The sequence below is a fragment of the Pyrus communis genome, chromosome 11 (genome assembly GCF_041283825.1).
Source record: "Pyrus communis isolate YQ-2024b chromosome 11, ASM4128382v1, whole genome shotgun sequence".
NCBI classification, from domain to species: Eukaryota; Viridiplantae; Streptophyta; class Magnoliopsida; order Rosales; family Rosaceae; genus Pyrus; species Pyrus communis.
The window spans coordinates 24,550,468-24,620,731 of NC_142575.1; the positions used below are offsets into that span (position 1 = coordinate 24,550,468).

General features: G+C 37.6%; 6 protein-coding genes, 2 long non-coding RNA genes and 1 pseudogene across 16 annotated transcripts in view; 2 read left to right on the forward strand and 7 right to left on the reverse strand.

The window, feature by feature from the left end:
* Positions 1-1,784, forward strand: part of LOC137742724 (uncharacterized) — a 2,735-nt gene extending 951 nt beyond the window's left edge. Inside the window, exons 2-3 of the mRNA XM_068482666.2 lie at positions 1-1,018; positions 1,318-1,784. The exon at positions 1-1,018 is cut by the window's left edge and continues 21 nt beyond it. Of these exons, the coding sequence (XP_068338767.1) occupies positions 1-1,018; positions 1,318-1,577 (1,278 nt within the window). The 3' untranslated portion in view covers positions 1,578-1,784. The remainder of the gene's footprint in view (positions 1,019-1,317) is intronic.
* Positions 1,071-7,610, reverse strand: LOC137742725 (autophagy-related protein 8C-like). 5 transcript variants are annotated; one of them, XM_068482667.2, is made up of 6 exons: positions 7,204-7,487; positions 6,455-6,510; positions 5,943-5,995; positions 4,592-4,710; positions 4,415-4,498; positions 1,071-1,589 (listed from the first exon to the last, which is right to left on the reverse strand). In XM_068482667.2, exons 1-6 carry the CDS (start codon positions 7,238-7,240, stop codon positions 1,543-1,545), a joined length of 396 nt encoding a protein of 131 aa, XP_068338768.1. In that variant the 5' UTR covers positions 7,241-7,487; the 3' UTR covers positions 1,071-1,542. The 5 variants fall into 5 exon arrangements, with proteins under 5 accessions (XP_068338768.1, XP_088536030.1, XP_088536032.1 ...); XM_088679904.1 differs by lacking the exon at positions 1,071-1,589 and adding an exon at positions 2,852-3,951 and having other exon boundaries at positions 7,204-7,488; XM_088679906.1 differs by lacking the exon at positions 1,071-1,589 and adding an exon at positions 2,852-3,862 and having other exon boundaries at positions 7,204-7,486.
* Positions 7,611-9,090: 1,480 nt separating this feature from the next.
* Positions 9,091-10,919, reverse strand: LOC148693148 (uncharacterized). The gene is made up of 3 exons (XR_015953745.1): positions 10,802-10,919; positions 10,204-10,285; positions 9,091-9,382 (listed from the first exon to the last, which is right to left on the reverse strand). It is a non-coding gene; the product is annotated as an uncharacterized LOC148693148 (long non-coding RNA).
* A 5,524-nt stretch (positions 10,920-16,443) lies between these two features.
* On the reverse strand, positions 16,444-18,106 carry LOC148693149 (uncharacterized). Its single transcript, XR_015952879.1, has 3 exons — positions 17,989-18,106; positions 17,391-17,472; positions 16,444-16,569 (listed from the first exon to the last, which is right to left on the reverse strand). It is a non-coding gene; the product is annotated as an uncharacterized LOC148693149 (long non-coding RNA).
* Positions 18,107-22,905: 4,799 nt separating this feature from the next.
* LOC137742892 (CASP-like protein 2D1) lies at positions 22,906-24,348 on the reverse strand (annotated as a pseudogene).
* Positions 24,349-26,116: 1,768 nt separating this feature from the next.
* On the reverse strand, positions 26,117-30,769 carry LOC137742340 (putative beta-1,3-galactosyltransferase 2). Of its 2 annotated transcripts, none has more exons than XM_068482184.2 (11): positions 30,338-30,769; positions 29,486-29,579; positions 29,341-29,405; positions 29,053-29,264; positions 28,899-28,962; positions 28,440-28,512; positions 28,175-28,295; positions 27,864-27,951; positions 27,657-27,782; positions 27,450-27,559; positions 26,117-26,618 (listed from the first exon to the last, which is right to left on the reverse strand). In XM_068482184.2, the coding sequence occupies exons 1-11, from the start codon at positions 30,466-30,468 to the stop codon at positions 26,470-26,472; spliced, it is 1,233 nt and encodes a 410-aa protein (XP_068338285.2). In that variant the 5' UTR covers positions 30,469-30,769; the 3' UTR covers positions 26,117-26,469. The 2 variants fall into 2 exon arrangements, with proteins under 2 accessions (XP_068338285.2, XP_068338286.2); XM_068482185.2 differs by having other exon boundaries at positions 29,341-29,402; positions 30,338-30,752.
* Positions 30,770-40,443: 9,674 nt separating this feature from the next.
* On the reverse strand, positions 40,444-43,116 carry LOC137743274 (protein S40-6). Of its 3 annotated transcripts, XM_088678986.1 has the most exons (4): positions 41,698-41,839; positions 41,511-41,574; positions 40,598-41,281; positions 40,444-40,557 (listed from the first exon to the last, which is right to left on the reverse strand). In XM_088678986.1, the coding sequence occupies exon 3, from the start codon at positions 41,262-41,264 to the stop codon at positions 40,641-40,643; it is 624 nt and encodes a 207-aa protein (XP_088535112.1). In that variant the 5' UTR covers positions 41,265-41,281; positions 41,511-41,574; positions 41,698-41,839; the 3' UTR covers positions 40,444-40,557; positions 40,598-40,640. The 3 variants fall into 3 exon arrangements, with proteins under 3 accessions (XP_088535112.1, XP_068339242.2, XP_068339245.2); XM_068483141.2 differs by having other exon boundaries at positions 40,444-41,285; positions 41,698-43,116; XM_068483144.2 differs by having other exon boundaries at positions 40,444-41,281.
* A 2,978-nt stretch (positions 43,117-46,094) lies between these two features.
* Positions 46,095-47,709, reverse strand: LOC137743482 (ATP synthase gamma chain 1, chloroplastic-like). Its single transcript, XM_068483382.2, has one exon. The coding sequence runs from the start codon at positions 47,345-47,347 to the stop codon at positions 46,235-46,237; it is 1,113 nt and encodes a 370-aa protein (XP_068339483.2). The 5' UTR covers positions 47,348-47,709; the 3' UTR covers positions 46,095-46,234.
* Positions 47,710-50,819: 3,110 nt separating this feature from the next.
* On the forward strand, positions 50,820-55,969 carry LOC137742798 (NADH:ubiquinone oxidoreductase, 17.2kDa subunit). Of its 2 annotated transcripts, XM_088680489.1 has the most exons (10): positions 50,824-51,210; positions 52,073-52,129; positions 52,372-52,424; positions 52,676-52,727; positions 53,439-53,504; positions 53,586-53,645; positions 53,978-54,020; positions 54,268-54,312; positions 54,551-54,624; positions 55,634-55,969. In XM_088680489.1, the coding sequence occupies exons 1-9, from the start codon at positions 51,099-51,101 to the stop codon at positions 54,612-54,614; spliced, it is 552 nt and encodes a 183-aa protein (XP_088536615.1). In that variant the 5' UTR covers positions 50,824-51,098; the 3' UTR covers positions 54,615-54,624; positions 55,634-55,969. The 2 variants fall into 2 exon arrangements, with proteins under 2 accessions (XP_068338853.1, XP_088536615.1); XM_068482752.2 differs by lacking the exon at positions 55,634-55,969 and having other exon boundaries at positions 50,820-51,210; positions 54,551-55,095.
* Positions 55,970-70,264: the final 14,295 nt, after the last annotated feature.

The window sequence follows — 70,264 nt, forward strand, 5'->3', positions numbered from 1 at the left end:
GAGATAAAGAACCACTGGAACACAAGGGTGAAGAGGAGGCAACGCCAAGGATTACCATTATACCCCCACGACATCAAGCAATCCCAGTATTCCTATTCCCATTCCCATTCCCATTCCCCACCCACTTCTCTAACCATACCCAACGGAGTACTAAACCCGCCCACCACCCCCACCCAAAACTCCCTCCACCCCAACACCGATAATTCCCCATCCCCAACATTTTGCTTCCAAATCCAAAGCCCCACCCAAACCCACCATCACCACCACATCCCTCCGCTCTCCCCAACTACTCCATGTCTCTCTCCTCTCTCGTCCCCTCACCAACCCAAACCCACTTCTCTTGCTTCCCTCCCCCTCTTTGACCCCACCGCCACCGCCTCCACCTCTTCGTTCTCCTCCTCTACCCCCTCCTTCACCTTCCACCGCCCCGCCCCCATTCTCGGCGCCCCGCTCCGCTACAAACGCTACCGCGACTCCGTTGGATATTCCCCGCCGATCTCCCCAACCCCGCAACGGTACACTTCGATTCTACGAACTAGCTCGATGCCTGACATCGCCTCCTTTCAGTTGACAGCTGCTGGCACTAGCACGATGCCCGATATATCTTCCTTTCAGTTCCCGAGGACTTTTAACAACCCTTTCCCGCCAATGCCACCAACACAGTTCGAGTACTCCGACGGTTTGTTGTCGCCTTCCGGCTCAGTTTACTCAGTCCAGTCGGAGCTCCCTTCAAACCAAGTTTCCCAAATGCACTCCGAGATTACCATTGATGCCAACGTAAGCTCAGCAGTGGTGGCGGAGTCAGTGGCCGATGAGAATAACAGCGGTAATGGGCTGCTGGAAGACATGTTACAAGAGGCTGAGGCATTAGCTCGCGGTGGCGGCGGCGGCGGTGGTGGAAACAATAATTCACGGATGAGAGGAAATGGGATGTTGGGTTCGTTTGATGAGAAGCAAGTGTCGGATGATTATGGCCGGTGGCTGCAGTCTACAACCTCCATGGCTAGCTCATTATTCGGTGAATTATATTTATAACTTTAGTTCAGTATTTATTATTTAATTTCTGTTGCTTTTAAATACCACTGTTTCATTGTGTGCATGCAATTCAATTTGTCAGACAAATCTGCGCCTCTAAGCGAGGAAGTCTGAGATCATTACAGCTCGTCTCATGCTCATCCTTTTACTTCCTATTTGCCCAACCTAGTTCTCTTCCTCTCTCTCTTCCCTAGGAATCAGTTTTTCTTTCTCAACTTTTTTTTGTTGATTAATCTGCTTATCATAAATAATTTACATTTTTTTCTCTCTATATACATGCAGAAGCAAAACCAATCCATGATGATCACCTGAATTCAATGCCTGAAGACTTGTCAAAACTGTTCAGCTTCATCCCTTCAACCGAGCCAGTCTCCGATTGGTATAGCGACAGCGGAGAACTCTCCAATGGTCACTCGTCGGGCGTGACGGATACCAGTTTGGATTTTGACATGCAGCATATGGCCTCATTGTTCCCCATTACTGCCACAGGAGAGCATGGGAGAGCATCTAGCTCTTGGGATAACTTGCCTGGGATTTGCTGAGGATAGTTCCATCTACATACATAACAGAATAGTATATATAATTACATATTATAGAGAGTGAAATAAAAGCTCTGATGGCTTAATTAAGAGAGAGTGTATTTTTTTTTCTAAGTAATTTTCCTTGATGGTGTTTGTTTTCATCATGGTTATCATTGTCTTCAGACTTACCAGACCTGGTATATATTGTAATATTAATTTATGTTTATGTAGAGAGCTGAGCTTTACTGATAGATAATGGTATTCTACGTTTTCTTTTTTCCTGATCAATAATGGATCCTACGTCATTCTTCGTTTCTGATCGCCTAGGGTTTCTGGTTCTATTCGGTTCTTTTCAATTAGCTTGAATTTTAAAAATTCACCTACTTGCAGTGATTGATTCGCTAGGATTATGATTCAATAGGATAGCGTTGGGTTTTTATCAGTCGCATCTCTGATTTTGTTCCTTTTGTAAGCAGCACCAGGACGAAGACGAGATGCTTGTGCCGCGCTCGGATTTGGTCGAAGGCGCTCAGCCTGTAAAAGGTTTAATTTTTAATAATTTTTCGATGATTTGACGCCTGAAATTCTCAAGTTTGGGTTTGCGGTGTGGTTTTGAAGCTTTTATGTGTTGCATAATCGATCTGGTGAGGTTAGAGTTTAAGTGATTGCATTTTCTTTAGGGCTTTGATTTTCTTGTTTGGAAAAAAAAATAATGGTATTTGGTGTTTTGGTTGTAGCCTAACGAGGGGTAACAACTAACAAGTGGTTCGTCTTGTTACTTTCAATCATTTATATCTGAATGAACTGCCATTTGAAGTAAATATTCAATTAGCCAATTCTTAATTGAGTTACATTCTGCATAAAAACCTTTAAATGCTAAAAAGTCAGTTCACGTAAATACTTTAAATGCTAAGGTACATCTTGTTACGTTATGCCTTCGTCCATTACTAACCAACTTCCATTTCATTTCATGTTTTATTATCAACAGCGTTAATACTTTTACAGCTTTCAAGTTATGAAGTTGTAAACTTGATTCAGTACATATGTTTCTATTTTTGCTCTGCTTCAACATGCATGTTTGACTTTTATTTACCTATTACCAAGTGATAGTGTTTTCTAACTCCTCTTTGACATCGTAACTTGTTTACATTGGGTTTTTTTTGTTGGAATTATTGCTGTCAAATTTACTGTTTTGTTTCTTTTATGATCATGCAGTTGATGACCTTAGTTTTGGTAACTGAACATTTTTTTAACACAGTTTGATGAACAAAAGGATCAAGTGACAGGTGAGCGAATTTTGCGGGTTGAATTTTGGATGCAGAGCACCCGGGTCATGTAAGTTGGTTGTGTGATGGTACTTTTGTTTCCATCTAGTAGAGAATATAGCTAGTCTCCGGAAATAACTAAACAAACAATGCGCCTATGCACAATCTTTTGGTTTGTTCTGTTACAGGAGTGGAGGGAGAAATACTTGGCTCGGCAACAAATTGAAGCAGTAGGTTCAGTATGCATATGAAGCATTCAGCCATTGCTATAGGTATTTAGGCTATCTCCAACTAAAGGCTGGTCAGACGGCTCGTTTTAGCCCTCTGGCCCTCCAAGAAATTAATATTTTAATGAACAGTGTAGGACCATATTTCTTACCATCTCCAACCGAAGGCCAAAGGGCCATAGGGCCAAACATATTATTTAAATTTAAAAACTACAACAACTTAAATTAAATGCACATTTAGTCATTTACCACGTATAAATGCACATTTATCATGTCTAATAAGAAGTTTATATTTGGGGCACCCATTATATTTGTCCCACATCGGAAAAGAATTGAGCAAGCAAAAGCTTGCATGTGTGGCACCCATTATATTTGTCCCACATCAGCTGTGGGAGAGGTTTGAGCAATAAAACATGCTTATAAAAAGCAACATCCCCATATAGAACCAATCACCTTTCTAGGCCTTAATTAAACATTTTTTTTTTAAATTTGGCCCAAAAAAAAATGTAAAAAAAATTGTAAATAAATAAAATTCATAAATTAAAAAATAACGGCTAACTGACGTTAGCTAACCGTTAAGATTCAAAATTTTAGCCCAGCCCAGGGTCGGTTGGCTGGCTCATTTGGGCCGCCTGGTTGGCCTTTTGGCCTTTTTTTGTTCAATGGGGCCCACGAGCCCTTTGGCCTGACCCTTAACTGGAGACAGTTTTAGGGTTCTTTTCGGCCCTCATTTGAAGATGGCCTTAGTGTCAACATCTTAGTACCTTATTGTAGTATGCATACTAAGCTTTCAGCCATGGCTAACTCGAACAATCTACTAAGAAGAAGACAGATGATTGAGAATTGCTATGTGATCCATATTGAAATTGTCACCAAATCCTGCCGCTTGTTTTAATTCCACTTCTACATGTTGTAGCATAAAAAAACCTCTATCAAAGGCAGAGAAACATCTATTTTAACACCTATATATACAAGTTTGCTTATTTCAGAGTTGAGACAATTTTCAGGTATACAGAATTGTTTGATGGCTTTGCAACTTTCCTTTTTGTCACCTATAGATGTTCGAAGAGATACAGCACATACCCCTCCCAAATTAGGGAGTATCAGATTCATTAGTTTACATTATCTATCATGCATGTTTGTGATGTGAGATACTATACTTGTCTCAAAGTTTTAGTGAAGTTGTACTTTTAAGTCAAGTGATTTAAGTTTAAAATGATCTATTCAGTTTTCATCGAGCGAAAAGTAGTCTGCTTATGTTGATTACATGCTCATTGTATTTGTTGTCTATTCTAAGATACTTTCATCGTTGAGTGACTCTGATTTCTAAGATACACAATCTCTGCTTGATTTCATCAGAACTAACCGAATGTGTTTTCACTGCTGTAGGTCATGTAGAGGAAACCATCTTCATCTTTGTTTTCCTCGTAGATAGCAGACATCATAGCAGCTGTAATACCACAAACCCAAATACGCGTTCAGGAATAGGGACTGACATGGTATGTATAGTATACATGACACATTTTTGGAGTAGGATTCTCACCAGTGGGTGGCAAAATGTTATTCACAAATATAAATATGGCCTTCTCGGCACTGAGCTTAATCCTCTTTCGGACTACATAAACAAACTGCCCAACCGTCAAATCAGCAGGAACCAGATACCTGTTTCCATCATTGACCATTACAAGAATGTTTTACAGATATTGGTGACTTTGATCACATCAGTAACTGAAGATAACCCAACTGTAAAAACATATACTCAACACATACAAGTGCACAAACGTGTATTCTTATGACATAATGAACTTACAAAAGTATCTCTACACAGTTGCAAGTGTTAAAAGAAAGACATTTTTCGAAACAATAACGTTCTGAAAAATTGCAGGGTGCCAGAAAACAAGGCACACAAACACAAGCTAATGCAGAGCTGATCTTTTGTGCGACAGTCGCATATAGGTTTTACACGACAAAATTAATCCGAGCCGTCACAAATGTAGTCCTTGAATTAGATGACTGACACAGTCCTTCTCCACTCTCTCTCTCCTGCCCAACCACACACGCTCTCTCTCCACTACTTCCCTCCCCTTCTCCCTCCTCGTCAGAGACCCCAACCAAGACAAGATTGGGACGCGGATCTCCAATGAAAGCATCACAAACCAAAGACCAAATCATAAAAATCCAAAACATGAAGATTTGATTGGTTTGAATAAGGCAAGGTTACCTGCCAAAAGTTTTAGTATCCCTACCACACCAGAAAAGGTTTCATTTAAGAATATTTCAATGGTGTTGGTGAAAATTTAGGCCGTGATTTGGTGGTGGTTGTAGTGCTTTTTTGGAGTTAGGATGGTGGTGGGGTGGAGGGCAAGGATGATTTTCTCGCTTATTCTTTTGTTTGGGGTGTCCAACAAGGAAGATGGAAAGAGAGGTAAAAGGTGGAGAGGAGGATAGAGTGTGGTGGGGCAGAAGCGAGAGGGGAATGAAATTAAAGAAAATAAAAATATTTTCCTTGGTACACATGTCAGTCATCTAATTCAAGCACCACTTCTGTTTTCTACGGACGACTCGGATTAATTTTTTAGTGTAAAATTTATGAAAATTGCAGTTGCGCAAAAGATCAGCTCTGTATATGAACTTCAAAAAGACAACCTTCTAAACATTGGAGAATGCTAGTAAGCACACCACACGTAAGCAAGTCAGAATGAAGCCTTGACCTTACCAAAGAAGTGTGTGCATGTGTCTCTCTCTCACTCATCACATTGTTGAAATTGAAAACCTTTTGGAAAATTGCATAACTCGATCAAGAAAGCCTCAAGGAGCAATCAACAAAACAGGAAGAAACATGATTAAGAACAGACAAGATACAAAGAGCATATGAAATACAAACGGAGACTGACTTTTTCTTGTCAATGTCTGGTATGTCACTTCTTTCAGCCTTCTCCACAATAACCTATATAAACACAATTAAAGAAGAATAAGAAAACACATAATTAAAAAAGAACCACATACGACATGAAGCACATGAAAAAGGATCTTAAAAGTGTTATTACAAGGCACTGCAGTTCAAGTCCAAAGCTAAATGAGTTCTACATGAAGAACTTATGACCCTTGATGAAGCCCCTTCAGAAGGCACAACTCAAACATAAAGCATGTGCTATTTTTGCAACGTTCAAGGGTAAACACATTGTTTTTGGATTTAATATTTGTATTAATTAACATTTTAAGAAGTTAAATTTGATAATTTTCAAGAAAGAAGTTAAATTTAATAATTTTCGAGAAAGAAGTTAAATTTGATAAATCACATTGTGCTTAGGCTCTACAAGGCCTTAGCTTCTAACTGAACAATTCAGCCTTCATAACACGGCCTCTTCATGAACTAGAAATGATACTCAATAGTCAATATTCATACCGGAATTCTGTCAGGATACTTCTCCCTGATCCGAGCAGCTTCTGCCTGCCTCCTTTCTGGCACAAAATAAGTTAAAATAGTTTATAAGGAACAAACAAATAACCAGCCGGCCTAGATATACTGGAAGATGTAAGAAACATAGTTTGATGCTGCCTTTCCATGACCATTCCTACACATCCAAAGTTAAATAGTTAGGCAAACAACACCATGAGTGGTTAGTTACTTCGATACGCTTCCATTTTCATTCGTAGGCTCCAACTCCTATTCATTTTCACCTGCTCAATATTCTTTGCTTAATTCTCTTGCATGACTCCACTACTACTAATTTAGTAAATCCAGAAAAAAAGAACGTCACACAAAGTATAATTACAATTTACAATCAAAACAGAAATGTCTAGATCAATTCAATCACATAACCACAAGTAAAGAACATATGTTGGGAGAGAAAACTATCATCCCAATCAAATCTTAAAACAGCAACAGCCCAGATCATATAACTCACAATCATACAGAGGAAGAACAAGAATTGGGGAAAAGAACTGAATTTCACACAAAACCCAAATCAAAGCATTTATATTAAACCTAATTGAATAGAGAATACAACTTTTAAATCTTTGGTTCCACTATTAGGGAAATTGCAAGATACACATCGATCAACAAAATTCAGGGTCACTCAAGATCAATCACAATCCCATCAGTACAAAAAACATAAAATACTTGTGTGTTTGTGTGTTAGAGAGAGAGAGAACCGAGTGGGTGTTCGAGCTTGAAGGAGCTTTTGGCCATGGAGGATTAGCTTTGACTGTTTCTGTAGCACTTCTGAGTTCCAATCAACCGCAGAAAATGAAACAAATTAGGGTTTCTGATCGAAAACGAGGGTAATAAAAAAATTACAAAAGAAGAAGCCCCTTTCTTTATTATAAACTTGTTACGAGAATATCTTATGAAGAATAAGAAAGGAACAAAATTTGGGAAAGAGCGAGAGAGAGGAGAGAAACGTTGACAATTGGCAAGCTGAGATGATAATACTCGGATTTGGATCCTCGCCGATCCCTTGGGTATCGTTTGGTATGCAGACGGGACGGGACGGAACGGAATGGGACGGGACATGACGGAACGGAACGGAGCGGAAGCAAAGATGCCCTTGGATGGAAACAAAGAGGAAGAAAAAGAAGACGGAGAGGTTATAATTTTGTGTTCCATAGATGTGAAACGAGTCGTTCTAGGGGGTTGAGGAGGAACGAAAATTCACTCAAAACTCGTCATGTGGAAGAGCTCGTTTCACCCGTTGTAGGTGCACCAAACGTGGGACGGAACGCCTTATCCCACTCTGTTCCGTCCCGTCCCACGTATCAAACGGTACCTTGCGGATCCTAGAGATCAAGGTACATGGACCATTAATTATAAATTGTGTGGATCCAATTAAATGATTTTTATATTTTTAAAACTAAAGTAGTTTTGTTTTACATGAAAAATATAGAAAAGAAAAAAATTATGGTTGTACAATTTTTTATCAATGGTCCACGTGCGTTGATCCCTAGGATCCCCAAGGAGGGGATCTAGCGAGGATCCAAATCCATAATGCTCAATGGAGTCAGAGTGTGACTAGACAACTACTTTTTCCTAGTCAATAGGAAGAGGTATTCTCCGAATTCTAACCCGAATTTGTAAAGAGTTACCAACTTTTTTTTCGAATTTTAATTTTAATCAATTACTAATCTAAACTTTTATAATTGATCAATTTTCTTTTAGAATTTTACTTTTACTCCTGAACTTTTATAATTGACCAATCTTTTTCTTGAATTTTAATTTTAGATGATTGGCCCCCGAACGTTTGTTATTGCCAATCTTTAGTATTGATTTTGTTGAGATGAGTAATTTCTCTTTTTATTTGAATTTGGGTCATGAATTGAAATAGATGAACCGAGATAGTCATATGAATCAAGTCAGGCTAATAAATTGGCACCACAACCCCAACATGTTGCTACAAAAGTAAGACCATAGAAAAGATTCATAATTGTCCACATTAGGATTGAGTTTAAACCATTAGTGTACGGAGTGAATTAGTGCAAAAGAAGAAAAAAAAATGTTGTCCATATTGGGGATAAAATTATATTTTGCCCTCAAACGATTGTCATGTGTCATGCACGTGATCAAGATAGATGAAAATTTCCAAAATCTAACACAGGGAAAATTGGCTAATTATAAAAGTTCAGTGGTTAACTAGCTCAAATTAAATTTTAGTGAGAAATTGACGGGAGGGAATCGACAAATACCTCTATGAGGAAAACCAAATTTCTTCACCTTTTCACTCTTACTGATTCTTCTTCAACATCATGCGGCCCAACAGAAAACTGGTTCAGTTCTACTTAAACTAGGGTGGACTATGATATTTTTTATGATCCTGCTCCATTGTCACAATTACTATTTTCCTGAACTTTTATAATTTGCCAAAATTTCACCTACCATTAGTTTTTCGAGTTTTCCATCCAACAATTCATCCATTTTAGTCGTGTTATCCACGACTTCGGAAGGTAAAAGAGTCATTTTGTAATCACTAAACCCTATATCCGCTACCTATTCTACCTGTTTACCCTACTGTTTAATTCTTAGTGAGGAACAAAATAACTTGTTTTGACACACCCCGACCGAGATCGGAGCGTGCTGGCCGTCACTCAAAGGTGACGTAGCCATGTGCACGTGCGGAAGCTAGTAAGTAGTAATATAAAGGTACGAATAATTAAAAACTAGCATACAAGTACTAGAATAAGTGTTAGTTAGTGCGATACAAATTCAGAGCATGTCTATAGCAGTCCAAATAAAACGACAACAGTAGTACGCCCGAAGGCGACCCTACAATGTGGAGTGTCTGTCAGAACGCCGGAAAGCTCTCAAGGGAAACCACCGCAACGGCTAAGCAACTAGAACCTGGAGGGGCGCAAAACAAAAGCGTGAGTGGGCAAAAACAAAGCTCTTTGAAAACCATTTCATAAAATACATTCTAACCCCTCACCGTAAAACCTGTATACTTCCCAGGAAATAAACATATGTACGTATGTATAGATATGCCCAACATGCTCAAGGGTATGCCAATCATGCTCAAGATATGCCATGTCAAAACCTCGTAATGAAATGTATGTGCTCAGGTATGAATCATATCAATAACATAACATCTGGCAGCCGGAGTCACCTAACGTGACCTGTACGGCTGCATATAGAGCTCAATCTCAAACTCAACAACTGAACCTGCCCACGAGTCGGAACCACTCTAGGTGGTCTGTACGACAGGCCTGGGTGTAATACATATATACGCTCTAGTGCTACGATCACGTGAAGGCTGTGCGAATAATCGCGGGTCACCTACGAGTCGGAACCACCTAATGTGGTCTGTACGACAGGCCTATGCACCTAACTTGGATCCAAGCTGAGCGTGTGGTGCGGGAGATGAACATCACGTGAAGGACTGTGCCCTACTCTGGGCGGGAGCACTAACACCGGGGGTGCAGGTTATGAGCTCTCTAAGTCTCTCAAACTACTGCTGAAAGTAAATATGCTTACCACTTACCTGGCACTTACCTGTGCGTCCACAGCACCCAATATGCATATATATGTATGCCACTACTAATGCGTGCAATGATGCATAAACGATAACAATAACATGCATGGCATAAGGCAAATAACCCTTTTTAATTCAATTTCTGGGAATATAATTGTATATAGGTATATACGGAAAACAAAAGCCCACTCACTGGTATGTAGAAGGGTCGTAGCCCCCCTGTCTCGCGTGTGCACGCTCGTCCTCTGGGTACGTGTCACCTAGATGCGAAACAACTATAAAAACGTTAACTTTAAAGCACAAAACTCGTTTCTCGTAATAACTTCTCATACATTGCTCAAAATGGACAAATGAATATACCCACGTGCTCTACACAACCTCAGGATCACAACCATATTTTTAGAAAAAATTTTGGACCCCGCACGCGCCCCCACGCGCCAGCACAGGCACGGACCTACGCGCCCCCCACGCGCGGCCACGTGCCAGGCACACTGACGGTGTCAACAGACGCCGTCAGGAATATTCCGTTAAACTGACGGAATATTCCGTCAAATCTAACCGGATGCCGTCACTGCCGTTAGGAATATTCCGTTAAACCTAACGGAATATTCCCCTTTCTTCTCCGACCTACCCTCGCCGGACTCCGGTCGCCGGAAACTGGGGAAAACTTTAAACTCACTATTCTCCTTCGTTTCTTAACCAATTTCTATGATTCTTGGACCAAAAGAACGCCCTAAACTAGTAGAATCACGCTATACAACTTTTAAAAGCTAAAAGCCGCGCGATCATACCTGTCTCAAAACTCAAAAACCGGCCAACTTCGAACCAGGCCTTCCCGACGTCCAAATTCGTCCAACGAGCTACTCCGACACTCCTTGGGACTTCACCAACACATCTACAAGCTTCAAAAGTTCAAAAACTCAATGTATAAATTTTGCATGAACAGTACTCAAAACGGACATCGTCGAATCGACGTGAAAACGATGTGTTTCTCACCTGAAAATGCTACGGTTGTGTTCCTCTCGACCTCACGAGCTCAAATATGTCCTTGGTTTCCTCGATCTACCACCGTTTGAGGGGTATGTGAGTTGGTCCGTACGTTTTTAGGAAGAAGAAGAATAGAGGGCTCGGGAGAGAGAGAAGACAGAAGGAGAGAGAGAGAAGGATAGTGTCTGTGTGTGTGTGTGGGAGTGTGTGAGGTTCCAAACACATGCCACGACACACCAGACAACCAAAACGTGACGAAAGTACACTAGGGGTAAAATTGTAATTTCATACGTACGTTTCGGCATTTCCGGGACGGGATGTCACAACCTTCCCACCTTAATAGAATTTCGTCCCGAAATTCAAAACAACCAAGTAACCACCCCTAGTAGCCAAAGAACAAACGAGGGTACAAATCCCTCATCCGATCTTCTGTCTCCCACGTTGCTTCCTCAACTGAATGGTTTCTCCACAGAACCTTCACTAAATTCACTGTCTTGTTCCTCAGAACCTTCTCCTTCCAATCAATGATCGTCACCGGTTCCTCATCGTACGTCAAATCTGGGTTAATCTCAAGCGGTTGAGGAGGTATCACATGAGATGGATCAGCAACATAGTGTCGGAGCATGGACACGTGAAAAACATTATGTACTCTAGCCAACTCCGGAGGCAACTCCAACCTTTAAGCTACCTCACCAACTCGTTCTGTCACTACGTATGGTCCGATGTACCTGGGGCTCAACTTCCCTTTCTTTCCGAACCGCACAACACCTCTCCACGGTGAAAGCTTCAGAAATACCCAATCTCCGACCTCATATGCCCTGTCCGTAGCATGCCGATCCGCTAGACTCTTCTGCCTGTCCTGAGCTGCTTTCAGGTTAGACTTGATCACCTGAGCGTTCTGAGTAGTCTCCTCAACAATCTCTGGACCTACTAAAACTCTCTCGCCAACCTCTGACCAACACAACGGTGTGCGACAAGCTCTGCCATACAAGGCCTCAAATGGCGCCATTCCAATGCTTGAATGAAAACTGTTGTTGTAAGCAAATTCCATCAAATCTAACCGCTGGTGCCAAGCATCACCAAACTGCAACACCGAAGCTCGCAGCATATCCTCCAAGGTCTGAATAGTTCTCTCTGACTGCCCGTCGGTCTGTGGATGATATGCCGTACTATAAAGTAATCTCGTGCCCAAAGCTTCCTGGAAAGCTACCCAAAACTTCGATGTAAATCGTGGATCTCGATCCGAAATAATGCTCACAGGGACACCGTGGTACTTCACAACCTTCGAGATGAACAACTCAGCTAAACGGCTCAAAGAATACTTCTCTCTTACCGGAATAAAATGAGCCGACTTAGTGAGTCGATCAACGATCACCCAAATGCCGTCAAAGCCATTACGTGTACGCGGGAGCTTGTACACAAAATCCATGGTGATATTTTCCCATTTCCACTCCGGAACGGGAAGTGGCTGCAACAACCCAAACGGCTTCTTCCTCTCTGCTTTAACTTGCTGACAAACAGCACATCTGCTCACATACTCGGCTATCTCCCTCTTCATACCCGGCCAATAGTAAAATGGTCGAATGGTATGATACATTTTCGTAGCTCCTGGATGCATAGCGTAAGCCGAGATATGTGCTTCATCGAGAATTTCTTTCTTCAACTCCACACTATTAGGCACGAACATTCTACCTTCTAGCATCAACATGCCATCTGAATCACGAACTCTGAGGTCTCGCCTCTTTCCTTGATCTCGAGCTTGAACAAATTCTTGAGTCTCCTGATCAGCTACTTGGGCTTCAAGCACCCGATCAACAAGTATCGGCCTAACTTGAAAATTAGCAAGTAATGCCACATCTCGATCTTCGGCTTCTAGCCTTACTCCCGTAGTACGCAAGTCCACCAAAAGAGGAGCACGACTAGCGTACAACGCGTTAATACGGCCCTGTGACTTCCTGCTAAGTGCATCAGCCACTACGTTCGCACGACCAGGATGATAATCAATCGTGCAATCGTAATCGCTGAGCAACTCCAACCACCTCCGCTGACGAAGATTAAGTTCTTTCTGAGTAAAGAGATACTGGAGACTCTTGTGATCTGTAAAGATCCTGCACTTTTCCCCATAAAGATAGTGTCTCCACAACTTCAACGCAAAGATGATAGCAGCCAACTCCAAGTCATGTGTAGGGTAATTCATCTCATGAGGTTTTAACTGCCGCGAAGCATAAGCAATCACCCTACCATGCTGCATCAATACACATCCCAAACCATTCAAGGAAGCATCGCTGTAAACCTCGAAATCACCACTATCGTCTGGGAGTGCCAAAACAGGTGCATGAGTGAGACAATACTTCAACTGTTGGAAACTCCGCTCGCACCTATCATCCCACTCAAATTTGACATTCTTCCTCGTTAACCTCGTCAGTGGTAAGGCGATCACCGAAAAATCCTTAACGAATCTCCGATAATACCCTGCCAATCCAAGGAAACTTCTCACCTCGGTGACGGTTCGCGGTTGCTCCCAACTCTCTACCGCTGCAACCTTCTGAGGGTCAACCAAAATACCCTGAGCAGAAATGACGTGCCCCAAGAATGCAACTTGATCTAACCAGAACTGGCACTTGCTAAACTTAGCATATAACTGGTGTTCCCTCAACCTTTTCAACACCAAAGTAAGATGTCGAACATGCTCCGCTTTCGACTTAGAATACACCAGAATATCGTCAATGAAGACAATGACAAATCTATCCAAGTAAGGCTGGAATACTCGGTTCATCAAATCCATAAAGGCGGCTGGTGCATTCGTCAACCCAAATGGCATAACCAGAAACTCGTAATGACCATAACGAGTCCTAAACGCCGTCTTAGGGACATCATCCCTACTGATCTTCAGCTGATAGTAACCAGACCTCAAGTCTATTTTAGAGAACACACAAGCACCTCTCAGCTGATCGAACAAATCATCGATACGAGGCAATGGATAACGGTTTTTAATCGTCACCCGATTGAGTTGCCTGTAGTCGATGCACAGCCTCAAAGTTCCATCCTTCTTCCTCACAAACAACACTGGAGCGCCCCAAGGCGAAGTACTAGGCTGGATAAATCCCTTATCTACTAACTCCTGCAGCTGAACTTTCAATTCCCTTAACTCCGCGGGAGCCATACGATAAGGAGTTAAAGAAATAGGATTAGTACCTGGAAGCAACTCAATGGTGAACTCTACGTCTCGATCTGGGGGTAAACCAGGTAAATCCTCGGGGAATACATCAGGGAAGTGTCTGACCACTCTCACATCCTCCACTCTGCTAGTAACAGCCTCCTCCAGCATCACATGAGCCAGATACCCCTGACAACCCTTAGTTAACAACTTTTTCGCTCGAAGCGCCGAAATAACGCCATATCTCACCCCACTCTGTTCACCCACAAAAGTAACCACAGGTAGTCCAGGTCGGTGAAACGTAACTACCTTCCCGTAACAGTCAATGTTGGCACGATAGAAGTGTAACCAATCCGTGCCCAGAATCACGTCAAAGTCCACAATATCTAACGGGATAAGATCGGCTGACAAAACAACTCCCTCTACGATCACTGGACATCCTGGGTACACACAATCTACGACACAACTCTCTCCTCTAGGCATAACAAACTCTAAATCATACCCTAGAGGTGTGGGGCGAGGTTGCGTCACTTGAGCAAACGTATGAGAAATTACGGAATGTGTAGCTCCACAATCAATTAAGACTCTAGCAAAACAACCAAGAATGTTCAACGTACCCATAATCAAGTCTGGGTTGTTCTGAGCGTCCTGCAGAGAAATATTGTGAAGACGCCCATGTCCCTGCTGACGCCCACCGCGGCCTCTGCTCGCCTGAACACCGCGTCCCTGAGCACCACGCCCCTGACTGGGCTGGCCTGACTGTCTCGAAGATCCTGCACTGCTAGTGGCAATCTCCCCCTGCTGATACTGTCCTCCCTGATACCACTGTGAACCACCCGCTAGGGCTGGAGGATACGGCATATAGCCGCCCGAATACTAGGGATAGCCACCCTGGGAATAAGGATCCTGAGGGTACTGATACTGCCCCGGAGCATAAGGGACAGCATCACCCTGATAGTAGTAAGCACCACCTCGACCCGTCTGGCCGTAACTACTAGGACCCTGGATCTGCTGGAGTGGTGCAGGCGGTGGCATAAAGGTCTGATGTGGTTTCTGCTGCTGCTGACCCTGGGGACAATTCGCCGCTCTATGTCCCACCTGTCCACATGTGAAGCACCCGTTGCTACCACGTCTACACTCGCCGAAATGCCGGTTGTTACACCTACGACAAACTGGGGCTCTGCCTCGCCCACCATCGCCCTGCCTCTGGCCTCTAGCGCCACCAGCAAATCTACCTCCACGACCCTGTCCAGTGGCACTGAAGCTACCACTCGAAGAACTAGAACTAGCTCCACCTCTCTTGAAGTTCTGAGTCTGACGGGGCCCGAGCGATGCCTGACCTTTGCCTTTGTCATCTTTCTTCTGGTTGCCGTCCTTCTCTTCATCAGTATCGCTCGACATATTCTCGGAATCCTCGATCCTCAACAGTATCTCATAAAAGTCCCGGTAAGTCTCGCTGTGGACCGTAGACGCCATAGAACGCCACTTCTTCCTGGTGCCCAGACGGAAAAGACGGAGCATCTCTGCCGGATTACCAGCGACATCAGGGTGATAACGGGACAAGTCCGTAAACTTACGGTAGTACTCATTCGCTGACATCTTCCGCTGTTTCAGTTCGAAAAACTCATGTTTCTTACGGTCAATGTACTCAGGGGGAACATACCTTCTCCTAAACAACCTCGTAAAAACATTTCAATCAACCCTCTGATCCGGAGTCAACCTACGAAGCTCCTGCTCCCACCAAGCGGCCGACTCCGTATCCAGAAACCAAGCGGTCGTCTCGACCCACCTCTCCATAGGCAAGTTCCCCTGATTATGCAGCACCCGGAAGGTCTTCTCTATGTGTTCTAGCCAGCGCTCTGCGCTCTCGGGTCCCTCACTGCCCTTAAACTTATCCAGCTTCAAATTGTACATAGTCTCCAGAGGAGTCCTCTGGGGAGGGCGCATCACTGCCTGAAGGGCTGTAGCAAAAGCTTCCCCCAACTGAGTAATATCGGGGAAACTAGGCTCAGAAGAGCGACGGGGTTCCCGACGAGGCGGCATAGTTCTGACAGAAGACACCAAAATCATTAGAATACTCACAAGGACACAGGACTGCCAAACCTAGGCTCTGATACCAAACTGACACACCCCGACCGAGATCGGAGCGTGTTGGCCGTCACTCAAAGGTGACGTAGCCATGTGCACGTGCGGAAGCTAGTAAGTAGTAATATAAAGGTACGAATAATTAAAAACTAGCATACAAGTACTAGAATAAGTGTTAGTTAGTGCGATACAAATTCAGAGCATGTCTATAGCAGTCCAAATAAAACGACAACAGTAGTACGCCCGAAGGCGACCCTACAATGTGGAGTGTCTGTCAGAACGCCGGAAAGCTCTCAAGGGAAACCACCGCAACGGCTAAGCAACTAGAACCTGGAGGGGCGCAAAACAAAAGCGTGAGTGGGCAAAAACAAAGCTCTTTGAAAACCATTTCATAAAATACATTCTAACCCCTCACCGTAAAACCTGTATACTTCCCAGGAAATAAACATATGTACGTATGTATAGATATGCCCAACATGCTCAAGGGTATGCCAATCATGCTCAAGATATGCCATGTCAAAACCTCATAATGAAATGTATGTGCTCAGGTATGAATCATATCAATAACATAACATCTGGCAGCCGGAGTCACCTAACGTGACCTGTACGGCTGCATATAGAGCTCAATCTCAAACTCAACAACTGAACCTGCCCACGAGTCGGAACCACTCTAGGTGGTCTGTACGACAGGCCTGGGTGTAATACATATATACGCTCTAGTGCTACGATCACGTGAAGGCTGTGCGAATAATCGCGGGTCACCTACGAGTCGGAACCACCTAATGTGGTCTGTACGACAGGCCTATGCACCTAACTTGGATCCAAGCTGAGCGTGTGGTGCGGGAGGTGAACATCACGTGAAGGACTGTGCCCTACTCTGGGCGGGAGCACTAACACCGGGGGTGCAGGTTATGAGCTCTCTAAGTCTCTTAAACTACTGCTGAAAGTAAATATGCTTACCACTTACCTGGCACTTACATGTGCGTCCACAGCACCCAATATGCATATATATGTATGCCACTACTAATGCGTGCAATGATGCATAAACGATAACAATAACATGCATGGCATAAGGCAAATAACCCTTTTTAATTCAATTTCTGGGAATATAATTGTATATAGGTATATACGGAAAACAAAAGCCCACTCACTGGTATGTAGAAGGGTCGTAGCCCCCCTGTCTCGCGTGTGCACGCTCGTCCTCTGGGTACGTGTCACCTAGATGCGAAACAACTATAAAAACGTTAACTTTAAAGCACAAAACTCGTTTCTCGTAATAACTTCTCATACATTGCTCAAAATGGACAAATGAATATACCCACGTGCTCTACACAACCTCAGGATCACAACCATATTTTTAGAAAAATTTTTGGACCCCGCACGCGCCCCCACGCGCCAGCACAGGCACGGACCTACGCGCCCCCCACGCGCGGCCACGTGCCAGGCACACTGACGGTGTCAACAGACGCCGTCAGGAATATTCCGTTAAACTGACGGAATATTCCGTCAAATCTAACCGGATGCCGTCACTGCCGTTAGGAATATTCCGTTAAACCTAACGGAATATTCCCCTTTCTTCTCCGGCCTACCCTCGCCGGACTCCGGTCGCCGGAAACTGGGGAAAACTTTAAACTCACTATTCTCCTTCGTTTCTTAACCAATTTCTATGATTCTTGGACCAAAAGAACGCCCTAAACTAGTAGAATCACGCTATACAACTTTTAAAAGCTAAAAGCCGCGCGATCATACCTGTCTCAAAACTCAAAAACCGGCCAACTTCGAACCAGGCCTTCCCGACGTCCAAATTCGTCCAACGAGCTACTCCGACACTCCTTGGGACTTCACCAACACATCTACAAGCTTCAAAAGTTCAAAAACTCAATGTATAAATTTTGCATGAACAGTACTCAAAACGGACATCGTCGAATCGACGTGAAAACGATGTGTTTCTCACCTGAAAATGCTACGGTTGTGTTCCCCTCGACCTCACGAGCTCAAATATGTCCTTGGTTTCCTCGATCTACCACCGTTTGAGGGGTATGTGAGTTGGTCCGTACGTTTTTAGGAAGAAGAAGAATAGAGGGCTCGGGAGAGAGAGAAGACAGAAGGAGAGAGAGAGAAGGATAGTGTCTGTGTGTGTGTGGGGGAGTGTGTGAGGTTCCAAACACATGCCACGACACACCAGACAACCAAAACGTGACGAAAGTACACTAGGGGTAAAATTGTAATTTCATACGTACGTTTCGGCATTTCCGGGACGGGATGTCACATGTTTACCCTCAAAAAATACGTGACAAAAATGGATGAAATGTTGGTTGGAAAACTAGAAAAACCAATGGTAGGAGAAATTTTGGCAAAAAATAAAAGTTCAAAGGGAATTGACTAAAATAAAAAATTAGGCGGAAAAATGGCAATAGCTTACAAATTCATGGGGCAAGTTGAAGATACCTCTTCAACTAATGTATCCGCATGCAACATTTTTTGTGTTTATAACACCCAAGAACTTAGGAATTGGCTACAATACTTATATGTATTAAATACAATCATCATCTAATGGTTACATATAATTTGTGTATTTAATACAATTACTATTATGGTCTAGTAGTATTCCGCTTCACATGTAAGGGAGAAGTTTTTTGTTCAATTCTCGTCAAAGGCGAATTAGAACCACATTATTACTACCGTATTACCATTTGACTGTCGAAAGGGTGACTTTATTAATTTTATGCAAGTATTATATTCAAATCTAAGAAGTTTTATCCCTATAATCTTTCGGTGGAACGATATTTTATTTTAAGAGGTGATAAATTTGGGTTTATCAGAAATAAAAGAAATCATTAAAAGCAATAAAAGCAAGTGATACTTGACGATGTTTTTGGATTTATTAGTGTGATTAGAGAAATTGTAATTTCTAAAACTGGACTCTGGATGTGGCTCGTGGAGTGCAGAGTGATTCTTGATAAGAAGCATCTATAAGAGACTAGTCAAAAGGATAGCTAACTAAATTTACTTGTGAACAATACATAGTTAGATATAGTTAAGAGAAATGGTTTAAGGGAAACAAAAGATATATTTACAGAAAAAACACCTTCTCTCCTCGTGAGAGCTTTCTCTCTGAGTGAGAGTTTTTCTTACTGTGTGTGAGTGTTTCCTTTCCTAGTCTCCAGTTTAGCCTCCAGCCTTAGCTTCGGCCACGACCGGTGGCATTCCCTATCGTTTTTCTTCTTCTGTTTTCTCCCTTCTATTTATCAGCCCTTGCGTATCAATTGGAACCACTTCTTGCCCCAATCGGAAAACTTCGTTTCGCTGTCTCCATGTTGTCCTCTCCACTGTATTTTCCCCTCCATGCATCCACTCTTTTCACCTTCTTTCCCTCCCACCTGTGATCACTCTTTATCGATTTCACTTTGGATCTGATATGCTCCCACTTTGTTCCGCCCCCAACAGCTTTATCGGAAAGTGCGTAAAGCCTCAGCTCAGGTGTTCGCACCACCACCTTCCACCTGTATATCAATCTCGGCACTATTGTCAGTGGTTCCACTGACTTCCTCCCCGATTTTATACCATTGGTGGTGGCGGATTGGTTCTATGTGGAGTTCGATGGAGGACGTCGACTTCTGCTTCTCTTTTTGTTGTTGGTGCTTGGTTGGTCTTCACCTCTGGTGTTTGTTAGGTTGCTGGTTCATGGTCACTAGAACTTGCTTTGACTCAGTATATAATGAGCTAGCAGAACTTACCCAAAGTTAAACATTAAATAATATTAAAATTCACTCATTGGTTGCACTCTCTCATTTTTTACATACCCTCTCGTGTTGAAACAATAACAAATATTGAGAATTGGTTAAAATAATGGGAAGTGTTATTTGCACTCCAAAAATCTCATTCTACACTCCTCACAAGTGTATTTTTCTTTTCTAATATAGAAAGTTTGAAGTGTAGAATGACATTTTGGAGTGCTAATAACAATTCTCAAAATAATTAGTGTTATTGAAGATGCTAAGTTAAACTGACAGTGAAAATAAATTTTGAAGTTAAATCACTAGTAAAATCGAAAAGATAATCATTTTTTTAGAAAATCTTAATGGTACAAAAAAAAATATTTATTGATAATAAAAAAAAGTTGCACCTAACTAAGGGGACATAAACGTAACTCCTCATAATACAAGGAAAAAAAAGAAGAAAAACAAGGAATTGAGACAAACATGTATGTCAAGATGCACATTAATTTGAGAAGCAGAAGCCACGAAAGCCAACATGGTCTGAAAACAAAGTAGCACGAACTAGCAACGGAGAGAAATCATACCATACCAAAGATGGAGAAGACAAGTTCATGTTAGCACAATTGTCCACAACAACATTTCCTCACGATATGTGTGAGAGGCGTATAAAGTTATCTTCCAAGTGCAGTCCAAACAAATAGAAACACCCCAAAAACCAAAGATTGTGCAACTGTAGGGAAATGGACTTACGTACATAGACATTTCAAACAACAACCAAAAAATCTGAAAAAGACAAAGAGGTACCAAATTGACATGCTAATTACCTCCAAAGTTGCCTAGATATCTGATCCCCGAAGAAAAGATGAATAGTAGATTCTTTTGAATTATGACATAAACAACAAATGGATGCCAAAGAATACCATATCGTATGCACTGCAGTAGGAAGTTTATTAAGAAAAAGCCACCAAGCCAAAATAGACAGTCGAGACGGAATAAAATGTCGCCAAATAACCTTAGCCCAAGCAATATCACTATGTTTTTTTTTTTTTTCCAAATAAGATGATAACAAGAAGAAATGGAAAATTTCCCAAAAGACGAAGGCTCCCAAATTAATGTGACATCATCTACATTTAAAGACAAAGGTAAACAAAGAATCTGTTACACCACAGAAGGGAATAAATCTATAAAATAATCTGGCAAAAATCACATATGAGTTTCAATAGCATTTGAAACCCAAGCTAGAACTGTTGGTGAAATGAGAAGATAATGAAGGGCCAATAATCGGGTCATCCAACCATTTGTTGAACCAAAAGGAAACTGACCTCCCACTGCCAATAATCCAACGACTATTGTTATTCAGAATAAGCAAAACACGCTTCAAACCATGCCACACAGAAGGCAGATATCTTTTTTTTGTAAGGCAGAAGAAGAAAACGTTGATGAGCAAAAGAATCCCACAAAGAAGAAGATTGTAAAGCATCCCAGCTAAAACTAAGCAAAGCTGTCAAGTTCAAAGCAGTCAATTCATGAAGACCAAGTCCACCTTCATGCTTAAGTACACACACCATACTCCAATCAACAGTTACTAATGTTTGGGAAGCCAAGTCTCCTAACGAAATAAAATTTCGTGCACAAGTAGAAAAATATTTTAAAAAGCAAGCTGACTATTGATAAACCGAAAAGCTATGGAGAAACAAACTATGGAGAGAGATGCTTTAATCATTTTCTCATTTAACATGAAATGCATATTTTGGGTCTTGCAGACTGGCTTGTGATAAAACCAAACCAAAGACGGTTGCTAGTTTAGGTACTAGTTTCCTTTCCATCAAGTTCTTGGACATAAGTGTGCTTAAGTGCTTTTGTTTTGGGTGTGGTAGGTGAGATGAGCATTGAGCACCAGTGCGCTTATATGCTTAACATTTTAATTAAAACAGAAGATTATTTATGTTATTAGAAACATAGGCTTAAACTTTGATTTTAATCTGTCAATATGAGATCCGACCTACTTAAAAGTTTAAACAAGAAGAGTACAACATTATAATTTAAAAAAAAATATTAATCTAATAAAGAAAAAATAAGCATACGACCAAAAACTAACAAACTTCAATTCCTAGTTTGTTAAAGTTGTTTAAGTGAATAATTTCTAAGTTTAAGAGACTGAGGCCAAGTTAATAAAAAAAAACTATGAAATGTTAGATGAAAATGATAGAAATGCCCTTTATGAGTATTATAAAGGTATGCGAGAGGGATTTGCAAATTTTTACTTAGGAAGGGTCATTTATACATCCATCTCACATGCATTTGTAATGCTTGCGAAGGGCATTTCTAATGCCCTCTATCTAGTTTTTTAGGGTCTATTCCTTACCAACTTAGCCTTAATCCTATGGGGCATAGAATTCCCTCACCAAACATACCCTAACAGAAGTATTTGGCTTCTTGCATGTAAAGAGTCATTCCTCCTTACATAACGATGAGACATCATTTCATCGTAAAAACATCATAATCAAGTCATTTATTCTCCTTATTGTCATTTATTCTCTTTATCATCATTTAAAAGTCGTCTCTACAAAAATTGACATAACTTGAAGTCCAATTAGTCATTTACATATATATCAAAGAAATCAACAATTATGGTAACAAAGAATATCCCATGATTAATCATCAAATTATCTGATTTATAAGAATGACCAAATGGTCACCAAATCGAATTAGACTTTCCCGACAAATAGCTTAGGTTGAAGATACAACAATTAGCATTTCACCAAATATAATCTCCAAGTGTGTTTTTCACAATCCAATTATCATATATATATGTGTGTGTGTGTGTGTGTGTGTGTGTGTGTGTGTGTGTGTTTAATTTCAAGCCGAATCATATGTCTACAACAAGAGACCACTAGAAACCAACTAACAGAAACCACTTAAGGAAAACTCATCTAATGATTCGAATCTAAGTCCTCTCTTCTTCCACCTCCTTATCAGAACCAGAAGGTGGCTCAAAATGCTAAAAACCCTATAAGCTGAGATCACAGCCAAGCCAAGAAAGCAACAAAGAGCCAGGGCATGGAGAACCAATGCCACCTTCATTCTGCTGCAGAACTTCCCATAAGAAGTGCAGGCTTCACTCCATGAGACTGTCTTGTCCCCTTTGTAAGCTAAAAACAATATCTCCATCACTGCCGCCCAAGATGTGACCATTAAACAAGCTACAATCTGCACCCAATATTTGAAACAAGAAAGAAAATAAATTACAGAACATGAGCGAGGACACATTTCTGTATGCGTCAAATTTGAGACGTGTAAGCTGTTATTAACATTTCAAAATAAAAATTGTCTAATTATACATCTATTAAAGTTGGGACCACTTACTTAGTGGGTTAGAACATTATACTAATGCCTTTAGTGCGTTCAACACAACACAGATCAAGAGAACAAAAAAGAAAATGAGTAATTTGCATATTTATAAAAAAAAAATGTTGAGAAGCTTTGAAAACAAAACAAAAGTACTGAGTAAAATAAGAACGTTTATGTGGGGGTATATCTATTTTCCTTTTCCCCAAACTTTCAAGGGAAATAAACAGTACTAAAACTTTTAGACATATATACAACAGCTAAACTGTGATTACTGTTTGTTGCGCCAATTCAGTTGTATTTTTTATTAGACGTTTGTAACTGGTTTTATCTGTGCATCAAACACCTATTTTTTGTCTACAAGCCAAAAGAAAAAGAAAAGAAATTGAAAGGAGCCAAAAGAGAAAAGAAAATGAACCTGGTCAGAGACGAAGAAAAGCCAAGCTTTAGTCACAAAGCACGTGATCCATGAGGACAAAGCTACAAGAAAAGCATACACACCAGAAATGTTGCTGATGCAAACCATGTACCTGCAGAAACAAAGACACTTCAAAACATTAATCAATAACTCAAAACAGAAACATTAGCGCAACGATCTTCCAGCTCAGTAGATTAAAAGCATCCACTATTGGACTAGAGGACCGCAGTTTGAGTCCTCCAAATGCCAGTATCACTTGTATCGAAAACGGAAACAGTAATTATCCAAGAAAATGAAAATGAATGGAGTTGTTACTTGAGGCCCGTGAAATTGGAGAACTTTAGGTTGCCATAGCTGGGGTGGTGGTTGGTCATAGTGAGCCAAATGTAAGTCTATTGAGAGCTGCGCACTTGTTTAGCACGTGCATGGGGATTGAGATCTGCTACTATGACTTCACAAGGTTAGTGGTTAATTGGATATGTTGAGTTCTTTTGTTTCCACTATATTTAAACTTACACCAATGGTTGCAACGCTCAGAGGAATCACAGAAATCCTGAGGGAGGAGTATATGAGCTTCAGGACACTGAAGTAATTAGGAGCATTGTCACCTGAGTTTCGTCTCATCTTTGCAGGTATTGCATGAGCAGCAACATGAACCCCAATGGGTCTTATTATATATATTATATATTAGAGAGAGAGAGAGAGAGAGAGACATGAAAATGTTGGTAAGACTAAGGCTAAAATGGTAACGTGGTAAATAAATACAAAACCTTTGAGGGAAGAAGTAGATATAACTAATACACCACTACTTTTTTTTCCCTTTGTTTTGGAAAAATCATCAATATGGATTTTTATTGTTATAAAAAAAAATTCCATCGTAAATAAACAAATGCTTAAGAGACAAACTGAAGCTTTAAGTCATTAAATTAAAACTTTATGAGGACTAATCTATGAAATTGTCTGAATGTGAAACAATAATCTTACAAAGTAACGCTGTTAAAAAAAATTTTCCAACATAAAGGATTTTGAAGAGGCAAATAAAAGGCAAAAATTCTGACCAATTTACTCAAAGAGACTATTACTCCATGTTGCGACAAATCCCGCAATTAATATTCACTAATTCTTTTTGTATATAAACTAAATATTTAATCGAATCAAACAAATGCTCCAATTTTTCAATGTGAATGGTGTCTTTGTTAGATAGTGGGGAGAGGAAATATAGTGGGGCTGTGCTTTTTCAGTGCAGCTGCAGCATGACGGATTAAAAGTATGTAGATTTGGCTGTGCTTCCTTTTTCAGAAATGTTAAATTCGTTTATAAGTGGACAGCAAAACAATTTTGATGATAAATAATACTAAGCTACTTGCATGTGAATATTTTATGTCTTCACTTTTTAATTTAACTCAATTAAAAAAATATCACGTGTTCCTTAGTTTTAAAGCTCAAGAAAAATTAATAATGCGTCAATTATTTTTAAAACAATAAGACATGTGATAATATCATTGGGCAAAATTAAAACACAAGTATTCACTAGTGAGTGCTCAAGTATTATCTTTTAATCATCATATTTTCTTATAATGGATTATTAATTACTAAATATATTTCATGGATAGTGCTGTTTACATACCCATTTTTACCTCTCACGCACGCTTGTTAATTTTTTGCCATTAATATTTTTTAATTCATTCAATCCAACGGCTAAAATTTCATAATGGTATGTGAGAAATAAAAATGAGTGTGAATAGCACTATCATACTTCACATGAGAGAGACACAAAACGTTGTTCGGCACTTCAACAACTACAAATCCTCCCTACACAAGCCCTTACCGTGACATGTTTTGATATTTAAAATCTTCTCTACATTTCCTTACTGTGTTTTTTTTTTTTTTTTTTTTTTTTTTTTTGTAATGGAAAACATAATTTCCTCTTCTAAGTGACGGTAGTGAAGAACTTACATACAACGTGTTTACAATTACTATGGCACCCCAAGTGACTTATATAAGGTTACACAGCCTTGTTTTTGTGATCAGAATAAATTTACAAAAGACGCTAGGCGCTAGTCAGATGGTAGGTGGGGGGCCTAACGGCACTTAAAACAGTGGGTCAAAATCACCACACTAAAAGTGAATCCATTTCTTACAAGTTTCTCAATAACAACTTATTTGACTTCTCTCATCATTTCTTCTTTTGGTAAATTTCTCCAATCAATTTGGTTGAGACATTTAGTTTACCACCTAAATGCTTTTGTTTAGTCACTTAATTCATTAGCTCAGCTACTCATCAAATTCATTGCAGTCTGGGGAAGAGAACTGTATATGCATATGAACGAGTCAACTGAGTCAACTAGTCAGTGGTCAGAGATGTCACATTGAAGCTTCATCACCAAGGAAAGAGATAAAAACCACTTCTTCTACAACATGAATAAAGGTACAAAAAAATCCAACTGGAACTTATTCTGGAGCTTCATTAACCATGGAAGACTTGCAACACAAGTGGCCCCGGAAGCACTCAAAGAATGATTTTAACTACAATCTCTCGCTTCTTTCAAGTTTTGCTATTGGGTTTCTCACTCCTTGTCTAAAATGGAGTAGAGTCCCGGAAATAAGAAAGCAACTTCCCTGGAAGGGTGTCAGCAGCCAACCCATCTTGCTATGCATCCCATTTTCGTTCTCTCTGTGAATTTTTATGATACAAGCTCACGCCATTTACATGTTCCTCCTGAGTTTGGAAGAACGTTTTGTCCATTAGAAAGCTGCATTCCACAAAGCATTCTCACCTTCTCCACAGCGCTTGTGGACCTCCTTGATCCTCTCGGAAGACTTGCAAATCCCGCTGCAGCTCCAGTCAAATGAAGCAACGCAGACGTTGCCTGCCTGAGCCTTCCACTCACAATCTGTGGTAACAATTAACACCATTAAACTTGTAACCATACGCTATGTCATGATAATATTTATCCCTAGTTTGAACTACCATTAACCTTTCTTCTAATATTGTGTTCTTTGCAATTATTGAAAACTTATCCCGTAGAAAACACACTGACCCACACCAATAACATTGAAATAGCACCATAGGAATTAACACAGGTGTTTCTCACGCATGTTATTTAGCACATGATCAGCCCTGACCTTGAAGTCTTAGACACAAGTCAAATGAGAATGTATGCCATTAATGCAAGTGAACTGTCATGGTAAGAAATGCTCGATCAATCGGAGGATCTGAACTAAGACCTCATGATGTCTTATATGAGCTGATGGCCACGATGATTAGGTGTGTATTGCAACTGGTATCAGCCAAACAATGTGTGGCAATTAAGGGGGCTGTAATCAACCCATTCTAAATGCTCTGGAAGGTATAGTTGATCTGACATTTTAATGAACAATAAAATGACTGATAACTCCCTGTGGGGCCTACACGGCTGCACCTGGTAAAACATGTAAGCCAATGGTTTATGTCACGACCACCAAACTATGTCCCCTCCCAGTGTGCTACATAGTTAACAATGTGTAACCTAAAATAAATGATTTCAACTTGTTTGCTTTAAGTGTTAAAATTAAACATGACCATATGAAACAGAAACACAACGTTGGAGCCATGGAACATGTAACAACCTATGTTAATCAGATATTTGGCACCCGAACTTTATATTTTTCCCAAAGCTGTAAGAGCCTAATCAAGACCAAGTGAGTTTAGAAAAATGGGGCAAAACAGATGGATATGAGATTACCAGGTGGTGTTCCACAACATAATCTTCGGTCATCAATCTGCTCCATATCCAATCCAATGAACCACGACCCCAAAGAAACATCCTCATTCGCATATTTGTGTAGCACATGCCTAGATGATTAGCAAAATGTAAGAAATAAGAAAGGCCCTAAGGGGTAGACATAATTTGAGCAGAACGATTTCCACTACATAAAATCTGGAAACATACTGGTTGTTTGATATGTAATTAGCCAAGTCTTTTGAGATAGCATAGAGCTGTCCTGTGGCATGACGGAAATACTTGTTCCCTTCTGCTCCGAATTTCCAGTACTCGGGCTCATGATATCTTACTCCCCTGTCAATAAACAAGTGAGGTAAGGGAAAGCATGCCACAAATGTCTAGCTGGTTTAAATAACTCAAGAGTGTACAACTCACTTTTGAGCAATGACTGGACCAGATTTCATGCATCCAATATACACCCTGGGTTTTGATCGGTGTCTAGCTAAAGTTGCTCCAAGTGTTCCTGAAATTATATGATGAATGAACTCAACATTAAGAAGAAATAGAGAACGATAACAGAAAAAGTTATTACACACTAGCTGGAGATCAGAATGTGCCCATAAAAATGACAACACTAGTGACTCCTTAAACAGGAGTGATTTAGGATGTGTTCCGGAAAAGCCAATTTCCAGTTTGTGAACATTCAAAAGACATATTTTGAACAGAGAAGCCTGATGATTATATACCTATATTTACATGTACATCATCATCAACTTTGACATAGAAATCTGCATCCCACGAAGCAACAGCAGTGGCAAAGAATATCTTCGTCTTTGCTGACAATTCAAGATAGCCTTCAACATGATCCTGCTTTCATCAAATTTATGAAAACAAAATCGATTAGCTTTTTCCTCAGACCAACACATTACGAAGATGTCTCGCACTGTTTATATGTGCTCCTCCGTCAGATAAAAGGATTTAACGAACTAGCTGAAAGGATTAAGGCTTTACCAGCCGCATAATGTCACCATGCCTCTTCTCCTCTGCTTCAATAGCTCTATCAAGGATACCACCTGATGTAGCACTAGCAATGGATAGAAGAAAAAACAGATCAGGCTTTATTCCTTAAAGGTTTTAATTTGTTTTTTTCCTTCTTAAGAAAAGGAAGGCATTTCAACATTGAGATGACTATGTATGATACAATAAAAACGTAGACAATTTAGGGTAAATCATGTGATCAACATTAACCTTGAGATAAAAAAATGTATTCAATTCTACGACGTTGTATAATTTCCAAAATGTTTCTAATAAAGTAGATTGTTTATTCCATAACAAAAATCCCAATAGGAAAGAATCAAATTCCACGATCTTCTAGTGAAAGGCTGACACCCACCTACATGAAGTCTATACAAGGGAAAACCTAAACAAGTAAATTGTTATTCACCAATAGAGTTGAACTCAAACACCCACCTGTGACCTATTACAAAGCGAACTACAATGCCCTTTTCTTCCTCAAGCTGATTTCTTTTATCCGCTATATAGTAAAGACAAAGTATAAGGGAAATGTCAGAGGCATTCACATATAATTAGAAAACATAAAGAAAGTAGGTTGTCAATAAAAAACCTTGAGGCATCCAAGTAGCACGAACTGAATCTCTGCGCTTTCGACTGCTAAAAGCAGTGTTTATTCCTACGACCATCAAATACTTTCTTTTATTTCTTGTCTCGGGAATTCTTAAATTTTCTGCAATCGGTGAACCACTAAGTATAGATTCCTGTGCAGCCCTTGCAGCAGCTAATTCCACCTCCAAATTTGAAATTTTTTTATCCAGCGTGCTGCAATTTCGACGAGTCATAAGACATAATATTGAGTCAACTTCAACAAAATGAGTTGAGCTGCAGCATGACTTACGGTATAGCGTGATGAGTCGTTGAAACTTCCCCATAAACATCCTTTGGTTCATGTTCTACATCCTTCTAAACAAAAACAACAGTAAACATGAAAAAACAAATAAAGAAAAGGTAAATAGACGGCTGCTTAGATAAAAGGTACTTACAATTGTTGGATCACAACCAGAAACTAACTTGGGTGTTTCATTGTCAACCCTTGTTGTCCTCGATACGTCTTTAATTTCAGGCACTGACCACATTCTGTTGGCAGAATCCATTTATTTTTAATTAGTATACCACACGTCTGGAATTAAAAAAACTCTACCATAGAACATGCTACTTTCGCTTCTGATAAAGTTCAAGTAAAAACATGTTTTGATGGGAATGTATGTCCATTTTTGCAGAAAAAAAATTGCATACAGTAATCAGAATGTGAAGATTAAGGACATAAACGATGCTATCAAAAACCAATATCCTAGTTTGGAAATCACGCAGGAGTCGCCCCATCAGCACATTTTCCGGCATTGAGAAGCAAAGGGAGGGAAAGAAAGGGACCAGGCGGAAGACGGTGACCTAGTACTTAATGAAGACGAAACAACAGACTCATCTCTTGAATTAAACAATTATGACAAAACCTGATTGCTGGAATGATGTCTGAATTGAATCTTCGGATCTATTATATGAAATTCAGATCCATCCTAATCTCATAATTGTAAGGGACAACACAAACTTACCAATTCTGCGGGGGAAAAAAGGGAAAATTCAACCAAAAAACAATGAAGAGTAATACCACTAATTGAAATATAAACTAGTCTGCCATCATCATTAATCACTACTTTAAGATACTAACAGAAAAATTAAGAAATACACCAATGATGCATTAATTACAAAAACCCAGAAGAGATTTAAGGGAAAACAAAAGCTACCCACTTCACCAAATTAAATTAATTAATGATTTTTTTTCTGGGATTTTAAAGAAAAATCGAAGCTTTAAATGTGTAGAAATTCAAATAATTTACCTATCAGAGAAGACCATTCCAGCACAAAAGCAACCAATACAAAACAAAAGTGTCCATTTCCGAGACACTGCACTCTTCGAAGCTGCTGCCTCTCCTCCTCCTCCTCCTCCTCCTCTGCTCCTCCAAGACATTCTTCTCTCTAATGCGACCAGTCAAGCTAAACCAGAGCAACACTCATTTACCAATCCCAAGTCAATGGAGTCAACGCACTCGTTTGACCCAAAATTCAGATCCAGAAACCCACGTTCCTTAAAAAATCCCAAGTGGCTCCTCTGAGTGCTCGACACCACGGAGGTTCTGGTTTTGTCGGTGGGTTTCTGGGTGTTGTGTTTGTATGTATGAAGTTATAGAGAAGGTGGAGGTCAGACCAAGGACCAACAGCTGGGGTTGAAACTTGAGATACTCACCTGGAATTACGTAACCGACCTTAACACACTTTTTATATTCAATTTTCTGTCCCGAGTTGTACGTTCTAGTTTCCATACTTTGGTACAACTTTTCAACTACCCTATTATTTGCGAAGGATTATGCTCTGAGGAATTTTTCAATGTACCGCGAACATAAATCGGTATACTAAATATTATAATATAAGTAAATGAACATTTAAAGAAAAAAATAATTTAATCACTTATATTATGACATTTGAACTACTAAATCGTATTTCGAACACGCTGAAAAATCTCTCTATCTCTAAATACTGTATACCTGCCTCTAAATATTGTATACCTCTCCCATGTGAATCTTTGAGTAATTTTTTGGCCTAAAATAGCTGGGCTATGAGGCTATATTTAGGAAGAGGAAAAAAGTGTAATTTTACATGTATACAATATAAGTTTGTCAATGTTGAAGAAAACTTATATGAAATCGATTAGAGATCGTTGTATTTATTTTTGAGCGAAAGGGAGGAAGGAATTTATCCCTTACAGCTATGTCCACACCCTATGAAAATTTCCCTTCAATTTTGTTAGCATTTTGGTAGGAAATGTGGTAGTAGAGTTGCCAGAGGCACTCTCCTTTGAGTTTTCGTGATTCGTCGAGGAAGACTTACTTGACAAATCATGTGATAGAATTGGAAGAGATAAAAATAAAAGCATATGCATTCCGTGATAGGTAAAAATTTTGTTCATCAATAAACGACAGAAAATAACTTGCAACGAAGTTGCTCGTTGTAAGTCACAATACATACAACCACACTAATAAGTTATTCTCATCATGTTAAATTGCAAAAAAAATTTAGCGGGTATAAGATACTCCGAACTATTGCTCATTGTCTAAACCATAGAACTGACACCCACAAGGTTTACTTACACTTTCTGACATCCACAAGAACATTGCCTAAACCTTAACAAAGCATATAAAAGAAAAGTAGTGCACAAGTACATAGCAATGGAATAAAATTTGAAAGGGTTAAAAGCGTGTTGGAGATTGTAATTTAACTCATAGAGGGCTTTGGATTTTGCACAGGTATGATACAAAACAACTTCACGAGACCACATCCAAGTTTTATCTTTTCTTCTCTTCGGTTTTATAATTTTATTTTATTTTTTGGTGGACCAAATCAAAATTTACATATTAAGTTTAGAAATGATTTTATTAGCTGTACTTGTTAATTAATCAAGTTCGTAATTAGAAAATTAATAGAATACTTTGCATTGCAAGTGAAGAAATGAAAATGTTTGTTGAACCAGATTGTCATCTCACATGTTAGCATAAGGTGTAGAATTAATTAATTCATTTTAGAGAATCTAAAGGTGGACTTTTTTCCTCTGATTAAATTGATTTGTCTTTTGGAAGAGAAATTTTCCCAGTGTCATCAACAAACAACGTGACAATGTTGTATGTTAGGCGAACGGTGTATTTTTTGAATAATTTCGAACGCGTGATAAAAGATTATTGAACAATAACAGTGTTTTTTTTTAATATATGAAAAATGGGTTGAGGGATTGACTAAACCTCACAATGGTCTAGCAATAATATGGTTCAAATTCACATTTGAAGAGAATTGAACCTAAAAATTCTCACTTACAAGTGAAGAGGAATACCACTAGACCGTCGTACTAAGTGGCTAACAATAACATCGTTGAGATTATATCCGGCTTTTTAGCTAGAATGGTCTTTAAGATTGGCATAACTCCTCACTTTGGTCATTGAGATTTGAAATTGATAGAAGTGGTCCATGAGTTTGTCCACCATTAATCATTTTGGTCTTTCCATAAAAAAATCTCCATTAAATAAGGATAAAATGACAAAAATACACTTGATTTTTTCTTCAAATTATTTTGGCTCATTGTTTATAATTAAATTGAGAATATTTTGTCATTTTATTATATTTAACGGAGATTTTAATAAAAAGACCAAAGTGATTGATAGTAGACAAATTTTTAGACCGCATCTATCAATTTGAAATCTCAATTACTAAACTAAGGAGTTATGTCAACTTCTAAAATCATCTTAATTAAAAAAATCAAATCTAATTATATGACGAAGAGTAAAGAACATGATGACTCAAATAATTGATTTTACAGATCAACGACGGACCCCAACAAATGAATTGTCAATAGTTTCAGGTGTAAGGGCCCCTTGTGTAGGGTTATAACCTTTTTTGTATAGGGTCATAATCATTAATCAGAACCTAGAACCTTTGGTTATGTTCATAAATCACAAGTCCTAATCCTGGATATCTCTAAGACAAAGACAAGTTAGAGGCTGAGGAAAATCGCAAGTCCCCCACTTTTATAGGAAGCTACATTCTATTTCTACATTCCTCTTTTGCTCTTTCCCTTGTTCTCATTTGCTAATTACAATGTTCTATCCTACACAAAGGATTCAATGTTGAAGTCGCTTTGAAAATTGTCTCTATAAAAAATCAACCAAATTGAAAATGATGCAGCCAATTGACTAATGTACGTAGTAGTAATTCTTAAAAAGGAACGTATATATGAAGTTGTAAGGTAGAACTTTCGAGTTTGGTAATCAGAACTTTATTTCAGCCATTATTATTAGAGTTGAAACTCTTTCAGAATTTGTGAGTCAATGAGACAAAATATATGGGGTCTATGTAGTATGTAATGAGGTTACATGCAAACCATGGGTCAACTAGAAAGGTGAAAAAATTGGGAGTTAAGTATGAAAGATTTGAGCGTACTTGGTGTTAGACATTGGTCCATCTCATCTTCAAGACTACATCGGTCAGTGTATGTCATACGCTCATTAGCAAGTAAATATGTAATCGCTATCGCTACTACCGTAAAACAAGTCATGTGTACCAGGCAAGAAATTGCTCATTAGTATGTGGTTACATATCTACTTCCTAATTAGTGTGTGATTAATCCATTTTGTGTTTAGATCGACAAGTCACATGTAACAACCATTCATTTCACATGATCCCTCTTTTTGAGTATATACAAAATTACAAATACAACTCACCCATGTTTTGGTGTACGACAAAAAATTCTTGGAGTGTTGCAGATTATTGGGTACTTCGGGTATTGTAATCGTTTGATTTTGATTTTATATTCTTTAACAAAGATTTAACAGTAAAAATACTCAAGGTACCCAAGAAGGTCTTCGCGACATAAACCCTCAGCCTTAGGCTAGGAGATATGGAGACAAGAGGAGCCCACAAAAACCTCAGTGACAAATTAGAGAGAGTATGCCATGTAGATCATTCATTAACCATTTTGTTTTTAGTTTTTAGTTTTCACTTTTTTGAAAACTGAAAACTAAAAAGTAAAAACTCAAGGTCAAATTTTGCAAACTCAAAAATGTAGTTTTTCAGTTTTCATTTTTTTTTTCTAAGATTAAAAATTAAGATTAGTTATCAAACAAGATATTATTTTCAGTTTTCACTTACAAACAAGTTTTCAGTTTTAAAAAAAAGTGAAAACAAAATATGAAAACGAAACAGTTACCAAACAGTGTTTTAAGTAAATTGAATATCTAAAGTCTCAAGCAGCGCATACTTGTGAGGGCTCCCCTATCAGTCTTTGAACCCGTGCGCGGTGGTTGCCGCCCTGCCAGCCACTGTGCCAACGTTGTGCCCGGCCACGTCTGAGCTCGTAGGTGCTCCCCCACCGCTACCGAGTACCAAGACTGATGAGCAACTTCCATTAACCGATAGGCCAAGCCCAGTCCCAGATCCAGGCCCAGGCACCCGACTAACCCACTAAGTCAATGAATCCGCCCAGGCCAATTCGGACCAATTTTTGCTGATGAAATAAAAAGAGGAAGGTGCGTTACACGCGTGTGAGCTGCATGTGGTATTTGGAGAAGAAAATTGAGGGGGAAATAAAGAAATTGCGAAGATTCTGGAATGATACAAATCATTTTTAAACAGAGACGGAGGAATTGAGATGGAAACAACGGAAGTGAGGAAAGAGCTGAGAAGTTTGGCACTCGAGGAATTAAGAATCCTTCCACGAAGTTGGAAAGGTAAACCCTTGATGTCGATTTTTACATATATAAAAGTGAGATCGTTTATCCTGTTGATTTATTTATCGATTGATGATGGTCTTATAATAAATTTGTAAAACATGTGTGCATAGTGACAGCCACAATAGGGACAATAAGATAGACCTCCATTAAACTTTCGTTACAGCAATATTAGAAAATATGAAAAATAATAATATAATTTCAATGATATTAATCATAAAAAAATTCACAACATCAATTATATATGAGATTAATATAAATAACTAGAGAGAAAGTTAAAATAACTGACAAACTTGGAGATTGAGACTTGCATAAATGCAATGTCATAAATATAAAATTTCACCCCTACTCTTGTGTTTGTAGTTTGGTAGGCGTCCATCTCCCAGGATTCAACAATCTATAATCTAAAGTCAAAGCACTTCAATCTTCGGACTCTAGCAAACTTTATATATTTCATACTCTCAAGACATGACTTGGAATTTGACACACGAAGCATGAGATAAACAAAGTGGGGAAACCCTATTTCTCAAAAGTAAAAATTAACTCTAATTTTCTATATATAATACCAATGGTTTCATGGATTTATATAGAATCCAATTTCTACTTATTAAAAAGATGTAACTTTTCATCTATAAGTATACATCACTTATCAAAGGAATACACCTAAACAACATAACATTTCTAATAAATTAATTAACAATATTTTCCATTCAATTAGTAAAATTATATATTACAATTTTCATATTATAATATATAATTTCCATCAACTTCTATGAAATGTAATCCGACCATAATGTTTTTTTTTATATTTTCTTTTCTTTTTAAACGGAAGTGGTCAAGTTGTTTGACGTATGCAAGCAAGATGCATCTCATAATAAGTTAAAGAAAGAGAAAGCACAAATGTCTACATTTTAATTTGATAAGTATGCCAATCAAGTTTTTATAGTAGCGAAATTATGAATTCACCTCTTTGTTAGAATTCCTCTGTTACATATCGGTCAAAAGGCTTGAGAACAAGCTCTTTAAAGAGAATTACTTCACTCTAACTAACATGGAGACATTTTGTATTAAAACCCCACACCTGACGGATTGAGTAGGTGGCTAAGTGGGAACATTATCGATGTTGTTAGAGTGAACCCATGCCTCGTCTACCTGAAATTTAAGACATATGTGCATGAACGATTGTGTTTAGAAAAACTCTGTAAGCAAATATTTTAAGTGAGAAAAGGAGGTACGTTCTTCCATGTTAGATCGTATGTCGACATTGCAAATTAGCAATGGTGTAAAGTGTAGGCAAAGGTAATAGGTTAAAGGGATTCAAAGGGGAAGATCGCACTAAGCATTAGAGTCATGCATGTGATAGAGCACTTAGCTACCATATATGGCTGCTAAGTTTGTTTTTATGTGATGTCCTAGTAAATATTATAAATATGTTCTTCTCCAAGTGACTTGTAAAGCTTTGTTTATTTGTTTATTTTTAGGGATATTTTAGTTGCAGTTCCTAATTTCTAACTGTTATACATCCAAACCTTATGTATTTTAGATTTTTGATTGAAATTTCTCTCCTGCTACATAAATGACATAATAATAAAGGAGATGCAATAATACCAATAAAGACTCAACCTTTTTTTTTTTGCTTTCATTTACACTACCAATTTAATTATTCAAAATTGCTTATGGGGTTTTGATAAAATAATAATAATAATAATAATAATTGCTTATGGGTGCATTCTAGATTATAAAAAAAAGGGATTTTATTTTATTTTTATAAAATGAGTACATTTATAAAACAAAATTTGGCTACATTTTATATATAAAAAATTGGTACATTTACATAAAAACGTGGGTACATTTTATATAGAAAACAATGGGTACATTTTATATTAAAAAAACAATGGTACATTTCAGATTAAAAAATAAATAAGTTTTACATAAAAAAATGGTACTTTCAAGAAAAATAGGGATACATTTTACAAATAACAAAGTGGTACATTTGTAAAAAGAAATGGGTACGTTATAAATAAATTATGGGTACAAATAAAAGGTTAAAAAAAATTAGGAGTACAAATAAAAGTTTAAAAAATAAGGGACAAAAAGAAATTAATATATGGGTACAAATTAAAATTTAAAAGAAAATTGGTACAATTAAAAAAATGATTGCAAATTAAAAATGGGTACAAACTAGAAATAGAAATATACGATAAAAAGTTTAGCCATAAATACAATATATCAAATGTAATATTTCTAACACTAAATGAATATATTTAAAAATAAAACTTAATTAGCTTGACATGTAAATATTTTGTTTTTTTAATAATTAATGGTACTCATTAAAACCGAATGACCTTGATCAAAATTTGAAAAAGAATAAGGTTTTAATCAATGAAGTAGAAAAAATAAGGATGGAAACCTAATTTCTCCTTATTTTTATCTCAAATTTGTTTAAGATGTTATAATTTAGGAATGATTCAAACCAGACTTCTTTGCCCTTTTTTGCTATAATTTCAGAATTTTTACTAGTTATCTTGCTATCTGCCTCCCACTTAGTTGTGTTATACACTGCTTTTGATTCTCTCTATTAAATTTAATGAGTCTTTCAGTTTTGTGAATAATTCGAATTTTTTTCTCAATACATGTACGAAAGGTCATCTCTCACAAAGAATTCTAGCTTCGCCACTGCTTATAAGTAAGCTGGATTAATTGTCAATTGGTTTATGGTGAAACTTCAACTTTTTTCATGATTTTTTTATGATATGCGAATACTTTTGCTCACCACCCTCAAGTGATGGTGATGTTCACCACTCTATTTATCATTGTTAGATGAGTCAACCTTGTTTTTCTCTCATCATGTAGTTATATCACTATTAAATGAGTTTAAACTTCAATATATTAAGAGTAAAAACGTTAGCCTTGTTTTCCTCTCATTGTACGCCATATAACTTATAACCCTCCAGCTTAAAATTATCAATATATATAGAACAAGAACTTGAAAAATTAAATTGATAAGAAGAACACAGTCATCCATGATGGACACTCATACCTTTCGTAGTAGTTAGTGAGCGAGTGGTATTACAAGTCGGAGAACGGTGGAAGAAAGGGAGAGGAGTTGTTCAAATATATTTATTTCTTTGTCAATGATTTTTAGTTCTAAAAAGCCAACGATGTCATGTGGTTCATGAAAAGTCCAATTTTTTTTGCCTATGCCTCTTAAGTTCTTAATGCAGGGAAATTAATTAGTTGTTAATTTATAATAAAATCGCTATATGAAACATGGATGTGCTAATCTCGATTAATATTTGTTAAATTATCAGAGAGACGGATCAAATGTCCACTTTCAACAACACTCATATTGTCTCAAACTTGATAAAGACCACCTGCACAATCCATCAAGTATTGAGTTTTATCACAAAAAACTTTAATATTAGTTGAAGTGGAAATTAGATGTTTAAACTTTTTTTTTTTTTTTTTTTTTTTTTTTTTTTTAAGCACGATAGATGCGGGATACTTCAACAATATTGTTTTAAAAATTGAGAAACCCTTTGCCATGATTTCATTGGCCTTGATTTGTCGGTGAGAAGGGCTAGTTCCGTGTTTATCTTCTTCCCTCCACTTTACAGATATTTTTTTTCCTGATATATCCCTTCCAGAATGGATTTACTGTGCTGAGACAGTACAGTAGTTCTTTTAGTTATCACTAATTAGAGTGTTAATATATATTGATGACGTCATGCAATCATGGAGTAGGAGAAATCTTTTTCTAACACGTCCTTGCCCACCCAACCTCGTCACCCACAATTAGGGGGCCAACCCAGGAAAATGAATTTGAGGCAATTGTTGACCACATTCATAGGCAATGCGAAACTAAAAGGTTTACAAGATAATGCATGACCTAATAAATAATAATACTACTTTTCATATAATGATATATACATTAAGAAATATAAGAAATTAATTGATTATGAACTCGTCATTTATGAGATTCGAACTTAATATTTCTTAATTGTAATAAAAATAAATATCAATATACCGTAATACTAAATTATTTCTAATTTTCATAATTTTGTGGTAAATGGAATAAACTTTTTGAATGGTCCAATTTTACTCTAAGAAAACGACAAGTGGATTGGTTATAACCCGTATTTAAAAAGACACCTCATCGTCCAAGTTAAAGTCATCAGTGCCACTACAGTTAGTCAGCTTGTACAACTGTATCTCTATTACGACAGATGTCCAACTAATTGGAATATTACTCTGATTAGGTAGCCTTGTTTGATTATTAATCAGTATTTGAAAATTGTATATGAACTCATGTAATCATTATTCATCCACTCCGGAACATACACATATTTCTTATATGGTTATTGTGTTTATATACTCAGTTGTAATCACTATTCATCTATTCCAAAATGAATGTCTCGAGGACAATGAAGAAATTGACGGTCGATCCACAAGTAGTTACTGTGCATACTTGGGGAGTAATGTCATTAGATGGAGTGCAAAGAAATAACATACTGTTCATTCTTCAACAGAGAAAGAGTACATATCTCTTGCTAGACTTGATGATTGTGTCGTGTGTTTTGTGTTCATGACGTTTATGCGACATACCTGAGACTTTAACGGATCATGCTATGTCAAATATTACATACTCCAAAATAAAAGTCTAATGAAAAACATTAGCACATTACTACAAAATATCAAATGTACATGGATATTCAAATTGCAAATGAAGGAAGGTTTCTTTCAAGGTTGTGGAGCCTTCTTAAAAAATCAGAACCTTACAAATGAGACAGAGTATAGAGGGAGTTGGTACTTGGAGTCTTTGGACTTGGGCCGATGAGAGATATGATATAGAGTGAGAGGCTATTAAAAAATTCAACGGTAAGGATTTAATCTCATAATGGTTATTATAGTAAGCATATTTTAGTAGTTAGAAAATTACCAAACTAACCTTTTTCTTGACGGGTTGAAATGTGTGACCTGATAATGACGCAATTAGTTAACGTATTGACTCGAAACTATTTATTTTCGTGTCAAGTTAATGGGTTGTGCAAGAAATTGTTAGATCTATCTCTTGCCCATACAATTGCATAAATTACATGGATTTGAAGAAAAAAAATTGAGATATTGGATTCCTTTGTCTCAAGTTCCTACTCTTTGGTGTGACAATGTTTCTATCATCTCCCTTGCCTCCAACCCTGTGTTTCATGCTCGCACAAGACACATGAAAATTGATTACCATTATATCAAAGGATTAGTCCTTGCTCATCTTTTCAATGTGCATTATGTTAGTGGCCATCATCAAATTGTTGATATTCATACTAAGTCTCTATCTAAGGCCAAAATTCAATATCATCAGTCCAAGCTTTCTCTTTGTTCCCATCGGTTCAGCTTGAAGAGGTGTGAAACGACACCTCATCATCCAAGTCAAAGTCAGCAGTGCCACCTAGAGTCCAAATCATAGTCTATTCAGCTTGTACAGCTGTATATTTTGGTTTAGCACCATAATATTTGCTTTGATCTACCTAGAGTTACGCTTGCGGTATTTGTACCACAATTTCTATTGTCATGTTAGACATTACATCAGAAAGCCACTTAAACATTACATCAGATGTGTAAAAGTCATATTAAGTTAGTCAAAACTTATGGTAAATGAGAAATATGCGCAATTAAAAACCTTGAGGAAAGGGGAGATGAATTTCTTGGCAATTCCACAAACAACATGACACAATCTCTGACAAAAAAACCATCACAAGACCCATATACAAACTACATGAAACTTATAGCAAGACCTTCTTCATGATTGCATTGGATGAAAAAAGATAGCAAGACCTTCTTCATGATTGCATTGGATGAGAGAAGAAGGCCTACAATATCACAATGACTCAAGGAAACCAGTTTTTATCAAAATAGCATTCCTCACTTTGCTAAGATCCCTCCCCTTGAGGGTCCTCCCTGCCCCTTCAAAAACAGAAAAAGAAGATATCTGACTCCTTGCAAGTCTCCTTGCAATAAACTCATGAGGGGGTACCTTTGAATTATACTCCTCCTCCTCCTCCTCCTCCTCTACCACCACCTCATAATCATCACCGCTATCTCTGCCGCCATCATCCCCACCTTCATCACCATCGCCACCGCGCTCGTATTTCTGCCAAGAAACATTCTTGGAGGCCTTGTTTGGTTTCTGACCGTAAGCCTTGGACCAATCAGGAATGTTGACAGGTGCTGATTGCTGCAAAAATTTGGCTTCATGATTGGTTGTGTTGCTGCTACCACTGCCGTAATTGTGGCTGCTGGGTTTCGGAATCATTCTTGAGGCAGTTGGGAGGTGCCTTAGAACAGAAACATGGGAATTTTTGGATCCGTAAGCCATATTTTTAGCACAAGTATTGTTTCTATCTTTTAGAACCTCCCAAACATCATCTTCCTCAAAGTCTCCATCTCTCAAGGCCCTCCAAACTCCACTGCCCTGCCTTATTAGGCCATACCTTTTCTCCATTGCTGATTATCCCCTGCCTACCTATCCAAGGAAATTGAAACAGCAAACAATGAATACAAGTTGGAGAGACAGAGATTTTTTTTTAAAAAAAATTATTCAAGCGATATTCTAATCCAATCTAAAATACGGGGAAAGAGATTTGAACTATGAAACGATTCTTGAGATTACTTAAGAGGATTTGGGTGCAAAAAACCAAGAGCAAAACCCTTGAAAAAGATGTCTCAGTTGAGGGAAATAAGAATCTACCTTTCTGTGATTGAGAAGCGCCAGGCACCACTACTTTCCCAAGATTCCAATCAAAGGGATATCTCTGCAACATGGGAAAGCAAACACCAAGTTAAAGAGAAAGGTTCTGCAGATGATGATTTTCTTTTCTTTTCTTTTCTTTTACCAGAAAATTGAAAGCACAAGAAAGTTTTGACAAGAATTTTACCTGAGTGACTGAATTTCAAAGAGTTCCACTAGGAAGGGGTAGATTTTATGGAGCAGGGAAGCAGCAGCCACAAGTGGAAAAGGCCAGTGAAAAGTGGCATTAATAAGACAGACCGCCCTTTTGTAGATCTCCCAGCTGATGGTTTTCCATGAAACTTCTTTTGGTTCCCAACAAGTTTTGACTTTGAATTCAAGAAGAAAGGTAAATAAAACCCAAAGGTAAACTCAAGCCACCAACGTTCTTCGTTTGGCAAAAATCGGGAAAAAAACGTTTATTATATGCAGTCTTACCTTTACTTTATAAAAATGCCGTTTTTACGACTGAAATCCTAACATTTCGGTCACAAAATAACTACCTTTCTATTGTGATTCCAAATAAAAAAAATATTCCTTGGTAAATATTATTTGGGGAGTAAGTAGCGTCTATTTATTTATTTATTATTTAGAGAAAAAGAAAGAAACAGCTAATGTATGGCAAGGAATGAGGATGCTGAATTGATGGATTGCTTCAGATTAGGAGTGGGATGCTTTCCATTCGAACCCCACTTGGATTTTTCAAGTTACTTATCATTTCATTTTTATATATTATTAAAACAAATAATACAGGAATATTCTAATGCAGAATTAATTAATAAGTTTCTTTGCCTTGTGTTGCTGTGCTTCTGCTTCCTCAGATTTTATTCCTCATACTTTTTCAAGGCAGCAGTAGCAGATATGCACATGTTTAACTTAGAAAATGTTTTACTTCCCAATTGTTAGATTCTATAATTTTATAGTTATATGCAAAGAATCAGAGTCAACAGCTGTGACTTAAGCAGCTGCGAAATTTGTTGTAACCAAATATTTGCATAAATACCAAAATAAGGAAAACGATTTTTAAAAAAGGAGAAATCGAGAATGTGAAAATTGTTGCACCAAAAGAAAAACCGTTAGAAATAGTAGTTAGGTATCATAATGAATAGAAAGAGTTGAAAGACTTGTTGAGTGTGTGGTAAACTTTTTTTTGTAAAAGTGCTTTTAACAAGATTTAGGGTTTAGGGTCTGAATACAAAAAAATAGTGCTTGAATGTATGATAAACTTTTATATAAGTTGTTATGAATATGTTAAATGATTAAAAATGATATGATATTTAATCGTCTTTTTATCTATTTCATCGTCTTTTAATAATTGTAAAGCGAATAATGTAAGGGTAATGATTGTAATTTTGTAAAATATATAAGGGTATACTTGTCATTTGAATTTTCTTAAATAAACACTGATTAATATGCTTTGAAAAAAAACAAAAGGACTTTTTGTAAAAGCATGTAGTACCAGTTTGGTACTGCTTAAATTTTTTTAAAAGCAGGGGTGAAAAACAATTGACCTGAAAATTGTGTTTGGTAACAGGGCAAAAGCGAGCTTATTTCTGAGGTTACGGTCAGAAAAAGCTGAAATCTGGAAGAAGATATTTGCTGCTTTGAAAAAGCATCCTTTTTTTCTTGAAACATGGGTGAACTGTTAAATGAAAGTTTTTAAATGCCGATCCTACCCTCTTTTTGTCTCTCCATCACACCGACAAAAAATTTCATCTGGAACTATTCTCACAACTTTGATAGAGAATGGCAGAAAGAATACGAACCTGAAACTTCATTCCCTTTGCTTATTAGATGGCAGGAGAGAAAGATCCGAGAATCCAACCCCTTTTTGAACCCCGACCGACCCTCTTCAACTAATTTCCTCCCTCACAATGAACTCCCCATCCCACCCAAGCCCCTTTCTTCCAATGCAACCATACCCAAAACCCTACCCGATTCTACCGATGCAACCTGCCCAAAACCCAATATTAATATTCCGGGTGAAAAAATTAGAGAAAATTAGAATTAGATGCCTTATTTTAGACTTTTGTAGACTAAACATTTATGTTTTTTGAGTTTTTGATTAGGCATTTGAAGCATTTGATTAAGATACTCAGACTTGAACTACTTCAGATTAATTGAAATTAATTTACATTTAAATATCTTTTATATATTTTAAATAATTTCAACTATATTTAAGTCTAAAAATTTAAAACTTTTCAAATCTAAATGTACACCCACGCCAAATGGAAACGTACCAACATTAAATGAAAATGTATCAACGTCAAACGAAAACGTACCAACCCCGAATTAAAACGTACCCATTATAAACTATATTAAAATGAATATTCATCTTTTTGGAATGTTTAAAAATATGTTTGATTCATACACAATACCCTAGATAGTCTTGTTTTTTGGTAGATAAGTCTCTGGAACAACTTTTAGTTGATTGAAGATAAATCCTTATTATTGTAGATAATGCTAAATAATAACGATAAATCATATAATTTTGAATTAACAAAAAGTCTATTGTCGGTTGATTAATGACTCTTTCTATAAAATAAAAAAAATAATTAATTAAAGTAATTTAAACTTTTACATTGTTCACGACTCTTTCTATAAAAAATAATTAATTAAAATAATTCCTCGTTATTAGGACAAAAAGTAATAAAACTTATGTTTTGAAAACAAACGTACCAAAAATTCAAATGTACCAAGTAACTAAAGGTACCATTATAATCAAACGTACCGCTATAACCAAACATACCTAACAATGAGTTTTGTTACATTCTATTTCATTTACTAAAATAAATATTTTAATAAAAAACAAAAAAAAAAATCTTAAATAATCATAATAAGAGATGCATAAAAATAAGAGGAAAAAAGGGAATGCTAACGTGAATAGACTTCTAATGAAATAAAATTAAAGTACCAAAATTGTAGGGAAAATGTTTAATCAAATTTGCAAAAAGAATAGATGTTTAGTTTATAACATTTAAAAACGAAGCGTCAATATCAAAACATCCCAAAAAATTAATGGGTATTGGAAATGCTAGCTTTTCTGGGAGGTAAAGGTGGGGATGATGTCGATATTGAGAACAATGCTATTTTTGTTTTTTTTAGGCAAATGAAAACGGAGAAGATGAAATTGAAGAACACGAAGACGACGGAAAAAACGAAGAAGAAAAAAAGCCTGGAGACTATGAGGGAGAGGACAGTTCTAGAAAGAGAATTATAAATAATTATTTTATTATATTATTTATACTATCATATCATTTTCAATCATTTAACATATTTATAATAGTTTTATATAAAAGTTTACCAAATACTTGAACACTGTTTTTTTTTTTTTTTAAATTTTATCAAAAGCACTTTTATAAAATATTTCCCAAACACTAACTGCTTTAATTTACAGCTTCTTATTCTTACAGCAAAAGTAGAAACAATTTTTTTTAAAAACACAGCAATACCAAACTAACCCGTAGAGTATGCTTCTGCTTTTTCATGTTTTTCTATTGTCATTGACAAACTCAAGGATCATTTTTATCAATTTCAAATCTTAAAAATCAAAGTGAGTAGTTATGCCAATTTTAAAGACCATTTTAGCTAAAAAAACTTTTTTATTTTCAGCGGTCGAGGACATTTTAGGAAGGACAAAAACAAAATAAAAGTGATGCATGCATGTGTGATGAAGAAATGTGAGTAGAATCAAGACAAGAAAATAAAATTGTAACTGTGGATTGAAAGGGAAATCTAAATTTGGAATGTCCTTGCTGTTGTAAACAGCATGTCGAGGAGCCGACATTCATCGTATTTGGGCGTACCAAGTTGCATTGTCAAAGGACAAAAAACACGAGCAATTGCCACCATTTGCTCGCTCGAAAGTGTGATCACTTAAAAAACAAGCACAAGAATCTCTCAGGGAAAAGCATCCTTAAAACTTACAATTAATAAGAAAACATCGGAATAAAGTTGTTGAATCTTACTGCTAATGTGGTGCAATGCATATGCATTAGATGGCTGTGGCGGCAAAGTTAGGCAGTGGGGTTTCTTACAAACAAATTGATACCGTAAACTTATCTCGTGTTTACTTATTTGGAATAGGGAAAGCCATGAATTAGAGAAGTCATAACTCATAAATATAGAAGACAAAACATGACCGATCGGTTGCCCCTTCTAATCGAATCAAGCTAGTTCTCGATTTTTCAGGTATCAAATTATTGATAGTATTGTGGGATTCACATGCTTTTTGGTTCTCTAAGCGTTGATGGACTCATAGGAAATAAAGAACGAGACTAATTTCAATACTCATTCGGAGTAAGTGAACATTCAATTCGTGCAACGTTGTTCTAGGCCACTCTTGTTGTAATTTCTGGATTTTGTCCTGAGTTTATACGTTTATGTCTCACTAATGGCTATTACGTATCCTAATCCATGGGAGTGTATTCGGATTAGGAGCACAAGATCTTCTTGATTCTTGTATTTTTCACTACGTGATATCATCTGTAACTCCACATTTCTAATCTGTGGACACAATCAACTGAGCAAGTTTAGTCAGAGAAGTAGAAGATGGAAATATATGATTCACACATGAAGCTCCAATCCTGCCAACAATTCCAATTCACAAATAACGGGATCTGCTTTTGTTTTATCATGAACAATGTGGCACAAAAAATGAACAAAGAACGAGGAAGATCCCACGATTACTCAAACTCCTTGAGTGCCTCGGCTCCTGCAACAATCTCCAATATCTCCCCTGTAATCTTTCCCTGTCGTTGCCGATTGTAAACATTCGAAAGAGTCTTCGTCAAATCGACTGCATTGTCAGTGGCATTACTCATAGCATTCATTCTCGCTGCGAGCTCACTTGCTGTTGATTCCTGTAGTGCCTTCAGAATCTGGCTGTTCAAGTAGAGAGGCATCATGGCATCAAGGATCTGAACAGGGTCTTGTTCAAATTCCATAACCGGCGAAAGCCCTTCCCTCTTTATCTTCACACTCTCCCTGTCCACACTCAGTTTGCCTTTTTTAGTTGTCAACCTAAAGAACTCATCCTCCATTGCATCGACGCTACTCCCATTCACATCAACAACCCCTCCCCTCGGCGACAATGGAAGCAATGTATGAATAACCGGTTCGGATTTCACCAACGACGCGAATTTAGTGTACACAAGCTCAACTTTATCAACCTCTTCGCTAACAAACAGCGAAAAAACGTCATCAGCAATGACCTGAGCCTCTTTTGCTGTTGCAAACAACCCACCTTCAATAAACCTATCAACACAAATCTCAGGCCTACGCATGAAATACGAGTTACCCTTTTTGCCAACACTGATCAGAGTGAAATCCAACCCAAGTTTCTTCAATTCCGCGATTCGGGCCTCGGTCTTTTTGACCACGGAGTTGTTGAAGCCGCCGCAGAGGCCTCGGTCGGCTGTGATGACGACAATGGCAACTTTCCTGACGGGTCTAACATTTGTGAGAGGGACGTCAATGTCTTCACACTGAAGCCGCTCATTGATGTCGTACAGGACCTCCACAAGCGTCTCAGCAAAGGGTCGGCCATTGATGACTGCTTCCTGGGCCCTTCGAACCCTGGCAGCCGCCACAAGCTTCATGGCTTCGGTGATTTTCTGGGTATTTTTTATGGAATCGATTCGGCCTCGGAGCTTACGCAGACCGCAGCGGGTTGCTGAAGATCGAGAACGGAGAGGTTGGGGTGAGATTTGGGGCAAAAGGGGTTTAGGGTTTTGGAGAAATGTGTGGGAAAATAGGGGTTTTGCAGATACCCACATGATTGAATTGGACATCGCCATTGGGTTCTGGTTTTGGTTTTGCAGAAATTAAGCGAATTCAAAATCTCTGCAAAACACCTAATTGGATTGAAGCTTTGCGAAAGTATCAAAATTGAAAATTCCTATGGGGAATTGGATCTTCGCAACAACATTTTTGTTGGTGGAAATTTTTACTCCTGAGATTTGTGGAGTCAGGACTCAGGAGTCAATTTGACTAGAGTTGGCTTGAGATGGACTGTGGAGCTGAGCATATGTTTTGGATTCTCCGGCGAGGTTTAAACCCAAACTACAGAGCGGTATCTAACTGTTTACCGAATGAGGTCTTTCATCGTTGAGGAAGAATTAATGGGAAGTTCCCATCCGTTTAAGGGGAAATTTTATTTCAACCCATATAATATCTTTTTACACTTAATTTAAATTTTGAATATGAGTTACATTTTGTTTTTATTGCATAATTACCATCAAGTACAAATATAATTAACAATAAAACAAACATTTATCAGTAAACCCACTCTCAAAAATTAAACCCTACCATCATACAATGTTTATCATACCTTCATTATGGCTAAAACTCTAAGAGCTCTCATAGAGAAAAATAAGCTTTTATTAGAGTGGAGAAAAAATGAATTTTTGGGTTTCAATTCACAGCTATCAACGTTAGAAGTTGAGAAGATGGGGTTTTGAGTTTCGCAATGTGTATGGTGGTGAAACCTCCACTACCGATTTGGTTTCCTCGAAGGTTTAGGCAAATCTTATAATTCCATGTCTCTCTCATCCCTTCATGCAATTTGGTTTCCTCGACGGTTTAGGCATATACTACTTGCCTCATCTCTTTCATGCATTTTTGGCAAATACAATAATTCCACTTTTCTCTCATCCATGTAGTTTTGGCAAATATTATTTTCTTCTTCCAATTTTTTCTTTTTTACTAGATATAATGGAGAAGTATACAGAGGAGTTGAGTTATGAGGATTGAGGCTTAAGGATTTTCACCCTTTTAACCTAATATCCTTTCAAATTCGACAGAAAAAAAAACTCTTATATTCTTCTCAACAAACACAACATTTTGTCAAATTCAAGCCATACAATCTGAAGTGGAAACTAATAAAGAAGTTATTATTAGTATATGGAAGATTCGTAAACAAGTAGAGCCTTACCAAATTATTTAATGTGAGATTTTATTTTCTAAAGGGCTGTAAAGATAAATTTACATTTTGAATTGAGTTTGTGAGGTTGATTTAGGTAGTTGTTTAGGCCTAAAATAATAGTTTTGGGCCGAGTGTAGGTTTATGTTCGGCCCAAAGCTGTCTCAAATATACTATGGGTTGCCTGGTGGTCCCGGGCCATTCAATAAGGATGGTCGAGTCCTATCACAGGAAGGAGTAGTTTGGATGAGCAAAGGGGTCGAAGAAGTCCCAGTGCAATTTGGATTCTCGACCTGCAATGAATATGGCCTCAAAAGGAGGTGAGTTCAAAGTCCTAATAGAAGTGGGATTGGCAGAGATAAGATGGATTGGGGTAAGGAGTCCTAGTTTAAGTATGGTTAGGATTGGGTTTTGTTGCTATAAATAGAGAAATGAAGGTGCAATTCAGGGACCTCCAATTCAACACATAACTACCCTGCGCAAAACCTCTCAAACATCTTGAGATTTTTTATTTTCTTTTTTCCGCCGACATATCTTCAGTTTGGATAAACAGCAGTGTGAAGGCAACCGGCGAACACCTTCAGTTTGGATAAACAACACTGTTGCTGTAGAATCAGTCGACCAAGGAGCACCTTCAGTTTGGATAAACAACATTGCGTCGAAGCCGACTGGTTACCTATCCAAGTCTCGGTCGAGAAGGGTCTCCGAATCCTTATTGGCAGAGGTCATCTTATTAGCCTTCTCGGCGAAGTAAGGTGTTACGAGTTACAACATTCGTTGTATTGAATGCCGAGTGATTTTATGATTGGATACTCACAAGTGAGTTTTAGAGTTCGACATTCTGACAGCCAAACCACATTCATCATCAAGACATACATCATCTTTGAATACTTGTGTCCGTACAGTCTGGTGTTGATTCGACGTGCTTATACTCTCACGAATATAATCACTGTGACCGAATCCAGCACCGACGATTTATGAACTTCGCAGAACTAGCAGCCTTGTCTTCAGGCTTGAGAATCCAAAGGCTGAGATTCGTTCGTTCCTCGGCCGCAGTCGCAAGATAAAGAAGTCAGCAATGCGCTCAACGCAACATCAACAAATTTTACTCCTCGGCCAAGTTCGGTCGACGAGTTGGCACGCCTCGCATTCAACTGAAGGACGTAGTTAGCTTATTAGTTACTCGGCATGCGCGCCACGTATGCTTTGTAATTTTTAGGATCAATAATAGTAAATTTGGGTTTAAAGAGATATTAAGTATTTAATTAAAAATAATAGAATGTAGAGAGTAAGTTGAGTGTAAAAAGAAGTTATTGTTCAAATAAAACTTCCCTTAACCATTTTGTCTCCGACCAAGAAGTTGGGTTTAAATTTAGAGAAATCGCATAATAACGGTGGAAGTCCTCCAAACTCCAAAGTACCAACTTCACGAAAACTCTTGAGAATGTGTACGATGATATTCATTAAAACATGGAATGCATAAGTAAAAAATAAGGATTGGAGTAGGGTTCGGTTTCATTCAGTTCAGTTTTTTTTTTGTTAAAATTGAAATTACTATTTAGTTCAATTTTATTTTAACTTTTTAATTTTTCAGTTGGATTTTGGTTATAAATTTTGTTTTTCTTTTAACCTATAAATTGGAGAGAAAATGAAGGGAAAAAAAATCTAGACTTTCTACATATTTAGACTCAAAGTTGCGTTTACCTATCATTGGATTAAAATTACGCTATATAGGGAATAGCCTTCCAACAATGTGCTCAAACTTTCTCACCATTTAGTGTAAATATAAAGTTGTATTAAAAGTGTATGTATATATATATATATATATATATATATATATATTTTCTTTTTTTTGAACAAACAATATTTGAATTATTTTTAATTAAAAACTAAAATATTTGTAAAAGTAGATTACGATAATAAACAAAAATATTTAAAGTGTTTGTAAAGTTAAATTACCATAACATAACAAAAAATATTTGACATTAACGAAACATTTATTTTTTTAAATGAATTGTACTTTTTATTACAAGCAACATACAACCATTTTAATTCACATGGAAAGGAATAAGGGTCAAAACCAAGAAGTTTAATCAGAAGCAAAGACTTTGTCATTTAGTATTAGAGTCTAGTGATATTTATTTTCAGTTATAAATGAAATATTTTAAACTTAATTATCTTCAAATACGAATTTGAACCATATTATAATGACCGGCCGAAGATAAGGCTAACCCATTCTTCTACGAACAATCCAACGGTCACGAAATATCGAGGCTAAAAAAGTTGTTTGAGGGTTTGGCCCAAAGCCCAATTTGTGTCCTGACCCCTAACCCGGTCATGCATTTCAAAATCGGGTTGAACCGTACCAACTCCACCCCAAACACCAGCAATCAACCACCGCGACAAGGAGGCTTTAAGCGGTGTTATTTTGACCGTCGACGAGTCGTGGCTTTTTAATTAGTGACTCCTCTCCAGGAAGATTCTGTAGCAGAACACATACCAAACTCAAATCCAGAACCTCCGTAGAAACAAAGCAAACTTTGGATTGCAATTCTTGGGCATCGAAGACGATGGTGGTAATGTTTCATTGAATCCCTTTTGAAATTTAATTGAATTGGGGGAGAGAAATGTCGAAGCTTTTTCAGAAGGTTGCTGGGTTCTTCACGAATCGGACTATGGTGGGAATGGACAAAGCTGGCAACCGTTACTTCGCCAGAAAGGAGGAGGTCGATGGCATCAGTAAGTCTCTCTCTCTCCATCTCTATTGTTTGTTGCTTTCGTTTCTGCTGCAATTTTGACTCGTGGGTTTTGTTCAGTTTGCGTTTTGTGATTGAATCCCTTGAATTTGCCAATTGGGTTGTCATTATTGTGCTTCAAAATTTGCTACATGGGATTTAAAGGAATTGCATTGATTTCTTGAGGTGTGAATTGAACTCTTTGAAGATTTATGATTGCATTTCCTAACTTCGTAAGCGTTGTTCCTATATTTTGTTTTGGATTCAGGTAAACACATTAGAAAAAAAGATTGTTCAATTTAGGAACTAAAGTTAGAGAAGTGGAATTACCTCCCCTATTGAGTTGCTAGGACCAATGAAAGATTTAATAGCAGCCATTACCTCTTTCTCGCCGTATGCCAAAGTTAGAGTGAAGAAAAGATCAGCGTTACCATTTGCACCTGGAGTGTTGTCGTTTTTCATTGAAACAGTTGTGTATTAATCTCTTTCTATTACTTTGGTTGCTGGCAGAGGCCTTTTCCTTCTTAGATTGATACTGCAAGTCTATAACGCAGTGTACAATATTTGTAATTCTGTATAATTTATAAAATGGAAGCCATTATAGCTAATATCTCATGTTAACCATTTATAGTTTCCTAAAGCATGTGTTCTGATTAGTTGAGATGAGTATTTTATATATGAAAATGAAATACCAAAGTTTGCATTGAGTTGTTTGTCGAGGGCAAGATAATCGATTACAATGTGGTATAGCTTAAAGAATATGAAGCTATATTTGTAATTTGTGCGGGAGTATTATTCTGTGGTCAACTCACTCAAGTACTAGCATGATTAATGCTCTTTTTGTCCCACTCTCTCTGATGCACCAGTGAAAGAGAAAAGATGGGTGGCATTCAAGGGCGAGGATGATCCGACCTCAATTCCAGGTAATTTGTTTGGACCTAGTACAGCTTTTGTTCAGTTTCAAAATCTTGGTCACTTGTTTCAAAGTATTTTCCCTTGAGTTATCAGATTAATGAAAAGGGTACTCCATTTTGGGATGTTGAAATATGGTATAACTACCTATCCATATATACACTTTTGGTATATACTGTCATTTGGAAATTGGAATGCATTTATTTATGGCCTTTCCTCTACCTTCTTTACGTTCACTCTTTGATCATTTTAGTTGAGTGGATATGTTGGCTCAACGGGCAGAGGAAAAGGGCTCCAACACCGGAGGTAATCTTGACATCTGTTTGTCTTTAATTCCTTGGTGTAATAAAGAGGAAAAGTTTGTTTAGATTTTGTTGGTAAAAAAGATGGAATATTTTTATGTTACCATTTATTTTGAGTCACCATTGACTCATCTTCCTAGACGCTCATGCTATAATGCACACCTTTTTCTCATAGTGATATCTAATTCTTGTCTAAGAGATAGTTTGTTATTGTCGTTTCATTTCTGCTGCTTGACAATCTTTTCTATTCCTCAGGAACTGGCAGAATTGGAAGCTAGACGTGAACGTGTCCGGCAGAATGTTGCTCGTATGTGCCATCTCTATCATTAGTTTCTGGTTGCTTCTACTACTTTCTGGCTCTCTTTGAACCATTGAGTTGTAGGTTTGCTAAGAAGTTTTTATTACAATATCATTACTGAACTTGTGACTACTGTAGGAATTTCAATCAAAATGTAGGACAAGTGAATCAAGGCATGCAATAGTTGCATATTAACGTAGTATGTCTTTGTCATAAATTTATGAGATAAGAGGAGATATAGAGAATGAAAGAGAGACATCTACACAGCCAAAGATAGTGGCTACTAGTATAAGATTAGCCCTCACCAGCCTTAAAATAGACCTTGTAGTGGTAAATACTTGAATGCTGCCAATAGTGGCGAGAAAGAAGTTATCTTACTCTTATGTGTCAAATTTAACCCAGATAGCTGGTATCATCTTAGTCAAAAGATTACTCTTAATGGACTGTTCTCTGTATCTTTGAAATATTTATGCAGATCCATATTGGGATCTGGCATAAAATTTTGATACGTCGATTTAAATCAGCTTTAAGTGCATTCTATATTTTATTCAATGAATCCCGTTGTTGATGTATTTTCTTTGAGGACAAACAAGTTTTTCTTCTTATCATGACATCTTTGAAGCTTCAGTGGGAAATTGAATTGGCTTTACTTTCAGTTTTCTATTTGATACAGAGACTTTAAGAAACATATATTATTTATTTGTTTTTTATTTCTCAAAGTTCTAAAGAAAGAAGAAGAGGAAAGGAAAGCAAGAGAAGGCAGTACGCGCAAAGTCATCAACACCGGTCAGCTTCTTACTGGAACCTCTATGATATCTGTACCCCTATGCTCATACAATTATTCACAATTATGAGCTATGTTTATAGATAAAGTTGGAGGTCCAGACTTGAAAAGTTTCATTCAGCAATTTCCTGGGTCTTCTGAAGGTAACTTGTCATTTGTACCCTACCCACCCTCACATACATGTTTAAGATGAGGATTTTTATCGTAAGGCTTTCTTTTAGAATGCAAAATCATTCAGTTTTATCCTGCATAACCACTTGTCGTATTCTGTCAAGGCAGATTATACCAGATTATATGAATTTTTTTACAGAAAGGTTTTGTAGAATAAGGAGTTTTATTTAAAGATCGCAGAATCTTTATTCCTTGTTGGTCCTGCGGAGCATCAAAATTTGTTGCCTTAATTTTGTTTTTTGGAGGTAGAATGTTCCAAATTAATTTGCTTTCTGATGTTTGTCTTCCTTGTTTCTTCACAAAGGTGGCCTAAATCCAGAAGAATCTGTTGCCACAGAAGGAGTGAGGTAGGTCTGCTAACACACAAGGATTATGAATGATGAAGTTAAATAACAAGCACTACTAATGAGATTATAGCATTTATGTTTCCTTGAAATTTCATCTTGATACGATTACCGAAGGAAAATAAAACAAAGAAACATAACTCCATGACTAATACCTTGCTCAAGTTTCTTTTGTCACGCATATTTCATATTTCTTTATGGCCATGTCATGTCTTTATGTTTACATTGTTGTGTTGTTAACATGGCACAGGAACTCCAAAGAGAAAGAGGCAAAGAAAGCAAAAGAAGCTCCGGAGTATGTTCCATATTCCTCATCTGCATGTTTGCTCGAGCATCACTACTTACATATTGAAATCATGAACAATGTGATAATGATGGGAATCTGTGAATTTCCTTGCTCTGAAATTTATAAACAAAGAGACTCAGAAGATGTTTTAAATAGTGACATATATTAGGACAAATTTCATTTTCCCTAGTTTTCCCCCAAATTGCCTGCTGGATTGATGATTCTACATGTTGAACTTTTCTTCCAGGTCGACCGAGCCAACAGGATCTGGACAAACATTCAGGCCAGGGACATGGCAGCCACCAACATGAAGTCGAATTGGTAATGCCATAATGCATAATTTAAGGGTCCAACTACGCTAACCCTTGTGTCCAAGCATAATGCACTGATTTGTTCTTCCGGTGCCAAAGAGTATAGCTGAGTTGTTAGAATGTTAGTGAATCTCTTATGGTTGTAGCCTTGTAGGGCGCTTTGACACAATGCAGTGCATTTGATTTTTGTTTTCCCTGTCAGATCCAAAGAAAAGAAAAACAAGCACAATACATCCTTCATTTTTAGTTTTCTGACGGGGAATACAGAGCCAAATTTTTGTTACATTCACATACGTCGAAGTCGCCATGACTTGCGTACGAATTTTGTTGTGTGATGAAGGTCTTATGAGGAAATAAATTTAAGGCTACATGTCAAATCATTCCAATTGCCTGCAGTCATGGGTTGTATATGCACCATGGTAATGCAGAACGCTCTCAACAATTTCAAGAGAAATAATCAGCATAAGACATTTATTATTAATTTTCTCTTTCTTTTCCTTTTTTTGGGTTTTCTCTTCTCATACCTTCCATACTTTATGCATTCCCATTTTTTGTGATTGGAAACGAAAAATATATGAAATTTGAAAATCTAGTTTTGATATTCTTTAGTGTATATAAATGAAGATCTATAAAAGGTGATATAAATAAGTAGTGAATTAGTAATACCATCTCATAGTCAATGGTGGATCCAGGAAATAATATTAGGGGGACTAGTAAGAATAGCGTGCTACGTGTGCAAATTTTTTTTACCAGAGATATTATGCATATCGTCATTTCATCGAGTCTTGGTAGGTCTGAAGTTATTTAGAAAGGCATACTGCACACTTGTTAATGCCTCATTTGCGAGGGTAACTAATATGTTCTAAGACTGCTCCCAAATGAATGCTTAACAAATAAACACACTTATCTTGAACACACTAACAATGTTTGATATCATTGCATCCCATTAAAATGTTTATCCAAGAATGATGATGCTTTGTTATTCACTGAGATCACCATTTTATTCACTCTTCTTTCAGATATTTTATCAAACAGTTGGAGGGGTATATATGAAGCCAACTCTAATCTTCAAAAGGGCAGCACCTAAGGTATCTATAGACATTCACCGAAGTTCAGACGGTCAAAACCTGAAGTATCCATGGACGTTCACTGAAGTTCGGGAGGTCAGCTGACCCCATGCCCCTCAATGCATCTGCCACAGCTCATATTGTAAATAGTTATCTTGATTTATAAATTGTTAATGCATGAAGGGCTTAATTATAAATAGCTGAAGACAATGAATTATTAAGAATTTGGAGGAAATTAAACAATCATTTAGCACTTGAGCGTAATATAAGAGTGGTACCATGAAGGAATATGGGCATTGTTCGGGGTGGCATGTACGCTATCTGCAATGAACTCGTAGTGGCCATGGATGAACATAGAGTACTCAAAGCATGTATAGAGTGGCCAATCTAGCCTAGGTCAAGGCTAAATCTGGTCCAAAATGACCATTTTCGGCATTTAGGAGTTTGGAGTGAGCCATGCGATTTGGATTTCAAGCTCAAGTGTACCCAAACCTTGTACCAAACCCTCGTTGTTCGCAATCTTGCTAAATATTCCATATTAAAATTATTAAATTTTCGTAGGGATGCGAACATCAAATAAGAAGCAGCTTCATCGACTTCAGCACAAAAAATGATTACTATTATTATTTTTTTAAATAATTTTCACCCAACATTCTCCCTTGTTGTGTTCATCAACAATTGACAATGGTTCATATTTTTGTCCAAAGTTATACAAAAATCCGGTCGCTATGCGGTAAATATTGTTTGTGAGACAAGTGAGAGAACTAAACACAAAGGAACATCAACAATTGACAATAATCCATATTTTTGCCGAAAGCTATACAAAATATGACCATACGCGATAAATATTGTCTGTGAGAGAAGTGAGAGAACTAAACAAATGGTGAAAAAGAGACAAATTTAGGAGAAGTGCCGGAGCGCAGTGCATGTGGTCAACACCTTCCTCTATTCTTCTTGCAATTCTTGAAATTTTCCTTGTCAATATCAGATTTATTTTTGCTTTTCTTTGCACTTTAGAAAGGGAAAGACGGGCAGGTGGAGGCCTACTGGCTGTTGCTCATACCCAGTTTCTTGCAATACTTTCTGTTTGGTTGGTGGGAAAATGGTGAGAGGAGAAAGAGGAGGGCCAATCTTCTGAAGTTACCATTTGAATTTTCAAAATTAAATAGGATATAAAAGTCCTGATTTTTGTGTTCAAAATTCAGTCGGTTTTTATTTTCTACGATGGTTCAATTTTCTTATCCGATATTTATGTATGAACCTCTTTGGCTCACCCCAACTCCATCATCAACCCTTCAACATTCTAATTTGCATTAGTCATTAAATTGACAGAGATTGTTGTTTAGGAAATGTGGGTCGACTAAACTAAACTACAAAGAGCCATTGCAATGTGTCCTTGTCTAGCAAGTATGATATTGTGATATATATTTGTTTTCTTTTGGTCAAAGCAACATTTCATTGCAAAAACAAACATTACAAGGCCCAAGTAGTAACTAATTTGAAAGAGACTTGACAATAATTACAAGTAGAAGTTGAGATAACTTCTCGAACTAGCAGCTGCCGCGGCCACAAAGCTCAACATAGTAATCATCAGAACGCAGGTCCAGAAATAGGCCATGTGAGGATGGGGGCGAACCAACACATACTCTTTTGGTCAAACAATGGACCGAAAAAGATCCTCAACTCCCAAGACCTTGCAACCAATAGCCATCTAACATCGAAGATGTGATGTAGGTGAAAGGGGAAAACGGTGGTGAACTTAGCTGTTGGGGGGAATAGTAAGGATGCGTTGGGTTATCAAATTGGGGAAAATAAAGGCGCAAAAGCTAAATTGGGAGGTGGGAAATGGAAAGATGGATAAAGAGATGAAGGGAGGAGGTGACTGAAGTGAGAGGCTAGATTTACACTGGATAAACAAAGAAGAGAACCACCAAATAGGGTGGAAAATCCATCATTACCAAGCATTGTGATATTTGTTTAGCTTAAGAAAATAAACAAAATTATTCTACTAAGTATTGTTACCAAGTTAGTCACCAACTGGACTTCTTTTTGTTACCAAGTATTTCTTTCGAAGGTTGGAAGAGGTTTCAGATTGAATTTTCCCCTCCCGCTGAAGCTGCATCCTCATATCAATGCGAAGTGTGCATTTGATATATGGGGTTTCCACTCGAGAAGTACGTAGCTGAATGAATGAAGGTGGCATGCCATAAGCCCTCGGATTATTCCAAGTGGTGAAAGTAGGTAGAGAAATGAGTTAAGAGTTATATATTATCTTACTGTTGTGTTTTTTATGCAATTTTTTTTAACTTTTTTCTAGGGTTGTGCATTATCTTAGTTAGCTGAAGTTGTGAAAGTTGTGTGTTGTGCCAAAATATGTGACTTTTCTACGGATTTCGGTTGTATGTAATGCCTGAACAAATGGATTTTATGTTTTCATTTCATGTAGTGTTATTTGCATTCGATATGTTGTGCAATAGAAATATGCAAAGCAGAATAAATTTACCAAAAGATTTCCCACTAAAGCATTTTTCTCTTCAATTGTTCCTCGAAGAGTGCATTGTCTGTCTCTAATGCAAATTCCAAAAACGAGACAACATAATAGTTCCTACCCCCGAGTTCTCTCTCTTAACAAGCTAGACTGGTACACTAAAATCACCACTAGTGGCTACAGTTAAACTACTTGCCTCCGTTGACTGGAGACCACTAGTGGCGACCAAATCGATAGTCTTTGAAGGGATCTCTTACTTCATTGGAACGGGAACTGACACAAATTATGGATAGATCCCTGATCGAACAGTTCACCATTGATCCACCGGCCGTTTCTCTCATAGAGTCATACCTAATATATTTCTCGTTGAACGAAAAATTTATTGTCGAATGTCAATTGTGTTGGCATGCATGATATAAGAGTCCAAATTAATGTTAGAATTTTTCATACTAAAACCATGGTCTTAACATATTTGTAATTGGAAAATCAAATTTTAATCTACACATTTGATTGAAATTTTCGAGCATTTGATGTGTAATATGGAGTCCACAAGAAAAGAAGATAAATAACTTATTAAGATTTTGGAGGAAATTAAACAAATGTACAAAGAACTGTTCAGGGTTGAAAGATAGTCAAACAGTTTAGCAGTTTATTGGGTCAATTCTGATGACGACAAATAGAACAAGCTTTCCGAAGCTCGTCATACCTTGCAACATCAAAATTCTTGAGCATGTGATTTTTCTTAATCTGAAACTGGCTGAGAGGTTCTTTTGGGGTCTTCAATAAGAGGGCATATCCTGCCATGATGACATCAACGTAGTCTACAAGTAAATCGGTTTCATGATGTCCCATGAGAGCTCACAAGCCCCTCATGAATCCGGCTATTTGGACTACTAGATACCCAAGATCGCAACAAAGGTCATTTTGGGGAAGGGACTTCTACTTTCAGTCCATCTCTTGCCTCTCCATGTCTTTCAATCCTTTAGTTATGGGGTCATTGGATTTGGTTGATTAGTTGCTGGATGACTTTGGTAACTGTATCAACCAAACAGTTTGAAACATTTCAGTAAAGTATGCTTAACCTAGCACTAATTAGTTCTGAACAGCTATAGAAAAAAAAAAAAAAGAAAAAAAAAGAAATCTGGACACAAAAAATTGTTGGAGTTTGTGGCCAAGTGGACAAATGTCCAAAATAACTTTCAGCTAAAGAAAGAAAGTTGGAACACATTTCCTTGTTTTGGGGAAGAAAAAAGGGAAAAGTAAAAGGAAAAAGTTTTGGTGTCTTAAACACCCGTGAGGGCTCATTTCGGTTTAAAAAGGAGAGTAGTAGAGAGCAAGAGAAAAGTGAGAGAGATAGAGAGCATCCAAGGGGGAGAGCATTCGGCTCTCCCATGGAAAAGGTTGAACATGGGTTGAGAGAAAATCAAGAGAGCTAGAGTGAAAAGTATTCTAGTGAAAGAACTCTTGGGGTAGAGTGAGGCTCTTAGAAAAATTCTGTGAGTGGGTGTACAAGGGATATGGGATTAGGTTATGTCGATTTAACTCATGTATACTTGTACTGTTATTCTCATAGTGAAGAGCAATATCTCTCCGGGGACGTAGGCAGTTTTTTGCCGAACCTCGTAAATTTCTCTGTGTCTTTATTTCTTGTATTTTATTTTGTTCAACTGTATGTGATTTTTGGTGAGGTTGTAATCTGAATCTCGGTTCTGCACTAACGAACGGGCCAAGGCACAACAAAAATTGCTCAAAATATAATCAAAATTAACAAACATGCCATGTTTTCTACATTCAAAACCAAATGAGAGAGAGATTTTTTTTCTAGGGTTAAAAATTGAGCGAAAAAAATAGGTTTCTTCAAATATTTTTCCTTCATGTTATGCAAACTACATGCCCTTCTTTAGTTGTAAAATTTTAACTTACATCTCCTTAATAGAAATGTTATTCAACCATACAAAATTGAAATATATTACATCTCCCTAGTTGAAACATTGTTCAAACTTCAAATATACGAAATAGAAAATGTAACTTGGTATCCTATTTTTATAAGTATATTGTGCCCTATTATGTCTCATTTGGAAGAGGAATTTTCCCCTCCGGTGAAGCTGCATGTGCATTCAATGCTAAGTGTGCATTTGATATGGGGTTTCCCACCCGAGAAGTACGTAGATGAATGAACGAAGATCGCATGTCATAAGCCATCGGATTAGTCCAAGTGGTGAAAGTAGGTAGAGAAATGAGTTAGAGTTATATAGTTATCTTATTGTTGTGTTTTTATGTCATATTTTTTTTACTTTTTTTCTAGGATTGTGTATTATCTTGGTTAGCTTGTGAAAGTTGTGTGTTGTACCAAAATATGTGACTTTTGGTAGTTGTGAGCTAGGGATTCCGATTGTATGCAATGCCTGAACAAATGGACTTTGTGTTTTCATTTCATTTAGTGGTGTTTGCATTCGATATGTTGTCCAATAGAAATATGCAAAGCATAATAAATTTATCAAAAGATTTTCCGCCAATGCATTATTCTCTTCAATTGTTCCTTGAAAGAGTGCACTGTCTGCCTGTATTGCGAATTCTGAAAACGAGATAACATTGTAACTCTTAACCATAGATCCTCTCAAGGTTGGATTGGTCCACATAAATAACCGCCAGCGGGCCGCTACAATTAAACCACCTGCCTCCTTCAATTGGAGATCAATAGTGGCGACCAAATCGATAGTCCTTGAGTGGATCTCTTACTTCATTGGAACGAAAACTAATACAAACTATGAATAGACCTCTAGTTGAATGGTTCACTGTTGATCCACCGACCGACCGTTTCTCTCAGAGTCATACCTAATGTATTAAAAACTTAGTGCCGAATGTCAATTATGGCATGCATGACATACGAGTCCAAATTAATGTTACCATGGTATATGAATTTTTCATACTAATGCCATGGTCTTAACATATTTATGATTGGAAAATCAAATTTTAATCTACATATTTGATTGTAAAGCTTTAATCTTGACATTAAACACATTTTCAACCAAAATTTTTAAAGGTAACAAACATAGTGAAAACATCAAATTCAACCATAATGTATAAGACCAAGTATAGTGAGAAAAATCATCGAAATCCCCAGCTATGAACTTAATTACACAACATGATTACAGAATATATAAATATCAAGAACAACATAAGTGAAATAAAAGTTCATAGAAGAAACTCCCTTGAAGCAACTCTGATGTTGAACTTCTCCAAGAACAGCGTGGATCCGTGGTTTCTTTGGTGGCAGCGGATGGTGAATGGAAATGGGGATTTTGTTTCTGGAAAAAACCAAAGAAAGAGAAGAGAGAGAGCTTTGGGCATCCCCAAGAGGGAGCTTGTGTAAAAGTGACTGAAAAACTAGGTTTTATAACGTTAAACTAGTCTCTTTGTGATATTTTTGCGTTAAATTAGTTGCGTTTTACCCTCTTTTGTTTTAATGTGCAGTTAATTGTATTTTAGAGTCCATTTGAGGGTAAATGAGGCATAGTGATGCTAAAAGTGGAGAAATGAATAAGAATTCTGATGTAGAGAGAGATTCAAAGTGTACAACTGAATATGATGATGAATATGGCCCTTTAAGAGACCAATAACAGCCAACAAATGTTTGAAATAAATGCTCTATTACGAGGATGTATTGACATTCTATAACAGTCTCCTTAACATTATAAAACCTAGTTTTTCGGCTACTTTTACACAAGCTCCCTCTTGGGGACACCCAAAGCACTCTCTCTTCTCTTTCTTAGGTTTTTTAGTTTTCATTTTTTTTTTCTGGAAACAAAAATCCCATTTCCATTCACCATCCGCTGCCACCAAAGAAACCACGCATCCACGCTGTTCTTGGAGAAGTTCAACATCAGAGTTGCTTCAAGGGGGTTTCTTCTATGAACTTTTATTTCACTTATGTTCTTGATATTTATATATTCTGTAATCATGTTGTGTAATTAAGTTCATAGCTGGGGATTTCGATGTAGCCTTGCAAAACTACTCTATGTTATTCAAGTTAAAGTATTCAAATTACCAATCTGTTTTCTTGTTTCGGTCACTGGTTTTATTGTTTAATTTGTTTGTTAATCTTAATGTTTGATCATCATTAGTGCTGCTTATGAATTATTTGATCAAGGTTATAGTACACATCCTGCTTAATCTTGGTAGACATGTGAATGAATGAAGAAACGCTATGCAAACATCCTGCCATGTGATTTCTTTGGTTCTTTGAAGTTTTCTTGTTCTTAATGGATTCTTAATTGGTAATCTAAGTTGAACATCACAATTAAGTTGTAGATTAGGAGTACTTGATCACAACCACATATCAAATGGATGATCATAAATAAGAAAAATGAACCCTAGTTGCAGATTGGAGAGTTGAATACGTTTTGACTTAATTTTTATGGAATTGGCTTGTAATGGTGAAATCGATATTCCTAGTTCCATTCCCATCATTTCTGAATCAATCTATCGTTCATCTTTGTCTTTGTTTGCAATTTTAATTTATTTTATCTTTCAAAACAAAAATCTAAATTCAGTTTGCATTTTCTTTGTTTAGTTAGGGTTCACATAAAGCTAGTAATTGTATAGGCCTAATCTGTCCTTGTGGGTCGATTCGACACCCTTACTTGTGTCATTATACCATCCTTATATTTGCACTTGAAAGGAATACAACAAGAAGTCCAAACATCATTTTGAATTACATATACTAAAACAAATTCTCACACACTTTGACCTAAACTTGAAACAAATAAATCGCAAAAACCCTAAAAACAAAAATTTGCTCAACGCTTTATCACTTCTCTCAAGCTTTGAAGTTTGGTGACCTATTCCTGTCGATCCGAATTGTGTCGTCGACTTACCTTCGTCTTTCAGCTTCGAAATTCAAATTTAAGGTACAAATTCTAATTTCAGGTTAAGAAATCAGGGAGGGGTTTTGTTTAGTATCAGTGGGGCATTGTTAACAGTCGGTCGTTTGGAGTTGTAACTGCAAAACTAAGACTTGAATTGTGTAGTTGTTTAATAAAAAGCATCTTTAGTGTTATTGTGAAATTTTTCTAATGTTGTTTGTTGTGCTTGCGGTAAGTAAAACTAAGTTTCTTTATATAGAGCTATTAATATATAAATAAGGAGGATTTTCTTAACTCTATGCACTAAGATAAAACAATCGTGAAAGATGTGAAGTGTGGCATATGACAAGTGTACAACAGACCAGCTCGGCTCGACCACTAAATAGCGTTAGCTTTTTGTTAGCTCATATTGAATATAATTCAGCACAAGTACGGGCCATTATCTTATAGTTTGTTTGATAAAGCATAAAATATTCTTAACTACGCTAACCTTACGTTGAATTTCAATAATGTTGTAATCAAATAATTATGCATTTCTATGACTGCTTTGTGCTTATGTTGACCGACAACTCTCCTGGGATTTGAGGTCGTTGATGCTGCAAAGTTGGGGCTTGAGGATGGCTGTGAGACGTTGTGTCCTATGCAAAGTTTCTAGTTGTTACAGCCAGAGGAGGTGTCGTGGCGGTGGTGGGGGGTGGGGAAGTTGGGACGTCCAGCTTGGCCACGGGGATTATCTGGCACCGAATGCCATTGCCACCGAAGAACTGCCCAGCCCAGATTCCATTCTCACCAAACTGAAGGGAATTTTCTCTACAAAGGGCTTCACGATGGTAGAGATGGTAGCATTGTCGAGATGAGGAGCTGTGGGTTTTTTCGTGATCATGTCCACAACAGCAGGAACAAGGGCTGACAGTACACAGCAAGGCTGCAGTCTGTATGTCCACCGGTCTGGGGCGATTTGAATGTGGCAGTGCTGGAACCTTGGAGCCCCGACTCCTTCGATGGTGCCTATTACGGCAGCGTAGTCAAGCAAAATGGTTTATTCTAGTCGGACCATGCACTCTTCGATAATGTGACGTCCGAGGTAGAGGAGCGGGTGCTCTGGTACAACAGAACGACAAACCGTTCCAGGTCGACTTCGCAGTGACAATGGAAATGACGTCCGGCTTGAGCCCGCTAATTCAATCTGACAGGGAAGTACGGGCCAAGTGTCGGCGGAAAAACCCGCCGTAGTTTGATGGAGGATTTTGTTTATTGTGCATCCACTGCACTTTGTATGGCTATGGTGGTTAAGAATAAATAAGTACAATTATTCTTTTGGAGTTTTCGGAATGTTGAGTAAATTTTGATTTTACTCCCACTGTTAGTGTTTCGTATTTAGCTTTGATTAATTCAATTTTATTAAATTTTACTTGTCGAATTTTTAATGTTAAAACTGAATTCTGCATTAAAAGAAATTCACTTGTGCTTGGACCGTGCTTAGGCCAACACACTTAAACCACGGGACAAACTGATTCATTTCATTTAGATAAAACATTACGCACAACCCTCCCGCGACCCTAGCACATGTAGTGTTAGGCCAATAAATGGACTGGCTTCACCTCACCTAAGTTTAGTTATACTTTCATAGTAAAAGTAAATTGTAACAATATTTTCACAGCTTAATGTGCATGGTGTATACGGTAGGAAATTGCTCGGAGATATATAGCTATGTCGTGCATATATGTTGTACCATACAACAAGGATATTTGATCTTCCCTAGCTACTATTAAAACGGGACCGACTACTTAATAAATGGAATGGGCCAACCTAGTTCATTTTAAAGTTTGATCTGTGCACAAAATAAGTTTACAGTTCTCTCCTATGACACAAACAATGGAACAAGTTCAAAGTCTAACTCTTGATTACTAGACCAGCCATACAATTTGGACTTGGATTGCTTGTGTAAGTTGTCATATTCTGCTAGGTGACGAATTAATTCCAAAACAAAATGTTCATCAGCACGCAATTAAAAAAATTAAAGAACAAGAAACTATATTACAGTTTAAGTGATTTATTATGTATTCATGTTTAGTATCTCTCTTCTTCGAGATCATTAATTTCCATCCATGCTCCACCTTTAGCTCTAGAGGGCATGCTAATTATATATACTACACACCAGCAGCAAATGGGCAATCTCTTCCACAACAGAATTTTTTTTGGAAAACTTTTGATAAGCTGCAGAAGCATGGCCTTTCCTCCTCAATTGCTAATGCTTCACACAACACTTCTAACCCCTATTCCTCAAAGTGTCCTGAAATGATGACTATCATCGAACGTCATGTCTGCACCGTCATTTATGATGAGCCGCGCATGGCAGCCTAGCTCATCAACCTGTTCTTTCACAACTGTTTCGTGAATATGAGTGTGCAACATCTGCTAGTTCATTTTGTCTTTGTACAATATTTTGCTAACTGTATCTAAACTATACCATGGCATTCATAGTGGATATTAACATTATTTGTTTTCTTCTTTGTAGGGTTGCGATGCCTCCGTTCTTCTGGATGATACGGCAGAAATGATAGGAGAGAAGTCTGCTCCGTCAAAACTTGAGATCCCTTCGTGAATTCGAGGTGGTGCACGACATCAAGGCAGCATTGGAGGCTCCCACAACGTGTCTTGTGCTGACATCCAAGTAGTAGCTGCTAGAGATTCTGTAGTTGCGGTAAGAAAAACTCAATTTTCTTCTTAAACCCATATCCTGTGTTGTTTATGTTCTCTACTCATCCAAATTTTGAACTTGTGGATTTTCCACAATAAAGGCTTTGCCTCAAATTGAAGAACTTAAGAATATATTAAAAGTATGAACTACAATTATTATGTTGTTTAATTGTTTGGATAACCCTAACAGCTTAAAATGAATTTGAGTAGATAATTCAAACCTTGTTTTCTCTAATTAGTTAGGGATCAGGACTAAGTATCATGATTTAGATTGCTTACCATGGATTTTGAAAGTTGAAAAAAAAAAAAACCAATTTTATTTCTGTCTAAGGCTCTTGATTATTGAGAATGTTAACACTCTAACATGAATATCATTTAGTTAATAATCAATATCTGGTCACTAGAATTGTGTTTTAGAAATAAAATGGGTTGGCCTGTCCCATTTATTAAGTGTATTGACCTAAGCATGGTATAACACATGTATTGACTTTAAATAAATCGGCCAAGACGGCCAACATGTTTGTCACCTCTACTAAGTGATCCTTTAAATAACAATCTACCCTCCTGATGTAAATTGGATTTGAATTTCGAATTTTCTAATGCAAAGTGGATTGGCATTTGAAAATTTTGGATTCGTGGCAGGTTTGGGCTTACCAAGTTAAAGGAGAAGATGACATAAATGGCGATAAAGAAAATGTTACAGTCAAGCTCCCTTCTACCTTTGCACTCGAGGGCAATCTCCGTCTGGCCCCATGGCTTTTACCAAGAGGTCAAAATTGACAAAACTTACAAGAAATTGAGCCTTCAATTGACAGTTTATTTGCAAAAATTAAAAGTTTTAAAACTGAAAAAGAAGGAATAAGTTCGATGAGCACAAAGACTGGAACATGGGTATAGTCCATTATTACTCTGGGATTTAGATCATCTCCGGATCCCCTCACTAGGGATCTCGGGGATCAATGGATAGTAACCGTTCATAAAAAATCATGCGGCCACAATTGAATGTTTTTTATATTTTAAAAATCAAGCAGTCTCGTTTTGCGTGAAAAATATAAAAGAAGAAAAAGTTGTGGCCGCACGAGTTTTTATGAACGGTTACTATGCATTGATTCTTGGGATCCCCAATGAATGGATTCGGAGAGGATCTAAATCCATTACTCTGGCTTCCCGTCCACGAATCTTTCACCCAATGAAAGTAGGGATGTAAGGTAAAAAAGGAATGGTCATCATCCGAAAAAGCAAATCACATTGGTAGAAGCTTGAGGACAATATAGGGTGTTAGGCAAACGAAATAGAAGCATTTTTAGTTCTAAGATAAGAGTCACCAATTTTTTAAGATAGATTATATTCACACACCCCAAATTACTTTCCCCACATCCTTTTAACTTTTTAATATTCTTTTATCAAGTGTTAGTGGTGTGTAGAATATTAGAAATATTTAAAAAAAAATAAAAAGGTGTCGGAAAAGTAATTTAGGGTGTGTGAATATAATCCATGAGAATTAATTAAGACTTGGGCTAGGAAAAGTCTAGAAGAATGGTGAGGTTTCCACCAACATGCAAGATTAGTGTAGTTAATTCTAGTTAGGGAAGCTAGTGGAATAAATTAGATATTTCTAGAATGATATTCCCATACTTCTCCAAGGTTCCGTCTATGCTAGAAGGCATTCACCCCATTTGAATTCAACAAGAACTAAGAAGTGAGACGCAACCAAGAAGTGAGTTCCACTCTAAGTGTGAGTGAGATATAAAGTCTTTGTGAGGAGTGTGAGTGTTCACAGTTTGTCTCTAGAAAGTGAAAATGTCATGGCTTCCAAATTAGGCCTTTAAGAGTTTGTGTGTTGTAATATTTGTGAGTGTATTACACGTAATTTGTTTATTTGTTTTGTATCTGAAATATTTTTATTAGAGTTGTGTACTCTAATTTTCTTAACAATTGGTATCATAGCAGTACGAACAGAGATCGACTCTAGGGAAACTTTCGAGAATCGTGAGAAGTTCAGTACTTTGTAAGATTGTTGATCAATCTTGTTTAGCGTATTGAAGCTCTATCGGCACAATGAGCGATCTTTAAGTAGTTGGAGGAATCAAGAAGCTCAACAACAAAAATTACAACACGTAGACAACGTGCATGGAGTCATACCTACAAGGTCAAGATCTTTGGGAGAGTCATCGATGATAATGAAGTCACGCAACCGGAGACATCAGTGGCATTTTGCATAAATGGAAGATCAAAGCAAGTAAGACCATATTCACCCTAAAACCCAAAATGAAAAGGATATGTTGGAGCACATAAGAAAAGCCAAAACACCGAAAAAAAGCATGGGACACCTTTGGCACACTCTTTTAGAAAATGAACGATACAAGGCTACAACTTCTCGAGAATGAGTTTTTATCAGTGGCACAAAGGACAAAATGAAAGAAGATTGGAATGTTGAAGCATCATTCTTTATGGATGACCAGAAGTTAGCTCTCACAGCAACAAGTCCAGAATTGATTGACTACAACAATGATTGGATCGTTGATTAGAATGTTCAAATCACATGATGTGTGAAAAGAGAAGTTGTAGTATCTTTTTGAATACAAGGGAAGTTGTGTGGTAGGGATAGCCGATAACACAAAGTTACCGATAGCCCATGTCAGTAAGGAGATATTTTTTAGTGTGACTGGAACACGGAGTGGTACACCACGTGTCACTATATTAATGGTGGAATATGTGTGCTAAAAAGTTAATAACTTAAAAAAATACAATTTCCCACCACTTATATAAAAACATGTGGTGTACCACCCATATTCCCGTCACAATGAGAATTTCTCGTCGGTAAAGTAGTAATGATGTAGTCCTAACCAGGTGTCAGTACAAAATGTTTGCCATGTTCTGGGCATGAAGAAGAATCTGCTCTCAGTGGAGTAGTTGGAATCGTCAGGTTACTATTTCTTGTTCAGTCCCTAAGATGTGAAGGTGTATCAACACCTCAAGATCTAGAAAAATCTAATGGTGAGGGACAGAGATTGCTGCTAGTCTATGTGTCTGCATATGTCAGCAAGACAAGCAGAAATAAGGCAATAAATTTGTGGCATATAAGGCTAGGCTACGTTAGCTATCACAAGCTAAATGTGATGATGAAGAAGTCAATGCTTAAAGGGTTACCTCAGCTTGATGTGAGAAAAGACATGGTTTGTGCAAGATGCCAGTAAGGTAAAGTACACCAACTACCTGACGAGGAGTCGAAGTTCAAAGCAAAAAAACTATTAGAGTTACTTCACTCTGATGTGTTCAGGCCTATTAAGCAACCATCAATAAGTAGGATGCGGTACATGTTGACGTTCATTGATGACTTCTCTAGGTATGAGTGGGTCTTCTATATGAAAGAAAAATCATTTCAAAGTTTAAAGAGTTTAGAGAGACATTCCAAGGAAACTTGGGAAGGAAGATCTACTGCCTACACCCAATAACGGAGGATCATATACCTCGAATGAGTTTTCCCAGTATCTATGAGAATGTAGAATACGTCACCAGTTGACCTGTGCCAACACGCCGCAACAAAATGGTGTAGCAGAAAGATCTATCGAAGTACGCTATATGCCAGAAATGTACCATGAAGGTTTTGGGCTAAAGCCATGAGAACTGTGAGTTATGTGATCAGCAGGCTTCCTCAACCAAGGTTAGATATGTTTCTCCCTTTGAGAAATTGTGGGATATGAAATCTACAGTTAGCTACTTTCAAATATTTGGTTGTGTGTGCTATCTATTTGTTCCTAGTCATCCAATAGCAAGTATGATAAGAAGGCAATTAGATGCATCTTTGTGGGATACGACAACCAGAGAAAAGAGTGAAAATGTTGTATTCCTACAAATGGAAGATGTACATCACGACATGTGATAAAGCATCACTTCAGTGGTCCTTACAAAAGGAGGTGTTGTCTGACTCGAGAGAAATTTAAGATAAGATGCGGAGATGATAGGGGAGCAAACTATCCAAATCTTGTTGATTCCAGATAAACCTGAAGATTTGCTTGATGGTGAGCAAGAAGTACCTCAGAATCCTTGACAGACTGGTGTGTATCAACAACTAGGAGAAGTTAGGCCTAGTGGAGTGGAAGTTTCAACCTCACAATCACAACTAAGGAGGTCAACGAGAATATAGAAGCCAAATCTTAAATACACCAATGCATCCATAGAAGAAGTCGTTGAATTTGTGATGTGTGAAGAAATCACAAATTTCCAAGTGGCTTCAAGATATAGGCAGAAGAGATCACTGCAATGGAGAAAAATCAAACTTGGAATCTGGTGCCAAAGAGATGTGAAACCCATATCATGTAAATGGGTGAACAAGATTAAGTGTTGACAACTCAATGAGGTAAAAAGAAGAGCTGGCGTTGAGGAGGAATGTTGAAGATTAACACCAGCCTAAAGAATAAAGGCCTAGCCTATGAGAACTAATTAACACTTGAGCTAGGAAAGTCTAGAAGAATGGTGAGGTTTCCACAAACATGCAAGTTTAGCGTAGTTAATTCTAGCAAAGGAAGT

What these genes read in the sequence shown, in the direction of transcription:
- LOC137742798 (XM_068482752.2), top strand. Translation starts at nt 51,099, where the DNA reads ATGTCGAAGCTTTTTCAGAAGGTTGCTGGGTTCTTCACGAATCGGACT. An exon ending in GGAGGAGGTCGATGGCATCA is followed by an intron (nt 51,211 to 52,072) that starts GTAAGTCTCTCT and finishes CTGATGCACCAG; the next exon opens with TGAAAGAGAAAAGATGGGTG. An exon ending in TGTCCGGCAGAATGTTGCTC is followed by an intron (nt 52,728 to 53,438) that starts GTATGTGCCATC and finishes TATTTCTCAAAG; the next exon opens with TTCTAAAGAAAGAAGAAGAG.
- LOC137743482 (XM_068483382.2), bottom strand. Translation starts at nt 47,347, where the DNA reads ATGGCGATGTCCAATTCAATCATGTGGGTATCTGCAAAACCCCTATTT.
- LOC137742725 (XM_088679904.1), bottom strand. Translation starts at nt 7,240, where the DNA reads ATGGCCAAAAGCTCCTTCAAGCTCGAACACCCACTCG. An exon ending in CCAGACATTGACAAGAAAAA is followed by an intron (nt 4,711 to 5,942) that starts GTCAGTCTCCGT and finishes TGATGGAAACAG; the next exon opens with GTATCTGGTTCCTGCTGATT. An exon ending in CAGCAGTGAAAACACATTCG is followed by an intron (nt 3,952 to 4,414) that starts GTTAGTTCTGAT and finishes TACAACATGTAG; the next exon opens with AAGTGGAATTAAAACAAGCG.
- LOC137743274 (XM_068483141.2), bottom strand. Translation starts at nt 41,264, where the DNA reads ATGGAGAAAAGGTATGGCCTAATAAGGCAGGGCAGTGGAGTTTGGAGG.
- LOC137742340 (XM_068482184.2), bottom strand. Translation starts at nt 30,468, where the DNA reads ATGTCTTGGAGGAGCAGAGGAGGAGGAGGAGGAGGAGGAGAGGCAGCA. An exon ending in GGAATGGTCTTCTCTGATAG is followed by an intron (nt 29,580 to 30,337) that starts GTAAATTATTTG and finishes TTCTGCCAACAG; the next exon opens with AATGTGGTCAGTGCCTGAAA. An exon ending in TGCTACTTGGATGCCTCAAG is followed by an intron (nt 28,963 to 29,052) that starts GTTTTTTATTGA and finishes TTTACTATATAG; the next exon opens with CGGATAAAAGAAATCAGCTT.